Source organism: Amborella trichopoda, chromosome 12 (genome assembly GCF_054954075.1).
Source record: "Amborella trichopoda isolate Santa Cruz 75 chromosome 12, AtrichopodaSantaCruz75HAP2 v2.0, whole genome shotgun sequence".
NCBI classification, from domain to species: Eukaryota; Viridiplantae; Streptophyta; class Magnoliopsida; order Amborellales; family Amborellaceae; genus Amborella; species Amborella trichopoda.
Genome location: NC_142347.1, coordinates 35916620 through 35988708, shown reverse-complemented (window position 1 = coordinate 35988708; position 72089 = coordinate 35916620). Strand labels below are relative to the sequence as shown.

The 72089-nt window shown below is 37.8% G+C and overlaps 2 protein-coding genes across 2 annotated transcripts; one reads left to right on the top strand and one right to left on the bottom strand.

Annotated features, from left to right (window-relative positions):
• The first annotated feature begins 21206 nt into the window (after positions 1 to 21206).
• On the top strand, positions 21207 to 33266 carry CLPR1 (CLP protease proteolytic subunit 1). Its single transcript, XM_006849283.4, has 9 exons — positions 21207 to 21616; positions 26519 to 26634; positions 28233 to 28430; positions 28843 to 28947; positions 29079 to 29141; positions 29645 to 29756; positions 29886 to 29947; positions 30104 to 30286; positions 33016 to 33266. Exons 1-9 carry the CDS (start codon positions 21355 to 21357, stop codon positions 33094 to 33096), a joined length of 1182 nt encoding a protein of 393 aa, XP_006849346.1. The 5' UTR covers positions 21207 to 21354; the 3' UTR covers positions 33097 to 33266.
• LOC18439107 (mitotic checkpoint protein BUB3.1) lies at positions 32963 to 69131 on the bottom strand. The gene is made up of 9 exons (XM_006849282.4): positions 68740 to 69131; positions 68431 to 68561; positions 66749 to 66831; positions 58981 to 59247; positions 42951 to 43026; positions 34087 to 34167; positions 33899 to 33977; positions 33710 to 33810; positions 32963 to 33350 (listed from the first exon to the last, which is right to left on the bottom strand). The coding sequence occupies exons 1-9, from the start codon at positions 68860 to 68862 to the stop codon at positions 33263 to 33265; spliced, it is 1029 nt and encodes a 342-aa protein (XP_006849345.1). The 5' UTR covers positions 68863 to 69131; the 3' UTR covers positions 32963 to 33262.
• Between the last annotated feature and the right edge of the window lie 2958 nt (positions 69132 to 72089).

Genomic DNA, 72089 nt, shown 5'->3' with positions numbered 1-72089 from the left:
GAGCCCGGATGGTTTCCCTATCGTTTTCTTCCAAAGATTTTGGAATCTTACTAAGCAGGACCTTCTCCAGATAGTTAGAGCCTTTACGCTTAGAGGTGAAATTTTTAAAGGAGTTAATGCCAATTATATTGCTCTGATCCCCAAAAAATCTACCATTGAGCAGCTATCTGATATCAAGCCTATAAGTTCTCGGGGTGGTTATTAAACTTGACCTTGAGAAGGCCTACGATCGAGTTGAATAGGGGGTTCTCTTGGAGATCCTTCGAAATATAAGCTTTGGGGGGAATGGAGTTGGATCCTTGGTTGCCTTTCTTCGGCCCATTTCTCGGTTCTAGTTAAAGGTTCTCCAGCTGGATTCTTTAAGGCTACTAGGGGTCTTTGCCAAGGGGATTCCTTGTCCCCTTTCTTATTTTCTATCTATGTTGAATATTTTAGCCTTCTGCTCCAGAATGTGGAGAACTGTGGTAGATTTAAAGGTTTTATAGTAGCTAATTCTGGCCCACTTGTTTCTCATTTACAGTATGCTAATGATACCCTCATTTTTTGTGAGGCTTCGGATGTTCAAGTTTATAATATTGCCTGTTTTTTGGATTGTTGTAAGGTAGCTTTGGGTATTAAGGTCAATTATAGCAAGACTCTTCTTTTTGGAATTAATTGTCACGAACCTTTGTCCCTTGCATTGGCTGCCCGTCTCGACTGTGAAGTTGGTTCTTTTCCTTTCTCTTACTTGGGCTTTCCTCTCTCTCTCTCTCTCTCTCTCTCTCTCTCTCTCTCTCTCTCTAGACACTCGGCTTCAGTTTGGGACAAGGTTATTGAAAAAGTTCAAATCAAACTGGACCTATGGAAGCCCAAGTATCTTTCTTTGGGTGGCAGAGTGACCTAATTGTAATCTTGTTTATCTAACTTGCCGATTTACCTAATGTCACTCCTCCACATGCCATCATCTATTATTAAGAAAATCGAAATAATGATGCGCAATTTTCTGTGGGGCTCCTTTGGTGAGGATCGCAAATTCCATTTGCTTAGATGGGATCAGGTGTGTATCCCCAAGAGAGACGGCGGTTTGGGTACCCACAAATTTAAATACATGAACAAGGCATTGCTCTACAAATGGTGGTGGAGGATCGTTCACTGTCCTAACCAGCTTTCGGTTGAGGTCTTTAGTTCTAAATATGGTAGCGACAGATTTGGTATGTGAATTGAAGGTGGCCTCCTGGTGAAGCCTCGTTTTTGTGGAAGCCCGTATATAGGTGCAGACCAATGATTGCTTCCCAGTTTCTTTGGAATGTGGGGAACGGTATGTTAGCCTCTTTCTGGCACCACAAGTGGTTAGGGGTGTTCCTTTAAAGTTGAGTTTCCCTCTTCTCTTTACTAAGGTGCTCCTTCCGAATGCCTTGGTCGCATAAGTGTTAGATTGTTCAAGCTCTAATGTAAGTTGGAATATTACCTTCCTTACAATCGCATTAGTGGTGAGGCTTATAACCAGTGGCTACAATTGATGAGCCTTCTTGACTAGGTTTACATCTCCCATGATCACTCAGATGTTCTCACCTAGGAACTTGAATGTAATGGCCTTTTCTCAGTTAAGTCTTGTTATAGATTACTCTTTCATAAGAGATGGCGGTAGTCGCTACTTATTGCACCCACGATCTAGAAATGGCCGATCTCTCATAAGGTGCAAGTCTTCATTTGACTTGCCATCCAGAACAAAACTCTGACCGTTGACAATTTGATTCAGAGATGTAAGGTTTTACCTAATATTTGTCTTGTGTGCAAAATGGATGCGGAAACGGATAATCATATTTTTATTCATTGCAATGTCTCCTCTTATATCTGGTATTGGTTTTTTGGTTTAATGGGGATCCAAGCTTCCCTCCCTTTGTCGGTTGTGGATATTGTCTCTCATTTGGACTTTCCTCATTAACCTACTGGTGGCCAAATTGTGTGGCAAGTTGCTAGAGGCCTTTGGGAGAATTGGAAAAAACGAAATAGACGTACTTTTGAAGGGGTGTGTCTTTTTGAAGGGGAGTGTCTTTCTGATGCTCGATGCTTGATTGACAACATTAAGCTCTCTTTATGGCATAGGCTTTCGGTCACCAAGGTAGGGTGGAGTCTTACTCTCCCAGATGTAATTCTAAATCTACCCGACATCTTCCTTTTGGGTAAAGTCAAAATGAGATCCCATAGTTTTTGGTCGCCCAGAGGAGGGGCGTCTAAAATTGAATTTTGATGGCCGCTCGCTAAGTAACCCTGGTTTAGCAGGGATTGGGGGGGTTTTGCGCAATAGCCGGGGAGAGGTCATCTTTTCTTATGCTGGTCCTCTTGGCCATGCTTTGGTGAATCAAGCGGAACTGGCTTCGTTGCTACAAGGTCTGAAACTCTTTATCTCTATAAACCTTGGTCGGTACTGTTTAGTTGAGGGTGACTTCTTAAATGTTTTCGGTTGGTGCAAGAAGGACAAGCGCATCCCATGGAAACTTTACTATATTTGGCTGGAAATTATGGACATCTCAGCCTCCCTCTCGGTTTTCCTTTTCTCATATGTACTGCAAGACGAACTCTCTTGCTGATTCCCTGGCTATTAATACATTATTGTTCACATCAAAATTTTGATCTAAAGTTCAACTTACCATTAACGTTAACAAAATGAACATAACAAAAAACACGCACAAAAATTTCTATAAAACTTTGCTATTGATTTTTTATTGTGTTTTTTATATAACTATATTTTTAGGTTATATATTATTAAATAATTTACTATTTTTGAAATTAAAATTAACTATGTTTCTTTTGTATGATGTGTAGTATTGATCGAAGTGGATTGCGAAGCATGCTAGCTTCATGTTTTCAAATGTCGATATTTTCTCTAATACTTTGCTATTAATTCTTATTATCAATAAATTGATTTTGAATTTTTTATAGACCTTTTAATTAATAATTTTCTTAAAAAGTGTGGCTTTTTTTTTTTTTGGGAATGAAAATTAAATTTGAGAGATTCCATAAAAATGTGACTACTTTTTAAGGTTTTGTAGCTAGAAATCTATAATTTCTAATATTACTTTATCATTTTCCATGTAATATTTTATTTATGCATTAACGACATTTTTTGAGAATTTGAATAATTATATATTTTAATCACAAATTTCAACTTAATGTAAAAATAAATCATAACTAATTTTTTAAGTTCCCCTTTCCGTTGATCTTGCTATTTTTTTTAAATTGTCTTTTGATGATTTATTAAATTATATATTTTAATTACTAACTTTATTCTTTATACTTCATAATATTATTTTATTTTTATTATTTATTCTACTCATTAATAAATTTTTAGTGATATGCATTCTCTATCCATATTAAAAAAGGTGCAGTTTGCATATGGATGCATCCGTAGGTGTAGAGGTAAGAGGCACCTTTAAATAGAGGTAAGGGGCACCTTCAAATTTTATCATGGTATATATTTTTGATGTAAAATGTTCTTAGGATTATCTCAAAATCTATTTTTATATCTAATTATAAAATTTTAAATTTTAAAAATGGTTAAAATCAAGTAGGTCTATAAACATATAAAAATCTTGAAATGGACGGTGTAGATAATATGTTGTAAAGTACACTATTTCTGAGATTTAAAATCTTTTGATTTTTCATGGTCATACATCTAAATTTCGAGATGATCAATCAAAGGGTTTTTCTACATTAAAACTACCTTTTCCGATGGATTTTTGAGGGGCATCCGTAGTTCTACATTTATGGTAGCATCCTTATATATCTCTCTAACTTGTAACCCTAATTTTTTCTTTGCTTGTCTCATCTCTGTAGCTTGTAATCCTCCCTCACGTGAACCCTTCATTAGCGGTATGGGTTGATCTTTGCATATCGTGGTATGGGTTGATCTTTGCCTGTCTTGGTGGAGCAACACTTCCCTGTGTTGTTGGTGGAAGAAAAGAGTGGTCAGAGATTTGGGGCCATGGAAGAAACGTTTGAGCCAATGGTTTAAAAAGCGGATCGGTGACCCGGATCAGGCATCTCAAAAACCGATCTGGATCGGTGAATCAGCAATTCAGATTGGGAATTGCCTGAATCGATTGGATTAAAGCTTCAAAAAAATCCGAAAAAATTATTAAAATTCATTAGAAATATTATTTTTTAGGAATCCAATAAGAAATGAAGGTACTATATTATTAACTTCCATTTTTTTTACCAATTTGTGAATATTGAGATGCTATTTCCCTGTATAAACTTATGTTAACCATTAAATTTGCATTACATAAAAGAAAAATCATAGATAAAATATATAATTATACATAGACTATTATAAAGAGTAGACTAATCAATGAAAGAATGGGCATTAAAATCTCGTTTTGGCAAAAAACCCTAATCAGCTAAAAAAAATCCAAATTATTACAGTCTAACTAACTATAATCCAAAATTATTAAAACTAACTAATTATAATATTATATACTGAAATTATAATTATTTTATTAGACAAATAATAACAAATTAAAAATATTTTATAATATTATCTAATTTAAAATGTATTATTGATAACTGTAAGAAAATAGTACATTACATGATTTATAATGTAAAAATTGATAAATAAAATAAAAGATTTGGTTATCAATGTAAAAATTAATTAAATGCGTACAAATTTTAGAAATAACACTTCAATTTTTCAAAAATTTATTTTTTTAAGTTTCTATAATAAATTTAGTGAAAGAGATTGTTCGTAGAAAGATGGAGATTTCAAATAGAATAAATTTTTTATGTTTTATTTTTTTATGCCTTTCATATTATTTAAAAAAATAATTATATTACTATATACAACAAAAATTAACTGCTATACAAAAAATTAACTTTTTTATTTTTCATTTTTTTATGCTTTTTATATTATTTACAAAAATATTTATACAATATATACAACAAAAACTACACAACACAAAAACATAACGCCCACGGGGGGACTCGACCTTGAAAGGTCACATGAGGAAACAAAGGTCTTAACCATCACGCTACCTTACCATATGTATTTATAACTTGATGATTAATAGAATATATTTAAATTCCCTTTTCATTTAATGATGTTTGAGAATTATCCCACATCTACCTATGTAATATAAATTAAAATGTTTATGTAGAAATATTGGGGTAACCTCCAAGTGCGTGTCACACGCGTGCACGGAAGGAATCGGGCTGAACCGGGTAGAATCGGACAGAACCGGATTGGAACCGACGGTTCTTCTCTAGAATTGGGCAGTTCCCGGTTTTGTATCAGAACCAGCACGGGCTGTGCCGGTTCCCGAGTCGAACCGAGCGAGTCCAATTTGACTCGCCGATTTTTAAAACACTGGTTTGAGCTCTTTCTCTCTCTAAAATCTCTCTAAAAATGGATTTGGGGCCATGGATAAAGGTATGGAAAGAGCATCTTGAGTTTGTTTTTCTAGATTGGCAAAAGGTTTTGGATTGGAAAGAAAAATCTCTCTCTCTCTCACGGTGGCTGTATTTTATCAGCACAACAAGGTCTTTTGATGATGATACAAGGGTTTAGACTAGGGTTTCATGGCTAGAAAAGTCTGGCATAAGGGTGAGGTTGATATTGAGCTATGTGGGGTTTGGAGTGAAAAAACTAGGGTTTAAGTTGGACGTGAAGGGGCATGTTGATTTCATAGGACTCATAATAGCTATGGAGTGCAAGGAGAAGTTGTGATGTTGCTGGAGTAGTGAGAGAAAAGTGGGTTTTTCTTATTTGAGGTGTATTGGCTTTGTAGCGATTTGTAGTTTGGAACATGGGTTTCAGTTAGGGCTAAAGAAGTATGAGAATAGAGTGGTTGTGACGGGTTTTGCCATGACTGAGTAAACTTGGGATGGCTACTACAGTGGGTGTTTTGGAGGCAGACTATGGTAGATCTACTACCTGGGATGGCTACTACAATGGGTGTTTTGGGGAAAGACTATGGTAAGTCTACTTTCCCTACGGTGGTGTGAGTTGAGAAATCGGAATGGGACAAGCTTAATATTAAACCCGAGTTCTTTATGTCAGGTTCATTTTCTCCTCTTATTTTTTTTCGGTCTCTCTGACTGGGCTCAGAAGGGATTGAATCTTTCTTTTCATCGCGATGTTAAGGTTATTGGAGAGAATAAAATTGTTTTTAAAGTTTGTTTCAAGGATGAGGTTAGTAAAGCTCTCCAAAATCGTTTTTGTAGAATCCATGGTAGTCTTCCTTTTGTTGGATTTATGGAAGCCAGCCGGTTCCTTTATTCAGAAAGAGATTGTTTGCATTCGTATTAATGGTATTCCTCTGTATACTTGGAACTTGGCCATCATTAAGAGGATTGTGGGAACCTTGGATTCCTATTTGGACATGGATTGGGATTCGTTTTTTAATCTTGTTTGTAATCATTTGCCAGAGTTTATTTACCTCACCATTGGAGATGATTTCTTCAATATTCAAGCTTTTTGTGAATCTAGGTCAAAGGAGATGGAGAGTCCTAGTAGGGCTTCTGGTGGTCATCCCTGAAACGTCAGGAAGTTGCCAGAAAAAGTTAAGATGCCGGCCATTTTTTCGATGATATTTCATTCGAAGTGTCATTTCCGCCGGTATTTTAGGAAATTCGAAATTCAAAATTATGTAACTCCCAAAATTTCAAAAAGGTGGATTCCTGTGGGCAGTTTTCCAAATTTCACAGCAGGTTTTTCTAATTCAATTAGTAACTCCTAGAATTTTATCAAAGGAGGGAATAACGGCATGAAGATATATATATAAGCAGAAAGTTCGAATGCAGTTACAAAAGTCCCGAAGGATTGGATTTTGGATGATCATTCACGGGAATATTTTAGTGGGACCAAGACTATGGTAGCTAGTGATCGTGCAGGTCCACCTCATATCAATTTTGCGTCGATAAAAAAGTGATGTCTTGGCGGCGGACTTTGGTCTCGAGATTTCCTCGCATAGGAAAAAGATTACCTGTCAGCAATCGATCTTTCGGAATGATTTCCCCGTACAGGTAGTAGCTCTCTCCTTTGTTGCGAAGGAGCTTTTTGAGGAGAAGTTTGAGCGCTGCTGTTTGGCTTTTTCCTCATCGGTCACTTTATTGGTGTGTCTTCTTGTTCATCGGAAAAAAGTGGGACATGCCTGGTGTTTGCTGCTTGTGATAGTCTTCTTCAATTTGAAGATGCATTATCTGCTTTTCTGGTTGGCTACTGCAAAGAGACATATGAAAAGTCGTTCACGGTTTACCTTTGGCCATAGTGGTAGTAGATCCTGAGGAGCCACAATTACTTTTGGAGGGTGAAGCTGTTGTTATCTAGGAGGAGGAGATGGCTCCTGAACCTTTGGAGATGCCCCTGATGGTGCCCCCTTTGGCGCTACCTTTGGATGTCAATCTCCCGATTGCAGATGAGTCACAAGAGGAAGAGGTGGTTCCTGATCTTTTGGAGTTGCCTTTAGTGGTGTCCCCTGCGGCACTACCTTTGGATGTTAATCCCCCGACTACACACTTCTTTCCTCTACCCATTCAGGCACATGCTGATGACTCTTCGTTAGTGAAAAAATATTAGCTGACATGGGCATGGAGGATGTTCCTCTTGCTGTGGTGATGAAGGAGATAAGAAAATGTCGAAAGGCTAAGTGTGTGGTGGTTGATAAGGTGGAGCAGAATGTGATTGTGAGTCTCTGAGCGAATGATGTGGTCAGCACCACGGCAGGTAAAGCACTAGCAATGGAGAAAAAGAAGAAGGTCTTTAAGCATGGTGTGCGGTCGTCGACGAGATTGGAAGCACGTGGTGTCCCTAAGGGAGGATTTCTGGCTGCTGCGGTGATTGCCTATCATGATCCAAAGATGGTGCGTATTAATTCAGCTTTTCAGTCCTCTGCAAATGAAGATTACGTAGAGTCCATGATGCTGGAAGAAGCCTACTTTGGGGATGGTCCATCTGCGACAAGTTCTTCTTCCTTTCCTTCCTCTTCTTTTTGATGAATATTATGCCTTGGAATGTAAATGGGTTAGGTGAGCCCAGGAGGAAAAGGAATCTTTTGTTTTTAGTTTCTAAATTTAAACATGTTATTTTGGCTTTACAGGAGATTAAACTCCCCGTTCTACTCTTTCTGGGGCCAAGGAAGTTTGGAGCTTAGGGGCGATTTGTTTTTGTGATATTGATGCTGTTGGAAACTCTGGTGGGATTTGGATCCTTTGGGATCCTTTAGTGGTTTCTAATTTTGAGTCTATAGTTAAAGACAACTTATCGTTTTTAGATTTTATGGGTCCCAATCCGGGTTTTTCTTGGGGCTTTATAAATGTTTATGGGCCTTTTATCTCTTATCTAAAAGTGGGCTTTATTAATGATATGAATGAGGTCATTCGTTCTGTGTCTTACCCGGTTGTAATTGGGGGGGATTTCAATCTTTTTAAGTGGCCTGATGAATGTTCAACAGGACATCCTATTAATTATTCTATGATAAGGTTTAACACGTTCATTGAAGATAATGCCTTCTTAGATCCTCTTATTATTGGTTCTAGGTTCACGCGGTCCAATAATAGTGTAGGTAATCTTGCGGTGTCAAAATTGGATAGGTTCTTGATTGTGGCAGAATGGGTGGATTCTTTTCCTCATGCTTCTGTCAAATCTCTAATATGTTTACCCTCCGATTACTTGCCTATTCTTCTCAATGCAGGAGTCTCAGAGGTGGGTCAAAACCTTTTAGATTTGAATTAAGTAGGCTGGAAGATAAAGAGGTGGTTGATCTTATTAGTAGGACCTAGTTAAATACTGAGGTTGTTGGTTCCATGGATTTCCAACTTTACAAAAAATTGTTGAATGTCAAACATAACTTACTTGCGTGGAAAAAAGAGAATAATGTTTATCTAAAGGCTAAGATTGAGGGGATTCTAGCTGAGATTGAGGTATTGGATCTTAACACTCAAGTGAATAGTGTGCTTACGGAGCAAGCAGTGATTGAGCATAGTGTGAAACTTAAGGAGTTAGAAGAGTGATTGAGCATAGTGTGAAACAGAAAGTATTGTCATGTTATTGCTAGTGCTAAGAGAAGACAAAATGATATTTCGAGTCTGATCATTCCTGGGACTGATTATAATGATAATGTTGCTATAGAGTTGGAAATTATACAGCATTTCAAGAATGCCCTTTCTAAAGAAGTGACACTGACTCTCAATTTCACTAATGTTCATTTTAAGATATTGGATGTGGAGCGTATAAATTTCTTAGAGAAGGATATCACCATTGAGGAAGTAAAAAATGCAGTTTTTGCAATGCCCAATGACAAGGCGCCAGGCTCAAATGGTTTCCCTTTAAGTTTTTTCTATAAATTTTGAAATATTGTTAAGGATGAATTGTTGCTGCTGGTCAAAGAATTCTTCATTAGAGATCATACTTTTAAAAGAATTAACTCAACCTTTCTGTCCTTGATTCCAAAAAAATATGTAATCTCTGAGCTTATAGATATCAAACATATCAGCTTGTTACAGAGTGTTTATAAAATTATTGCTAAAATTCTTGTTGAGTGCCTCAAAGGGGTCCTCTCTTTTCTCAGCTCAACCTCACAATCTGCTTTTATTTAGGACAGTCAAAATTGCTGATAGTGTTCTAGTGGCGTAAGAATGTATCCATTCTCGGGTGCTGAGTAAGAAACCGAGAGTTTTGCTGAAATTGGATATGGAAAAGGCATATGATAGGGTGGCGCGGGCGGTGTTGTTAAAGATTATGAAGCTGATGGGTTTTAGAGTGAGATGGAAGAGTTGGATTTATGGCCGCCTTTCTTCAGCTCATTTCTCTGTTCTCTTTAAAGGGAGTCCCATTCGATTTTTTAATGCCTCTAGAGGTCTTCGCCAAGGTGATCGACTCTCTCTATTCTTATTTACCATTTATGCATAATGTTTTAGTTTAATGTTGACTAGAGTAGAAAAGGTGGGAGCCTTTTCGAGATTCAAGATTGCAAATTCCAATATTACGATCTCCCACTTACAATATGCTGATGATACACTTATTTTTTGTGATGCGAAGGCACTACAGTTGGGTAATATTGCAAGGTTTCTTGAGATTTGCGAAGTGACCATGGGGATCAAAGTAATTTCCATAAGTCATCCCTGGTGGGTATGAATTGTGCAGAATCATTGGTGAATAATCTAGATGTTGTAATAGGGTGCAAAGTGGGTTCTTTCCCAATCACATATTTGGGTTTACCAATTTCAAATTCAAAATTTTCTATTGCGGTTAAGGATAGGATAATTGAGAGGGTGCAAGTCAAACTTGATCTTTGGAAACATGAATATCTATCCTTGGGAGGTAGGGTTACGCTTTTAAGATCATGTTTAGCCAACCTTTCAGTGTACCAAATGGCAATGATCCAAATTCCAATTTCGGTAGGGAAAAGAATTGAAAGGATGATGACAGATTTTTTGTGGGGTTCGTAAGGTGAAAACAGGAAATTCCATTGGTTAAGATGAGATAGAGTTTGTACCCACAACCGTGAAGATGGATTGGATATTTAGAATGTTAGAATGTTTAACCAAGCTCTCTTGTGTAAATGGTGATGGCACAACACACGCTTGAAAGATCATCTTTAGTGCCAAGTTTTGGTTTCTAAATATCGGATGGATTGTTATGATTTATGGCCTGGTGGTGGTAGAGGTAAGGAGACATCTTATATGTGGCGAGCTATTTACAATTGTATGCTCATGATTTCTTGTTACTTTAGGTGCAATGTTGGAAGTGGTTGACAGGTTTTGTTTTGGCATCACAAACGGTTTGAGGATTTTCCTCTTAAATATGTTTTTCCTTATTTGTTTCGTGCGGTTTCTAATCCAAATATTTTGATTTGTGAAGCAATGGAAAAGAGAGGCTAGCGGTATTCATGTAATATATCTCTCAAATATAGGCATTTAAATAATCTACTATTATCCCAATGGTGCTCGCTGATGGAACTCCTAAACAAAGTGTATATTTCACAAGATGCAGATGATATGTTAGTATGGGAGATTGAATGTGATAGTAACTTCTCTGTAAAATCTTGCTATAATTTGTTTTCCATGATCGGTGGAGATGGTCATATTCTAATATTGCTCAGATATGAAAATGGCCAATACCCCATAAGGTTCAAGTACTTGTTTGGTTGGTTGTGCAGGACAAAATCTTGACTATTGATAATCTTCAAAAAAGGGGTAAGATTATGCCAAATATTTGTTTACTTTTGTAAAGAAGATGGGGAATCAGTAGCTCATCTTTTGATCCACTGCTCCTTTACTTCAAGAATTTGGCATTGGTTGATGGACTTGGTAGAAGTTTCCCTAGTGTTGCCTCTTAGTATGCTTGATTTTGTAACTCAATTCACGCTCCCCTTTTTGTCTAAAGTTGGTCGCAATAGGGGTGATCCTGTGGGAAGTTTGGAAGGAGATAAATATGAGAACTTTTGAGGGATCTATTTTGCCATTTGACAAGGTAATCCATTTAATCAAACATTCTATTTGGTCAAGTCTCTCGGTGTCCAAGGAGGGATGGGGGATCTCAAAAGTTGATGTTATGGTAAATCTCTATAATCTGCTTTCTCTTGGTATGAGTAGATGTCGGCCTAAGGAATTGTGGTTTGCTCCGCATATGGGTTTTCTTAAGCTAAATTTTGATGGGATCTCTTTTGGGAACCTGGGCCCTGCTAGTACTGATGGTGTTATTCGTGATTGTTTTGGAAATATTACCATATCCTATGCGGGACCAATTGGTACTGCCACTACTAATTTTGCGGAATGAAGTGCCTTGCTTAGGGGTGTGAATATTTTCATAGAAAGGAGCTTGGGGACCAGCGGTTTAATTGAAGGAGACTCTCTTAATGTTATTAGGTGGTGCAGGAAGGAGCAAAAACTACCGTGGGAACGTCGACCTTTATAGATGCAGGTAATGGATGCTATTGCATCTATATCTGTATCTTTTTCTCATGTTTACCGTGGAACTAATAGTGTTGTTGATACATTAGCAAAAGGCAGCGTTTTTCTTGGTTCTTTTACTATTTCTGACGATATAATTTCATTTTAAATTATCAATAAAATTATTGAATGCTGGTCAAAAAAAAAAAAAAAAAGGTAGCATCCTTATATAAACTTTTTCATATTAGAAATAGTGGTGAAATCGTTCTCTATCCACATTGCATGTTCGTACACTCTCATCCATTTGTAGACTCCTATTTTTGTGCTTTCCAAAACATTCTATGCGCAGCAATCCATTGCGTAAAATATTTGCAAGTTCAATAGTGAGAGAGAAAATCATGAAAATTTAAGCCAAAGTGTGAATTTCCGATCCAAAACTTTTGGAGGTTAAATAATAAGAGAGCGATAATCAAGAAAACTTAACTACCATCAGTTCATCAAAATTCCCCATTTTTCAAGTTCCTCATTTCTCAAAGCGCATTTACAAAATGCCTATAAGTGAAAATGAACAGTGATTTCGATTATCCTCATCACCGTCCAAAGTTCATTGTATAGTCACAATTGTCCAGTAGTGTTTTATTTTTCATTTTTTTTCTACAAATCGGAATGACCTGAAATTTAGAGCATGTGTTTATCAAAAATAGGATTTCGTTAAAATAAATTAACAAAAATATCCTCGAAGTATTGTAAGGGTATTTCTATCAATTTATATTTTCTAAATTATTATTTTTATATTTTTATTAGGTATGCGTTGATGAGAAGAATAAACGTCAAAAATTTTACATGATTTGAATTTGTAGAAAATAAAAATAAAATTCAAATATGAAAAAAAGTCATGTTTGTTAGATCGGCCCAGATACTTGGCATATATGTGGATGTAGGTTAGTAGGCTCATGTGAGCATTTTCCATATATATATATATATATATATATATATATATATATATATATATATATATATATATATATATATATATAAAGTTTGTCTAGAGTTAACAACCCCTCAAAATACAAAAGTTCAAGTTATAAGGGATTGTGATGGTTGTATTTATAAAAACAATCGTTACTTTTTATTAAAAAATATTTAAATAGGTAACTTTACCATTAAGCAATAACAACTTTGAAATTTTTACAAAAATACGCATTTTGGAAGTTATTATCCTAGAACTTTATAACTTTATTTGTAGAGTGCCCTTGTCTTTTAGTTAAATTTTCGATTTTATCTCTTATAGCGATGACCAAAGTATCATTTGTCTTGTGGTAATATTTACAAAATTGCCCCACAAAAGTAACTTTTTTAAAAAAATAGACTACAAAATTAATAAATCCATCATTCACGACTCTCTCTTGAACCTTTGTAATTTGAAGGGTTGTGATGTTTAGAATATCATATATATATATATATATATATATATATATATATATATATATATATATATATATATATATATATATATATATATATATATATATATATATATATATATATATAATATAAAAGGGTTATGATTGGTGTATTTTTATCAAAAAGATCATTATATTTTATTTAAAAAATTATTTTAATAAGTAGCTTAACCATTAAACAATGGTAAATTTAAAATTTTATAAAAGTATAATGGCATTTTGGAAGTTAGCGTTCTGAAATTTTATTTGTAAAGTGTCATTGTCTTTTAGTAAAAATTTTAACTTTGTGCTTTATGGAGTTGACAAAAATATATTTTGTCTTGTAGTAATATTTATAAAATTGCCCTTACTTAATGATGAAGTTTTCACGAAAAGTAATTTTTAAAAAAATTTAGATTACAAAATTAGTAAAACTACCCTTCACAACTCTCTCTATCTTTAACTTTTGTAATTCGAAAGATTGTGAAACTTAGATTATCCCATATATATATATATATATATATATATATATATATATATATATATATATATATATATATATATATATATATATATATGGGTGTGGTTCTATAAGGTTGCAACCTTAAACAATCCAATTAAGGAGCACCTCCAAATTTTATCATAACATGTAATTTTGTTTCACAAAAATTTTTAGGATTATCTCAAAATCTATTTTCATATCTAATTAGAAAATTTTAAACTCCAAAAATAATTAAAACCAAGGAGATCTATAAACATATGACAATCTTGAAAATTGAAGGCCTAGATAATGTGTTGCAAGATGCACTATTTCTAAGACTCAAAAACTTTTTTTTATATATTCATACATCTCGATGTCGAGATGATTTCAATATTTGAACAACCTTTCCGATAGAGTTTTTAGGTGCATATATAATTCTACATTTTAAGATTGCAACCTTATATAAATTTCTCTCTCTATCTCTCTCTCTCTCTCTTTCTCTCTCTCTCACACACACACTCTCTCTCTCTATATATATATATATATATATATATATATATATATATAATTTGGGATTAGCCCACTAGTACATATAAACATACGAGCCCAACGGTCTAGATTAAATCTGGGCCGATCTGACGGTCCGGACCTCATTTCATGTTTGAATTTTAATTTATTTATTTTTTTACAAATCCAAATCACTTGAAATTTTAAGCATGTGTTCTTCTCATCAAGACGCACCTAATAAAAATATAAAAAAAATGTATTTTCTAAAACAATGACAAAATCCACCCCCCCCCCCTCGAAACTTTTCAAGGGTATATATATATATATATATATATATATATATATATATAAAAATTATATAAGGTTGCAACCTAAAAAAGTACTATTATAGATGCACCTCAAAAATCTATCGAAAATGTTGTTTTAATGTTGGCAAACCCTCTAATTGATCACCTCGACATAGAGATGTATGACTATAAAAAAAGAAGCAAATTTTAGTGCCAGAAATAGTGCATCTTGCAACACATTATCTAGACCGTCCATTTTCAAGATTTTCATATATTTATAGATCTACTTGATTTTAACCACTTTTGGAGTTTAAAATTTTCTAATTAGATATGAAAATAGATTTTAAAATAATTGTAAGATTTTTTTACAACAAAATTACATGTTATGATAAAATTTGGACGTGCGCCTTAATTAGATTATTTAATGTTGCAACCTTATAGAAATCATACCCTACGTATATATACCCATAATTTAATGGGTGCAGTTGGCATACAGATGCATCCGTAGCTGTAGAGGTAAGGCGCACATTCAAATTTTATCATGGCATATAATTTTGATGTAAAATGGTTTTAGGATTATCTCTATTTTTATATCTATTTATAAAATTTTAAATTTAAAAAATGGTTAAAATCAAGTAGATCTATAAAAATATGAAAATTTTGAAAATGGACGATGTAGATAATATGTTGTAAAATGCACTATTTTTTAGACTTAAAATCTTTTTATTTTTCATTGTCATACATCTCGATGTCGAGATGATCAATCAAAGGGTTTTTCAACATTAAAACTACCTTTTTCGATGGATTTTTGATGTGCATCCGTAGTTCTATTATAAGGTTGCATCCTCATATAAACTTTTTCCTAATTTAATAGCACGTATTCAAAAGGGACGGTTCTAAACATTTGGGTCTTTGGGATACCAAGATTGTGAAGATATGGGCATATTAGTCATATAAAAAAATGAATAGGACTTCGAGCTCCACCCAAAATTTGATCCCTTTCGTAAACCCCTTTTATAAACCCCTTAACGCACCTCTCTCGGCACATAATAGAAAAGAGAGAACAATATCGGCCGCTTATATATTAGGGAAAATAACAAAAAAATAACCTCTTAAAATATATTTTTTATGCAACCTACTTTCAATTAATTTTCTCTCTCACTGTTTTAAAAAAAAACAAAGACTTTTTATGCAAATACTTTCCAAAGGAAAAAGTTCTTTTTTTTAGACAAAAATGCCCTTTTCATAGCACATTACTGGAGTGCACTTAAATAGTGACACGGCATGTGAATGCTATACTACCGGAGCACTCTGTTACACTACCGGAACGTACTTACACAGTGTCGGAGCGCACTTACGCAGTGTCAGAGCCCACTTACACAGTGTCGGAGGGCTATGTTACACTGTCGGAGCGCACTTACGAAGTGGCGGAGCGTTCTGCCCTTCATGTAGCACATTGCCGAAGCATACTTAAATAGTGCTGGAGCCCTTTGACTCATAATGATCTACTGCCGGAGCACACTTACACAGTACCGGAGAGAGGCGCGGGTAATAGGTAAAGTAAGGGTAGTTTTGCCTTTTTTTAATTTTTGTGATGGTTGGGGAGTATTTCCATAAAAAGTTTATTTTGTAGAAAAACGAGAGAGAATAAGTTAGCTGGGTAAGTTGCATAAAAAGTATATTTTAAAAAATATTTTTGTAATTTTTCCTAGATATTAGTTATTGAGAGGGATTAAAGAGACCGAGGGGTGCCAATTTTTGTGATTTCATAATCATCCTCGAGAGAGAGGGTAGAAAGAGAGGGAGAAACCATGGTATTAACACGGCCGTCACAGATTCAGGCCAGTTCCTTCATTGGACATTTGCTTAGAGATATTTCCGCACATCTCACTTTCTTTCTCTAAAATTACTCACTTTCTCTCTCTAAAATCTTAATGGCGATTGATCTAAGGCTCAAGATGCTTGAGAATTCGATCCCAAAAGAAGACGCTTATCAGATTATAAACACTGAGTTAATGCTTGATGGAAATTCGAAGCTCAATTAGTTACGGCGTGGATGGAACCATAGTGCGATAAACTCCATAAGAATTATGTGAATCCACAACCAAACCATGAATTCTCTTGAAAAGCGATTTCCTTTTCATTCGTACGATTTTACGTGAATCCACGGCCTCATTGGTCTCGATTTAAAATTCTAAGAAGTTTATTTTGTATTTTTATGTATTCATGAGGAACTTCACAAAATAGAAGTATAAAACAACATAAAGCGGGAAATGGACAAAGGCGTACATTTTCAAATTGTGTCATGTAGTAAGAGTCAAATTCTAGGATTGATACGGTAGATATTGAAACTTTACCAAAAAAAAAACAAACTGAGGATTCCGAAGGGCCAAAAAAACCACAATTTGCAAAAAAAAACCACAATTTGCATTTTCACCATTTCTTTTATAGAAATTTGTCTGGTCCTATTGCAGCCTTAAGAGTATCGAAACAGTTCTATCCCATTTTCAAGACATTTTGGCATCACCTCATGGAAATTTTTGGTAAGCTCTGAAAGAATGACCAAAGTAATCTTGCCGGGGTATGTATATTTTTATTTTTTTTATTTTTCACCTCTTTTATTTTGGCAAAGATCACTTGCAAGTAGTCTTATTACAATAACTCATGCTTTAAAGAAAATAAAACCAAGATTTTAAAACCTTGATGCCACTAAACCAATTTTTTTTAAACAAAAAAAACAACCACTACTTCATGTGCTTGGGAATATAAAAACAGTATAATTAAATATACAATAAACAAAAGATATGCCGGAGAATACCTCAATCGGACTTATTACACCCCACGCCAAGTCACCACCATCCCTTGGCGCGGGATCAATGATCAGTATTCAATGTCAAATATGCAAAAAACAAAAGATATGTTGGAGATTACCTCTCTTTTTTAACGGCATAAACGCCGGAGATTACCTCAACCGGGTTTATTACACCCCACGCTGAGTCACCACCATCCGATGGCCCGGGATCAATGATTAACATTCAATCTCAATTATACAATAAATAAAAGATATGCTGGATATTACCACGTTTTTTGAATGGTATATATGTCGAAGATTACATCAACTGGGCATATTACACCCCATGCCAAGTCACCATCATCCGATGGCACGTGATCAATGATCAACCTTCAATCTCAAATATGCAAGAAACAAAAGATGTGCTTGAGATTATCTCAACCGGGCTTATTACACCCCACACCAAGTCACCACCATATGATAGCGCGGAACCTTCAATATCAACCGAGAAAGTAAGTTTAGGTCAAGCCCTCCAATGGAACTATGAACTCCTCTTTGATTACAAGACTTTAGACTTAGCTTCAAACCCTCAAAGCCTAATCTAAGATATCATCTTCTTAAGAGAGCCCAAGAGGTGGGGCGTGCCCCTCACAAAAACTAGAGAGAGAGAGAGAGAAAGCCCTAGGGTTGGAACTAAAGAGAGAGAGAGAGAGAAGATAAATTTTTTGTGTAGAGATTTCATAGGTAGATGTCTTCTATTTATACAGTAAGAATATGATTAGGGTTTTTTTGGAGTTTTTCATGGCTTGTCTCTTTTTTGTAAGATTGAACATGAACCATTGAACTTGGGTGACTTGTGGAGTGAGAGATTTGAGCCATCAATTCCATAACTGGGCCATCAACATTATGAAAGGTACTGAAACCCTTATCCTCATTTCCGAAACAATGCCTTCTCATGTTTTCCAAATAAACCATTTAAAGCTTCCGCAAGCTTATTTCTTTTCAAAACATATAGCAACTAGCTTTCCATGTCAAAAGTTGTTTTATCTCAAGATAATGGAAATAGTAAACTTTCAAAAAAGGTGGGGTGTGCCACCCATGAGGGGATCTCTTGGGCCCCACTAACTAAACCATGATGGGCCCATATACACAATGAGCCTCCATATAATTTTAAATTTCAATAAAATCATTTTTATAATTTATTTGAATATTTAAATGATTGTAAAATCAATATCTCTATTTTTATAAATCCAAATTTTATATATAAAATATCCAAAGATTTATAAAAAAAGTTAAATAATAAATCTAAAATAATATATGCCATAAAACAATCAAAATTAAATTTATTAGATGAGAAAATGATCTATATGGTATAAGAATTAAATCAATAAACATTGGGGCACTCCACCTTTAACTGAGGATTACAGACCACACTTGCTTTATCAAACCGACCCAGTATTTTTCATGACCCACAATCTATACAGGGACTCATTAGTGGGTCACGGAAGTTTGATCATTGAGCCAATGGGTTGCAATTTCAAGTCTGTGGACTTCAGGTTCTCCTCTAAAGACCTGCTAAGGTCACCCACACCTGATGCTACCACAACTCCTATAGCGCACTAAGGTATCTCTAGCACATTTTGAAAGGTGGTTCGCTTTCTCAAAACGATTTATCATTATTGCCTTGCGACGGTACATGGATGAGGCTTGGCTCCTATCTTTGAAGGTCACTATCACACACAAAGGTCACACAGTCTATCCGCTTACTCATCCGGGCATACTCCGACATCATCAAGGGATGACCCATTAAAACCCTTATCGATTAATTTTTTATGCCCAGGTAACATAGATTTTTCCCAACCTATTAGCCTAAATCGGTATCAGCAAACATCATTTGCTTGGTATAGTCCATGAGAGACTACACTCCCATTGAGTTCATATTCCACTATATCATTTCATTTTACAAACACTCATAAGGATTTTAATAGCCACATTCACCCAACATATAGGTGGGCATAAAGACGGGCTAATAATGGCTATCATAAGGACGGGCTAATAATGGCTATCACGACCCATGAGCCTACTGTGCCAATATTTTGGGCCGACTAGAGCCCGAAATTAGTGAAGAAGCTGATGTGACGTTTACAAGCTGATGTGGCGTTTTCGAGCACACGCTAAACGCTTTCTTTCTAAAATATGGTCGCCTACGACAGTTTTTGCTATTCTCTCTCTAACATATAAGGTTATCCCCGTAAAGGACTATGCATCTCTATGTAAACCCAGCAAAGGAATTTGTAGAGAGAAGAAAATATGAATCTGGTTTAGGCTTGTAAGGCATCTTGAATTAGAGACATAGAGAGGAGCCATTGATATCCGCAGTTGAGATTGGTGGGAGTTGTAAACATGAGGGTTGAGATCTCAAGGGCCTTTTTTGCGCTTAAATCCATGCCAGAGACGTACAGTACGAGTTATAGAGATAAAGTGTGTTTCAGAATAGAGAGAGACTGTATTTCGAAGAGCGATAGAGGGCATCAAGCATCGGTGTTTTCGGGAGGGAGTCCATAATTATCATCTACAAAAAGGATAGAGATATGGAGTTCATTTTAAAAGGATAGGGATATGGAGTGCTTAACATTTAGATCTTGTCCCTAAAACCATCCCATACGGGTTATTATTTTGGATGAGTTTTCTGTAAGGCCTAAGCTTTATAGAAACATAACAAAACTTCATATCAAATTCTTTTTCGAAATGCACTTTCGACAATTTAAATCTTCATGATGGTTTTAAAATCAATTTTTAATATTAATAATGAAATTTAAAATTAGTAAAAAATCACGGGCTAACCAGCCACACTAGTATGCAACCTCTTAAACATTAAACCCAAAAGGAAATTATCTAGAATGCCCTTGCCCAAATTGATATCGAAAACCACATGATAGGATAGCATAAAAACCACGCTAAATAGATCCAATTAGAGCACTAGATAGTTGGAACTCCAACTTCTCAATTATAATAAGAAATTTATACAATAAAATCATTTATTTTTCATATAAAGAAGTCATAATCGATATCAATCATTAAATGTGAATTATATGATGCCTTTTAAACCATAGCTAAAGATGATTATGACCTATCTAAGCATTGGCCTCTTAATAAATAATCCGTTGTGCAAAATGGCAATTCGTATTTACATGAATCTAACAGGCAAAATAGTATACTTATTGTGGCTATTTCAAATTTTTAATAGGGTGGTTTGTATAAGGTTGAGGCCCTAAACAATCAAAGTAAGGTATGCCTTCAAATAGTTTCAAAACATTGTTTTCAGCATAAAAAATATTTGTAATGGCCTAAAAACTTATTTTAATCTCTATTTACAAAACTAAAAGATTCAAAAATAATGTAGATCGACCAAATCTATGAAAACTTGAAAATCTTAAAAATTGATAGCCTAAATTAATACATTACAAGCTGTTCCATTTTTAAGACTTTGAAATCTATTTTTCTTTCTCACGCCCCTACGTTTTCATGTTAAAATAATTGAATTGAGGGTTTTTGAATATTAAAACAAGACCCTCTAGTGAATTTTTAAAGTGTGCCTTAATTTGATTGTGTGTTATATAATTTTTTTTTTTCAAGAAAGATTTTGCCAAAAGATTCTTTACTCACTCTCGCGGGTATACTACCCATTTACTTCCTTTAAGTAAAATACATTCTAGGGATACTATTTAGATCTCAAAATTTGGGGATATGATTTCTACCACCCCTAAAATAATGTCAAAAAAAAATCTCAAATAAACTCTAGACAAAAACTAATGCCTCAAGAAATGGAAGGCGTGGACGCACAATGGCGCTCTAGGGGAGGCACAAGATACGCGCTCAAGGATCTTTTCAGATTAAATTGCAAATATCTTCCTCCTTACCTCTTCTTGTATTCGCCTAAACTTTCTCTGTACTCTCTCTCTCTATACCACAACGGTTGCGATGGCTTCGGCCTCTGTAATTTATTCTACGACTGTTGCTTCTCTCTCTGCGTCTTCAGAGGAAAACCCATATTCTCAGAAACCTATTTTGGTTAGTGGGTTTATTAAGAAGGGGCCATCTTTCCGTACCTTTTTGGGTTCTCAACCTAGCTCCATTAATGGCTATCAATCTTACAGAAAGGCTCTCAGAAGGTCTTTTTCTCCAATTGCTAGCTACGACCACTTACCCAAACGGTTCAGAGAAGAGAATATTAAGGATGGGTGTAAGTTTTCTTTTAACCGACTTCTTGGATTGCTAGTTTGTATCTTATTTTATTGGAATTCATAGAATTGATTTTGTTCAAATTCATAGTATTCATCATTATCTCAATCGTATGATGATTTTGGTAGATGGGGTTTTCTTATCATTTGTTTATTTTGCTCCATATCATGGACAGTGTTTAGAGGGTTTCCAGAGTTTACACCAGTGTGATATTGGAATCAACAAAACTGTGAAAACCGGCAATAGGAAACCTCCTTTTCATTTTTGGTTGCCTCACACTTTGTAGTTGTAATGTTTTAAATGAATTTCTTCATATGTTTCTTTAATGGGCCCTAGAATTCGATTATTTGCTAAATAAATTTGAATTAAGAGTTTGCACAATTTTGCAGAAGTTTATTTTTTAAGAACGGTATTGTTCCTTTCGCATGATTTGGATGGTTTAAGGTTTAAACAATCCAAAGAAAGGAAGGGGTGCTGCAATTCGTATTTGGATGGTGCCAGACCCTTTTCCTTGGCTTCAATCTTCACGAGTGCAGGCGAAATGGGATGCGTGGTTCCCATTAGTAATGGAACGAATCACAAGGCACCTGCCAGTCCTGAGTAGACTTGTGCTACTTTTGTTGAGTTAGCGCTCTTTCCAAATGAGCCAGTTGTTTAAACTGACATACTTATACGAGGGAGGTGAAGCCCCTTCAGTCTTGACTGAGTGGGAGGCAAGGCTAGTGCAGTATTGGCCCACGGCCTATCCAAATGTGGGCTAGCGGCAAAAGGCGCTTGGTGCAAGACCTTGGGCAAGGTCGTGTAGACGAGAATGATTAAGGACAACTCAGTAGAGGCTTGGTTTGTTGGACAGTGGGCAGCTGGACTGGGCCATGTAATGTACAAGGGGCAAGTTGACCATGCACCTGGCTTGGCAGGTGTGTTGACCTTTATGGTCAAGTTTGAGCCTTTGATTCTGATTTTAGTGGATTCACCCCCGAGCATTGTCTTGTGTAAGGGCCATAGGTCATGTGAGAGTGGGGGTGTGTATTGGATTGATTGTGTAATAAGCTGTTGTAAATGGACCATATAGGTTTGCATTGGTATATGTAGGTAATTAAGACACTTGGGGTGGGGACGAGGACTTGTATGCCGTCTTAAATGAGCCATTTGGGCATGCATTAAATATATACGTAGTGGGCTAGTGTAACTACCACACCGGGATGGGTGGTACAAAATATGGTGCAAGCCTTGATGACCTTTGTAACTGTGGGTAAGTGCTTGGGGTTATACAATCCTCTTGCGCATACCCTGGAGATAGAGGGAGAGATCTATGGCTTTATACCCGTGCTGGTATATAGTGAATAAAGGTGGGCTATGACCCTTTGTCCATTTCTTGTGCTTCGGTAACCCTTATGCATCTGACTTTGCCCTTTCCTCTTGTGTGGCTTGTGGAAGGATGACTTGATTTTATTCAGGGTGGGACTTCCGCTTTGCGTGGCCTAGGTCAGCTAAGTGAGAGATTTCGCCCCATGACAGATTTGCTATGGGGTATGATTTTATTTTGTTTTATTTGCCTATCCTGGCAGCTTATTCTTCAAGTTGGTGTAAATTTACCAATGTCAATCGTGAGGTGATGTCTTTTGAGATATGTCATATTTGCATGCTTATATATTCCTTGTGGAACAACTAAACTAAGAATTTCATGTTAGAAGAAGTGCATTATATTAAAACTATGCTTCTGGTATCTATAAAAAAAAAGGAAAACTATATTTATTTTGGGATTTGTGGTGGGTAGGAAATCTATTCCCTCTTTTTCATATTTATCAAGTAATTAATTTTCGAGCCTTATTTTTCCTGTTTTAAGGGGCTTTGATTTTACTAGTAGTGTTACTTAATTGAAATCAGAAGTTTGGTGAGTACCAACTCCCTTATTGTATTTGCTCTTGTGGATCTTATTACACCTATTGGCGAGAGACTGTAATTTATAGCAGAAATAGCACAGTATGAGTTATTATTAGCTGTAGTCCTTGTTGTTTGTAAATGATAATTATTCCCAAGAATAATTTTTCTCTTTGTGAATGATAACTTTTCATTGCTTTCAAGCATACGGAATGGAGTGGGACTTATTCATATCATTCTGCCTATAAAAAATGTATGTATGTGCCAAATGCTCTTGTGAGGGGTAGGAACGGCATGTATATGTGTAGTGTGTATATGTTCCTTCAGCACTTTGCCTATATTTAGGGGTAGGAAGGGCATGTATATGTGTAGTGTGTATCTGTTCCTTCAGCACTTTGCCTATATTTGGGGCAATCCAATAATTTCTTCCTGATGTTGTTGTACGTGAGGTATGGGGCTTCATTATTTTGCTGATGCATTCTATTACGCAAGGAGTCTTGGTCGTCTATTTGACCAACCTAAAGTGCTTTCAGAACTCTAGGTTCTTCCCACCTCCTCTTTCTCTGCCATTAAAAGCTACTGTCCCAACATGTTTGTAAGCCCGTTTGTCCAGAGTCTTCAGATACCTTACTAGCTTCATTAAAGTTAAAAAAATGTGAGTGTAGTATTGTGGACATTCCTTTATCCTTTAATTTTTCTAGGATTTTTTTATCTTCTTATTGTAATGAGCAATCAGAATGGTAGGTTGAAAATTGTGAAGAAATATAGTACTCCAGCAGGGCTTTTTAAAACAATTATAACCTAGATTCAAGACCTTGCCTACTGTAAATTGTCATCATTTGGAAATTCTTAGGCATAGTAGCTAAAGAACTCCTAGCTACAAGAACTGGCAAAATACACTTTTCTCAAGTGCTGAAATCCAAAACTTTTAATTAACACTTCCCTCAAAAAAAACAAGGAATCCAAAGCTTTTTACTATCTATTTATCTATTTGTCTATATATATATATATATATATATATATATATCTATGTGGTTATGTTAGGGTGCTCACGCTATGGAGTAATTTATCATTGTACTCAACAAATTTTGACACTTATATACCCTTGTTTTGTAGATAGAACTTTTTTTTAGTAAAGGTATTTTTGGTCATTAGAAGGCATGTGACGTCATCCACCTGAGGTGTGACATCACCCATATGGAATATTAAATTCCACTAGTGTACTCCATGTGGGTAATGTCACACCCCATGTGGATGATGTCACACCCTCCTAATGACCAAAAATACCCTTGTTAAAAAAATGCTTCATGTACAAAGCAAGGGTATAGAAGTGTTCAAAATTTGTTGAGTACAATGATAAATTACTCCATAGTGTGAGCACCCTAACATAACCCATATATATATATTTATATATATATATATATATATGGGTGTGCTTTGTATAGAACCAGGGCTCTAAACAATCAAAATAAAGCATGCCTTCAAATAGTGTCAAAAAATATTTCAATACTGGAAATCTTTGCGATAGCCTTAAAATATATTTTCATCATGAATTAAAAAATTTAAAGCTTCAAAAATAGTGTAAATCGAACAGATCTATAATAACTTGAAAATCTTAAAAATTGACGGTCCAAAAATACGTTACAAGATGCACTATTTCCAAAACTTGAAATCCATTTTTTTCTCATGTCCATGCATCTTGATGTCGAGATGATCAATTTGAGGATATTTGGGCATCAAAGCAACCTCTTCTAGTGAAATATTTGAAGTGGGCTCTAATTTCATTGTTTAGAGCCTCGGCTCTATATAAACGTTTCTCTCTCTCTCTCTCTCGCTCTCGCTCTATATATATATATATATAGAGAGAGAGAGAGAGAGAGAGAGAGAGAGAGAGAGAGAGGTACTTAGATGATGACTTTCAAAGATTGAGAATGGCAAACAAGCATACTAAGCGAAGTACCGGACTTTAATACTGACAAATTCACTAGAAGGCATCAAGGTCAAGGCGACTTAATTATCTTCCTTGTCTTCTTGTGATGCTGGAGTGTTCTTCCTGCATCTTATACTTTTGGACTTCAATGTAGCTCATAGAGCTGGGGGACTTAGCTTTCATTGGAAGTGATTTCTTAGCATGAAAAAAATTGGTATGCGTCGACTGTTATAAGTTAATATGCTGACACTGGGCCCAGACTTCAGTTTATCGTGCTATAAGCAGACACCTCTCCATAAAAACATGAATCTCAAACTTATCAATCCTATGCGTCTTACTTATACCTTGGTTTCTCTGACTGTTATCAACTATATTTAACATGTATTCTTGATACTCCATAGAATTTTTTCATCTATTTGAGGTTCTCTTGATCTCAGGTATTACTTCTACTAGTTCATATGGGGTTTGTCAGATTTTGTATTGGGTTTATCAGATTTGATGTACTGGACCATCACAGTTTCCTTTTGCTTGTAAATATCCTTCCTTAAGCATGCTTGCTCTGTTTCTGGAATTTACACCCTTAATGTTCCAGCATCCTATCTTTGTAGCCAAGCCACCTTTCATCCGTAAAAATGTTGATACATAGCTGAATCCAAACATTCCTTCCCCGGATTTTGAAGTCCTTAGTTCTAAAGGGAATCTTCCATGTCAATAATGATTCTCATTTTTCTGAGTTCCTGTTTATTTTTTTTATCCCAAGCTACTGCCCTTTTATCGAACAATTTATTGATGGTCTTAATTTGTACCTGTAGAGGTCTTAGAAATAGAAACTAGATTTGATGCAAAATTTTACATCCAATAGCTTTGTGTGATCCCCATGCCTTAGTGAATATGTTTTTTAGTATATCAGCATATATCCATCTCGTATTATTTTTTCATTAGAAGGAATGTCAATTTAAGGTGCTTTTGAAAATGTTTCGTTATTTAATATTTCCCAAATCTCTTCTCTTTTGTTGTAATCACAATACCAAATGCCATATTAGCACAATTTTACTTGAGAATTTCTCATAACTTTTCTCTTTATCTTTGCAGTGATGGATAATTATAAGAATGTTCCTCAATACCTCTATGGCTTAACTCCCTCTCAGATGGACATGTTCATGACAGAAGATAGCCCCATCAATCGACAATCTGGAAAGGTCACTGAGGTGAAGTGATTCATGTGCCAAGTTACATTTTAGCTGCACTGTTTACGATCTATAGTGAATTATGCATTAGAGAATTACTTGTTATCTGTATATATTGGGTGTTTAGTATTTTACTATATGAAGAGAATTAGTTCTGGATGTTATTTCCCACTGTAAATAGATTTTGGGAAACTACACTATAATCCTGTGGACTCGGGATACTGATGGCATTGCAGTCATGACCATCTACCAAAATCATGATAGTATCATGGGGAGAGAGTGAGACAAATGCTTGGATTCATGTCCATTACGGTGGGTAGGTTCTTACTTTCTCTTCATCAATGCTTGTCATAAATTGTCATAAATGATATGGTCATGACCCCAATGACAGATGTTATCGGGGTATGATTTTATTTTGTTTTATTTGCTTATCAGGCAGCTTATTCATTGTGTTGGTGTAAATTTATTAATGTCAGTCATGAGGTGATGTCTTTTGAGATGTGTCATATTTGCCTACTTATATTTTCCTTTTGGAACAACTAAACTAATAATTTCAGGTTAGAAAAAGTGTATTATATTAAAACTATGCTTCTTATATCTATAAAAAGAAAGGAAAAAATATTTATTTTGGGATTTGTGGTGGGTAGGAAATCTATTCCCTCTTTTTCGTCTTTATCAAGTAGTTAATTTTCGAGCCTTATTTTTCCTGTTTTGAAGGGCTTTGATTAGTCTTACTTAATTGATGTCAGAAGTTTGGTGAGTACCAACTCCCTTCTTGTATTTTCTCTTGTAGATCTTGTTACACCTATTTGCGAGAGACTATAATTTATAGCAGAAATAGCATGGTATGAGATATTATTAGCTGAAATCCTTGTTGTTTGTAAATGATAATTATTCTCAAGAATATTTTTTCTCTTTGTGAATGATAACTTTTCATTGCTTTCAAGCATACTGAATGGAGTGGGAGTTGTTCATGTCATTCTGCCTATAAAAAATGTATGTATGTGCCATATGCTGTGAGGGGTAGGAAAGGTATGTATATGTGTAGTATGTATCTGTTCCCTCAGCACTTTGCCTGTATTTAAGGCAATCCAATAGTTTCTTCCTGATGTTGTTATATGTGAGGTGTGGGGCTTCATTATTTTGATGATACATTCTATTACGCAAGGAGCCTTGGTCGTCTATTTGACCAACCTAAAGTGCTTCTAGAACTCTAGGTTCCTAGAATTGTCTGAAATCACCTCAGCTGTGGCGGTATTGACATCTGACGGCTGCGTGATGTCATATAACAGTAGAAATCTTCAGTCAACCATTGTATACAAATCCTTTTTCTTATTGGCCTCATATTATGATCCATATGTTCATTATAACTTCATGACCATGAGGTCATCACCATCCAATGAATGGGTTGGAGAGTGATGGAGGGAGTGGGTCCCACCAAAAATTTCATTAATTTATCTGCAGATTCCACCAACCAATTTGATTTGTTGATTATAACCTCATGAAGTTGTTATGACCATACCTATATTTTTCATTTTATTTACGTTGAACATAGTATACTGTCCCATGAATTCATCTAACAGTTGAGATCCTCATTTTGGTTTGAAATATTGGTTCAGGAGAGTATTTCTTCAGCAAGAAACTACATGGATAATGGAGGCATGTACAGTTTGTCGGGAATGAAGGATAGCCCTTCACGTTATAGCATGAGTGTGAGTATGTACAGAGGTGGGAGGGGTTATGGGAGGCCTAGGGCAGCACCACCAGATCTGCCTTCTCTGCTCTTGGATGCTCGAATTGTCTACTTGGGAATGCCTGTAAGATCATTTACTTTGTGTTCCTTACAATTTTTTTTTTTTTGCAAGTTAAAGTTCATCTTTGGTTGGACCTACCCATAATTTGGTAGACAATGAAATAGATCTTGTTATTAAACTTATGGTGTAGTATGGTGCAATTTTTTATTCATAATTGAAATAGGATCTCTCTCCCTTCCTCGCTCCCTCATTCAATATTTTCCAGAAATTCTGGGTATAGAGGCTGACGCTTATATGTTGTTGCCAAGCTCATTTTAGTTTGACTATGAGGATGCTGAAGCGCTGTCAAAATTGACCAAAAATTCAAACAACAAACTTCTCTAACATTCTGCCAAAAATTATGCTTCAGCTCTACGTTCTCTCTCCTTTTCACAATTTCGTATGACTTTCTTGCAAATTGTCTTCCTCTATGCAGATTGTTCCAGCGGTGACAGAGCTTCTTGTTGCACAGTTCATGTGGCTGGATTATGATAATGCCTCCAAGCCAATATATCTCTACATAAATTCACCCGGAACACAGGTTAGCACGTACTTCTTCTCTGTCATATATTGATTTGAGCACTTTTTCCTCTTGCTGTTTAATTGGAAGCACTGTTCTTCACTGAAACAGTTCTGGAAACCATATCAATAATTGGTCTATTTGATTACCAGAATGAGAAGATGGAGAATGTGGGTTCTGAAACTGAGGCATATGCCATTGCAGATTCCATAGCGGTAAGCTTAATATTTTGCTAAACCTCAATTGATTTGAAACTCGTAACAGTTATGTGGTTTCTTTTGCCTAAACGCGATCCTGAATATGTTTGGTTTTTGAGCTCTTATACAGTCACCCTTTTCTCATGTTTGAACCCTAAACTGCTGATTGCTTCTTTTAACTTGGTGAATTATGGAATTTATTAGTTGAAATTCATAGTTTTGGCTTTTGTTCAAGTAATTCTCGGCAGTTTTTATAAAAATAAAATTGTAAAATAGAAAAATCTAAAAAAGTATTAGATATTTAAAAAAGAAAAACTATTTTATTTTGTTTATTTTTCTAAATTATAATCTTCAACATGCTTAGTGTGTTCTGAAATTTGGAGCAATTGACAAAGAATAAGAGCAAAAACCTCAACAATATCATCGATTATGTCTTATTTTTCGGATTCCTGTGATAATTCGGTGCAGTTACAAGAAAAATACTGGATTTGTGACTTAAGTTTATACCTTGTTGGACACAGTATGTCAAGTCCAAAGTTTACACAGTGAATGTAGGTATGGCCTATGGCCAGGCAGCCATGCTCCTTGCACTTGGTGCAAAGGGTTTCCGAGGATTACAGCCAAATGCTTCCAGTAAGTTCACTTTCTTTAGACTCAAAGATAGTATTTTTCTTGATTTATCCATGATCTCCTATTCCCGTTTTTCTTTTTGTTACAATTTTAGCCATAACTTTTCTTATCTTTGAACTTTTATCTCTCCAGCAAAATTATATCTGCCAAAAGTCAACAGATCAAGCGGAGCTGTTATTGATATGTGGATCAAGGTACTGCAAATTCTAAATTCTCTCTTCGTTTGCAAATTATGAATCCCAACACAAATACTATTTTTGACACTTCCGTAGAGCATCTTTGTGCATTTCCCCATTGCAAATTCTGTGACTTCCACTCATTTCCTTTCTGATTCTACATTCTGTCTATAGGCAAAGGAGCTGGATGCAAATACGGAGTATTACCTAGAGTTGTTGGCGAAAGGGATAGGGAAGCCCAAAGAAGAGATTGCAAAAGATATCCAGCGTCCCAAGTATTTCTTGCCAAAGGAGGCCATTGAGTATGGAGTTGCAGATAAGATAATCGAGCAACAGGATGTTACATATGAGAAACGGGTAACTTTTCTTCCTCTTGATATGTGCTTCTTTGTTGTTCCTCAGAGGATGTTCAATTCTTACCTTTGGTTTGCTAAACATAAAAAGAAAATAAGAAAAATAAAATTTGAAAGAAAGAACTGCATTGTTTATGCCAATCGAGAAAAAAACGAATTGCATCGTTTATGAAAGCTTAAGAAAAGAATGGAAAAAAGGGTTGTTTTTCTTTGATGTTTTTTATTTGACAAATTCTCCAATTTTTTAAAAAATTGTGTATCAAGAATTTCAAAAATATATTTTCATACTTTTGCAAGGAAAGTCCCATTTTATTGATTTTATTCCTTGTATTGTTTTGGGAAAATATCAATTTAAATCCTCAAACTACCTTACGAAATCAATAAGATGGGGAAATGATCCCATTTACCACTATAATACTTATTTTAAGTTTCATTTCACTTAGGTGCCTTTAAAAATATTTTCAAATTCCAAATTACCCTTCTTTGGGAACCCTAACAACTAGGGACATTTTAGTAATTTGGTCACATTTAAGCAGTCAAGCCAAATTATAATAATACCCCAAATATTGTCGAGGGTTGGGAAATTGGATGAAGAGCTTACAATTAAAAAGGGTGAGTTCCGTGTTGCAATCCCTGAATAGCCAGGGGGATTATCATTATTTGACAATTTTGTGTTATTTACCTTGAACAATCAAGGGTATTATTGTCATTTGACTTGAGCAATTTAAGTTGGGTCAACCAAAATGCCCATGGCTGTTCGTGTTCCCAACCTTGAATAGGGGTAATTTGAGAATTGTTGTAGATCTTTTGTAAAGAAAGCACCAGAGTACAGAGAAACAAAAAGTAAACTAAAAGAAATAAGTTTACTAAAAAAAAAAAAGGATAAAAATTATGCAAGAAATTTGATCAGGTAGATATGAGACCTACTTCCCAGCCTGACACCATCCAATGGATTGGCAGACGGTTTTTTAGAGCGGATAGGACCTAACCACTTGGGCCGCTTGTTATGTTCTGATGGGTCCCATAGCGGACAGCTTTTTAGAGCGGATAGGACCTAACCACTTGGGCCACATGTCCTGTTCTGATGGGTCCCATTTTTTCTCCAGCACTGTCCGTCAATGCTACCAAATTCACTGCAAAGGGTTCTTTGGCCCGTCAAACGGAAGCGCTTTGTTCTTCTGTAGATTGGGGTGAAGTCTTTCGGTGTATTTTAAAAAATAAAAATAAAAAAGCTAAGAAATTTATTAAAAAATATCTAGGCACTTCTTAAAGTTGAATATTATTGAGCACTTTTCTGAAATTATTTTATATTTAAGGTGTACTTTTACTTGTTTCTATAAGTGGGAATCTATTCTATGAGACCATCAATTTTTGTGGCACAAGAAGGTGACGATCATCTCTAGCCATTAGATTTGAGATTAGGAGGATAAGAACAATGCACAAAGTTTGAGAAAAATTTTATTGAGCATTGTGCATAATCAATCATAGACCCTTAGCCTTTTAATTTCACATTTGATGGCTAGAAATAAGTATGACTTCCTTGTGTCAAAAGTAAGTAGTCTCATCTTATACTTTATCTTTAAAATTTTACGAGCATGTTCAATTTAGTGGGTAGGTGATTTGCTTGTCTTTGGTTTAGGCCGAAGACTTCAGCAATTTTGGCCAAAGCAAGCAAATCGAATATGATAATGTTACTTTTCATCCATCCACTGCACTGTTTTAGGCTGGGAAATACACCTGATCACTCATCATGCACTGTAGATGAAAGATTTAATTGGTGAGAACAAAAAGATAGAATAAGAATAAGAATAATGAAGAAAATTCTCAATCTGCACTCTGAAGTCTCCTAGTCTCGTGTATTGATTTAACATCATTAATTATGAACAATGGGCAAATTGGGTAGGCCCCTTAAAAATTTGTGACTCAGTTGGGGAATGACATCTTAGCTGTCCACTGTTTCATCATATGGCTGGGCTGATGTGATGCACTGCATAAAACCTCAAATCCTGCATCGTATACAAAACCATATGGGAAAATGAGCGTTACTGTTGAGCATCTTGTAAGGTACTCATGCTGCTCATAAGCTGTCCATTCTTAATAATGGATGGTTGAGATGTGCATTGTATACAAACCCATGACAATAGGAGGGACAATATGACAGCCCTATTATCTTTAAGGCGTTCATACTGCCTACTGAGAAGCAGCTTATCTGCCAAATTGTCCATTGGTAAGTGTGAACAATCAAAGACTGATCTGAGTAACTTACACTATGCACAGTCTGAATATGCTAAATCCCTGTTAAGAATGTGCTTTTCCGCATTCTAACTTTCCTGATTTTTTTTTGAAATTTCTTCCATTGTTTGCCTCGGAATTGCAGGCTAACACTAAACAGTAAAAAAGTCTTTGATAATCAATTTGCTAGCAGATCCCAAGAACATTCTTTTCTCCTTTTTTCCTTATATAGATTCCCAAGAACTAGTTTCCTTGCCATGGGTTGCAAGATTTTTTTTTCTTTTTTCTTGTGTAGATTCCCAAGAACTAGTTTCCTTGCTACAGTTTCCTATTAAAAGAAAGCAGGCGTAACAGCTAGAGTTGCAGGGTTGTGATATTGCAGGGTTGTACCTTGGGGCTATTAATTTATTTTCTTTTTCCAGGAAATTATGCAATTTATACAATTGTAGACTCTAAATACATTGAACCATTGATCAAGTTTTTGTGTTCTAATTTTGCCAGAATTATGATGAGATGCTCGCTCAATCAAAAGCCATGCGACGAGGAGGCGGCCCACAGGCAGCTCCTGCCGGATTCAGATAGATACAGTCAATAGTGTTGTCAAAAAATTAGTGTGACAAACATCATGTATGAAACTTAAACAATATAAGAATGCTTGTCCATTGCTTCTTGATAAACGCACTTCTATTAAGGTGGTGGTGTGGGCAGCACTTTGGGCTTCTTCTTCAATTTCATTTACGCACTTCTATTAAGGTGGTGGTGTGGGCAGCACTTTGGGCTTCTGCTTCACTTCAATTTCATTTACACTTCGCACAAAGATTGCATCTGGCTCATGCCTGCAAACATAACCATTGAGAGAGAGATCATATTCTACATATACACGAGAGCAGATCAAATTGAGAAACAAAACCACATGGCATATATGGGCTTTGAGAAACTTTTGTACTTGGTTTCAGAGAGAGAGAGAGCAACACTTGATCATATGGACTTTGATAAAATTATCGGAGAGCGAGCAACTCTTGGCATGGTTTATTTTTTTGAATTCGAACTAGTACTTGCAAGTCGGAGAAGAGAGTGCATTTAGATAGTTAAATTGGCATTGGGGGAGAGAGGTGAATCTGTTATAAGGGAGGGGAATCTGCAGTTTGGGAGGTGAAGTTGCATGGAGTTAGCTAAATGAGTACAGATGACTTACGGTATTTCTCCTTCCTCAAAAGTATAGCTAGATGCCACAGCCAGCAAACGGCCATCTCTGCTGAATGAGAGTGCTGAAATACTTGTTCGGTATCTTGAATACTGAAACATAACGAAACAATGGATAAATTTCTGTGGTTGTACTGTGCCATGAAGTTAGGGGGAGGTGTTCATGAAAGTGATGATTTACCTGATACAATCTTTTCTTATTATTGCCATCCCAAACGTTTACATAGCCATCACAGCCTCCTGTGGCAAAGGTACCATAGCTGCAAGAAATAATAATTCAGTAAATTTATGGAGAGATCGAGCTTTGTCTTGCATAGTGGATCATAGAGAGATAGAGAGAGAGAGAGAGAGAGAGAGAGAGAGACTTACATTGGATGGAAGGCAATAGCATTTACAGGATAAACAGTATCTCTTCCAGCTTCTGATTTTCGATGACACTTGAAAGCGTATCTGCAACAAAAGACCCAACGGACTAATCAATAAAAGCCTCTTGAAAATGCATGACATTTATTGGCATCCTAATAATATTTTATTGGTATCCTAATATACTAAAAGGCCCTTGTGATGTGGTGGAGGAAGAATAGGAGCGGGCTCTTTAATATCACTGTGAGAACCTTAGTGCACCATCCCCTGAGAGTACAGGTCACAATGCCACAATGAAATCAAGTACAAATGTGGTATTACAGGTAGGGAAATCGTTTATAGAGATACAAATCCTTTTCACCATTACAGAGATGGAAGTTGTTCTTGCAAGAATTATTGGTAAAATAAAATTTAACTAAAGATGCATAGATATCCTCGTGTTCAGCAACATCCATGAGAATCAATAGGGGATTCAATTTTTATCGATATTGATTCTAAAGAAACTTTTCGAGTTCTATAGCAATGGAGTTTGAAATATGGTGGTTGGGCTCCCCCTCTTTGGGGATTTTTTCTTGTATTCTCTTATTTTTGCCACATCATTGTAGTATCAAAGCCAAAATTCTGAACAAACCCTTACTCTATTAGGGAATTCGAACCCAATTCAAAGAGGTTAAACTCTCAGCAGGCTTGGTTGCACTGGGGGGAGAATACCCACCAGAGTACGAGTAATTTGCGACCTGGTAGGGACTTTTTGCCAAGAGACTCTGGATCTCTTAGGGTTGGAGATTTTGGCTTCCAGAGTTTGGAGAGCTTCCTTGCTGATGATCCGCAAAAAGCCACCGAGCAAGGCTGTTTTGTTCCATTTGAGTCCAAATTAGAGGCCTCTCAAACTATGGAATGAGGATGTTGGAGGATAGGGGGTTATTTGTCTTGTTGAACAGGAATCCTAGGAGGTGTCAAACATTTAAACCCTGATAAAAGATATGGTTTAGGACCATAGGGTTCCCGTGCATGTACGGACCATAGATGTGGGGAGCTTGGTTGGGAAATGGCGATAACCCCTTGGAATCTCACCCTGCGATCCCATAGCTTGAGTCATGATGGAGCTCACTCACCTCATCAAGGGATATCAAACCTTGACTAATAAGGATCTCAATCCCGAAATTCCAGTAGCAGAATCTCCCAGGGAATGTCAGACTTATCAGACTCCCTTTTCGGGAATGATCTCATCGACATTCGACACCAAGGGGCCAGTTTCACATGGTCCAACCACGCCTCCTCCCCCTCACTCTCCAAACTTTATAGATTCCTTACCAGCCCTGGTTGGAGCATTGATTTCCCTAGAACACACGCTCTAGCCCTTCCCAAAACCACCTCTAACTACAAGCCTATCCTTCTCGACACCTAGTACGTTACCAGAGGACCCACTCCTTTTTCGTTTTGAACTAGCCTGGCTCGAAGAGCCTAACTTTAGCTCTTTGATCACGACCTTATGGAACTTTTTCTCCCTCTCTACCCAAGGATGGGCCAGCTTCCACCTCCAGCACAAGCTGCAGTTCCTCAAGGTTTCCCTAAAAAGTTGGCGTCACCAACTCTTTGGCAACTTTCAATCCCAAAAGGCAGAGCTGCTCCTCTCAATTCAAAACTGGGACCACGTTCAAGACAGTAGAGCACTAACTACAAAAGAAAAACTTCTCAGAATAAATCTAAGATCGACTAGCAAACTCTTCCCCAAAAGAAGGAAATCTTCCGGTCTAAACGTTCGAGAGTCAAGTGGCTCAAATGTAGTGATCAAAACACCGCTTTCATCCACAAGATTGCTAACTGCCAATGGCGAGAGAATACTATGTCCCAGGTCAAAGTTGGGGATCACATAGTCCTCCCCTAATAGAAAACGCTATCATAGAGTCCTTCACAAGGTCGCTCTCCACCCCCTCTGCGCCAAGGCTGCAGATGGCCAACTTGTCTTTCCGATCAATCCCCTCAGATTTAGCGACTTGGCTTGAATGTCCTTTCTTGGAGGACAAAATTCTCAAGGCCATAAAAGAACTAGGTCAAAACCGAGCCTTTGTCGTATACCTATTTGGCGTAAGAAGGGTGGTGTTTCCCTTAGTTGAGGCCCTACTGTTGTAATGGCATGGTTCCCTTATGCCTGAGAAGGAATTGCTACTGTGGAAGACTAACTCCATTGATTGTCCTTTGACTTGGTTAGAGAGGAACAATAGTTGCTTTAAGAACAAAATAAATTGTTGAATAAAATGTCTATGCCACAGTGGCCTCATTGGCTATTTTTAGCAAAGAGTTTTGTTACAGATTTTGAAACATAGGAGCACAAGACTGCGGGCAGCTTTGATGTACCCAAATCTGCCAGTTTTTTTAATGATAATCTCCGAATAAAATTCTCTCATGGGTTTGGAGGCATTTTGGATATCGTTAGGCTTTCTGATACAAATCAAAGAACTTTCCATTTCATGCCACAATGGCATTCAAAAAAAATTCTTCCAACTTGAATTTTTTTATTATGCCTATCAGGCCTCTCTCTCAAACCCACCCACCCTTTCTCAAAGCCCCATCCATCCCATCCCCCACACAATCACATCTCTCTCTCTCTCTCTCTCTCTCTCATCAAAGCCAAACCCCAATTTTTCCATCATTGACCTTCATTCCTCGCAAAAATCCCACCCCATCTCCCTCTTATTTTTATCACATGCTCTCGATCTCAAAACCACCAAGCTGGTTTATACTGAAGTATCCAAATGGGAGACATTCTTACATAGTTACATACATATTATTTTTGTTTATATAAGGATGAGGCCGTAAACAATCAAATTAAGGTGTACTTCAAAAAATCAGTAGAAGAAGTTGTTTTGATACTAAAAAACCCTCAAATTCCGATCATCTTGACCTTGCGATACATGAACGTAAAAAAAAAAAATAGACTTCAAGTCTTGAAAATAGTGCATCTTGTAATGCATTATCTAAACCGTCAATTTTCAATATTTTCAAGTTTTCATAGTTCTGCTTGATATACACTATTATTTAAGCTATGGATTTCATAATTAGATATGAAAATAAATTTTCAATCCATCATAAAGATTTTTTGTGCTGAAATGACGTTTTCGATAATGTTTCAAGATGCGGCTTACTTTGATTGTTTAGGGCCTCAGCCTTATACAAACTGCATCCTTGTTTTTATGTGTTTTAAATCTTGGGTTTCTCAATAAATGGAGAGTGGGGTTTTGAGAGTTAAGGGCTTGTGGCCATTCATTTTTTTATGCAAGGTGGTCACAAACTCACCTTTATTCTTGCACATTGAAATTGCGTCACAACCAGCGTTCACAAAATCGGCAGAATACTTTCTACTTAGTCGAGTTATTCGGGCTCGGGTCCTTGCCGAGCTCGATTTGTGCTCCAATTGAGTATTCAACTAGGGGATATTAAAAGGAATTTAAAAAGGAAAAAAGTTTATATAAGGTTGCATCCTTAAAATGTAGAATTACAGATGCACTTCAAAAATCTATAAGAAACAGTTGTTTTAATGTTGAAAAAACCTCTAATTGGTCATCTCAACATCGCGATGTATGAATATAGAAAAAAAAAAAGATTTTGAGTCTCAAAAATTGTGCAGCTTGCAATATATTATCTAAACCGTCCATTTTCAAGATTTTTATATTTTTATAGATCTACTTGGGTTTAAGCATTTTTGGAGTTTTAAATTTTATAATTAGATATAAAAATATATTTTGAGATAATCCGAATAATATTTTTCACCAAAATTACATGTTATGATACAATTTGGAGGTGCACCTTAATTGGATTGTTTAAGGTTGCAACCTTATAGAAACCACACCCTTTAAAAAATAATAAAAATTCTAACAAAAATAAATTTATTTGGAATATTTTTTTTTATACGTTTTCTAGAAAGTGTTTTGGCCATAAATACTTATTTTTACATTTGGAAAAAGTTTATATAGGGCCTAAGCTCTAAACAATCAAATTAGAGCCCACCTCAAAACTTTCCCTAGAAGAAGTTGTTTTGATGCCCAAGTATCCTGAAATTGATCATCTTGACATCAAGATGCATGAACACGATAAAAAAATGAATTTTAAGTTTTGGAAATAGCGCATCTTGTAACGCATTTTTGGACCGTCAATTTTCTATTTTTGAAGCTTTATATTTTATAATTAAAGGTGAAATGTATTTTAAGGCTATCACAAAGATTTCAAGCATTGAAATCACATTTTTCAATATTATTTTAAATGCGCTTTACTTTGATTGTTTAGAGCCTCGGCTCTATACAAACCCCACCCTTTACATATTCCCATCTGTTTTGAATTATTTTGAAAATCTAAATTTTTACTACTTTTTTTTACATCATTTTTTTAAAATATTTTCATAGTTATATACTTTTGGGTATGAGAATCAAAATTTATGAGGTTTTATTTTTTAAAACTCTTATAGTTTTATCTGAATTGGATAGGACTTGGGTCGGGTCAACCCAACCCACCTTGGATTCTCGGGATGGATATGAGACGGTCCGTGTCTTGCACTCCCTATCGGGTTTGGTTCTAGGACGATTTGTCTTGGACTTGGGTAGGTTTGGGTCTGGCTCAAGGTCCAAGTACACCCACACCCAGACCTGACCCAACCCGACTGTTTCCCAATCTCTCTCTCTCTCTCTCTCTCTCTCTCTCTCTCTCTCTCTCTCATCAAAGCCAAACCCCAATTTTTTCATCATTGACCTTCATTCCTCGCAAAAATCCCACCCCATCTCCCTCTTATTTTTATCACATGCTCTCGATCTCAAAACCACCAAGCTGGTTTATACTGAAGTATCCACTGGTGAAGCAAAGGTTTTTAGGCGTTTTGCTTCCCCCTCAACAAAACCAGAAATTAGTGGCATTTTGTTTTGCCTCAAATCAAAACCAGAAATTAGGGGGGGGGGGAGGGGGTTCTCTGAGTTAAGCGAGCAGGTCTAAGTGTTGTTTATAAATGTTTAATGCTCTTTTTCTTTCTAGAGAAAGAAGCTTTGAGGTTCCTCTTTTTTTGAGATAATTAGCGGCAAGAGTGTTGGGGGAAAAAAAGAAAAAGAAGCAGCTTAGAGGTTCCTTTCTTCGAGTTTAACAGCAGACTTGCGGTTATCTATTCCCAGCCAGACCAGAAAACTAGGATTTTTTAATTCTTGCTTTTCTCATTTTCCTCAATAGGTGGGAAGAGGTTTGATTATGCCCCCCTTGTTCCCAGCTGAAGGTCTCTATTGCATTGCCAGAAGGCAAGATTAACACTGGGCTGAAGGTCTCTATTGCATTGCCTGAAGGCAAGATTGACATTGGCAGACCACTCTACCTTATTTTATCTTCAGAGAGAGAGGAGAGAGCTTGACTCTTGATTTTAGAGAGAGAAGGGGGAGAGCTGGCCCCTAGTTTTAGAGAGAGAAAGATAGAGATAAACTTCTTTTTCTCTCTTTCTACACAACCAAACAGTATGTAGACAGTAAAATAAAATAGCAAGATTTTAAAATTCAACATGAACGAGATTGTAAAGGTTTTTTTTTTTTATGAGAATTTTTAAATCATGCATCTGAACTGGCCCTAAACCATGTGGAGCCACCTAAACCCCCCTCAAAAAAAAAAAACCATCCCAACCAAAACCACCTCCAGCATGGTCAATTTAAACTTTGGCAGAAATGTGTGAGGGACCATAAGGGGAAGATTCTGTTGTCCCATGTAAGGGCCCCTCCAAAGCTGTGGTTCCAATGCAGCAGAAGCTAAGTCTTTGCTTTTTGGCTGAGATGCATGGACAAAAGGTTGAATAAGGTAGTTATTGAGGGAGACTAAAGGAACTTATTGTTTGGGCCAGAAGCAACGAGGAATGCCTGTGGCAGCCACATAACACATTTGAAGAAATCTGGGACCTTCTGCGAACTTTAGGTGATTTTTAGCCATGTTTGAAGAGTATCTAATGAGGAAGCTGATAGTTTAGCAAGAGGAGAATCCGATATGGTGGTAACTTTGTTCTGAAGTAGTTTTGGTAGAATCTGTTGTATATAGCTCATCTTTGCACATGGAGTGTATACGAACTTGAGTGAAGGGAAGTGACTCAGAGAGAATACACATACTTGTACATGAACTTTGTTTAACTAAATTTGTTAAGAAAACAGATCCTAGTTATAGAAAGAACTAAGAAAGGCCTAGCTTGCTGGAAGATAACTGTAAGTTTTGCGATACTATACATAAATCAGCAACCTACAGACAAGAAGAGGAACATTTAGCAGGTCTAGAACATGTATGCAATTTCCCCACTGACTTACCCCTTTTACTTACCCAAAAAAAAAAGTTTTTAACATAGGATTTGTCGAATCAATATCAAGGCGTATCAAGGAGTATGAGACTAGTATAAAAAATGTGGGCAAATGCTGCTGTGCTGGTTTTTGTTAAAGATGTGGTCCTTTGCTATGTGTAGAGCACAGACTGAAGAGTTTGCTCAGTTCTAGGGGTAGCTTTCTTCCCAGTAGTCTTTTAGAGTAAATGTCATTGTTTTTGCACATGTTGGATTTTTACGACGTATGGCCAAGATTGTATTGTCCAAATTTGAATCTATTAGAAGACAAGTGATAAAGTTCAAAACCATGGATCCTAAAGAAATGTAGCAAGACTATGAAATACAAAGAAACAAGGCCATAAAAGAGTGAAGAAACTGAACTATTCTTCTAGATATTCGCTAACATAAAAAATGCTCCTGATTCAAATTTCCAATGTCAAAAAGATTGGAGACAAAGCTAGTAATAAGGATTGAAAAGTTGGTGGTTGTCTTGTAGAGAGAGGCATGGGATTGAAATGGATGCCTTGATTGTTGTAGACTTAGCTTATGGATAAAGAAGCCGGACAAGATCCTTAATGTGCATCCCTCTCTGCAACATCAAGCTGATCACAGTTACCCTAAAACCATTAAATCATCACAACCACTAGTTGAGGAGGGATAGAAGTAGCGTCTCCCACACAACCACATATTCGGGCAATTATGTTCTTATACAACCTAGGTTTTAGTCAAACATTTACCATGTGCAATTTGTTTTTATGGTATGGACATGGCCATGTATCACCCTCTTTGGAATTATGTCAAACCCCTAATAAACTTTTTAGATACAAGTTGTAGTTCATATGATTACACTACGAAGCTCAGGGAGAGAGTGATTGAGCAATGACGAAGGTATGAAACGAGTGTATCAGAAAACCAATTTGGTTTTATGCTACGGTGGTCAACAACCGAAGCTATTTTTCTACTTAGGTAACTAATTGATAAGTTTAGGGCAAAGGGAAAAGACCTCTATTTAGTCTTTATTGACCTATAGAAAATCGATAATAGAGTATCTTGAGATTTGATTTGGAGTGCTAACTAGTATAGGAACAACTAATGGAGAGACGAGTAAGTTTTTAATGACAATTGGTCTACATTAGGGGCCCATATGTTTTTGTCTTAGTCATGGACGACTTAATTAGGCACTTACAAGGTGAAGTACCATGGTGCATGTTGTTTGCAGATGACGTAATTTTGATCGATGAGACCCAAAATAGCGTCAACACAAAGTTAGAACTTTCGAGGGATGCTCTATAATCTAAAGGTTTTAAAATTAGCGGGACTAAGAAGAGTATATGGAATGCAAGTTTTGTAATAATAGGAGTAGAGATGAAGAAGTAGTTAAGATTGACATCCAAGAAATACCAAAACAAACGTACTTTCGATATCTTGGGTCGATAATCCAAGAAAATGGAGAGATTGGGGAAGATATCACACATAGAACTAGAGTTAGGTGGGCGAAGTGGAGATGTGCAACCAGAATTTTATGTGATCGCCGCATACCAATAAAGCTAAAGGCAAGTTCTATAAGACAAATATGAGACCAGCTGTACTCTATGGGCCAGAATGTTGGGTGGTCAAAAAACAATATACCCATAGAATGAGTGTAGCGGAGATGAGGATGTTGAGATGGATGAGTGGCAAGACAAGAAGGGATAGAATTCAAAATGTGAATACATTTAGAAAAATTTAGGCGTGGCACTAATAGGTGATAATATGAGAGAGAGTAGACTTAGGTGGGCTGGCCATGCATGGCACAAACCCAGTATAGCACTTGTTAGGAGGTGCGAGTTAGTTCAAGTGGAAGGCTCAAAAATGGCAAGGATAGGCCCAAAATGACATGGTTGGAAGTAGTAAAAAAAGATATGGGGATTTATGGCCTCACTAAGGGTATGGCCCTTAATAGAACAGAATGGCAGACTAGGATTCGTGTAGCCGATCTCAATTAATTGAAAAAAAGCTTTGACGATGATGTTGTAGTTCACATGATTACAATCATGTTCCAAAACCCCATCTCAGAGACAGATTGACCACCCAAAACTCTGCAAATCCATCCACTTGATCTCCAAAATCATTGATCTAGAAAATAAATGGATTTGGAGCCACATCAAAGTCTCCACCTTGTCCACTCTCCCAAATATCACTCATGGACCATCTAAATTTCAATATCTTGATTGGATCACCCATTTCAACATCCAATGGTTTATAAGTCCAAGAATGTAGTAGCTAGACCACGAAATCAGTTTCATAGAAACCGGATCCTGTAATTTTATCAACAGAACATTTGCATAATGAAAAGAACACGATCTAATAGCAATGCACATTCTAGCATGTTATTTGATCCAACAACTTTTGTGGAAAATTAACCATGCACATGTTGTTCACTTGCTTTGGATTAAATAGCCATGATTTAGTATTGTGAGAAATAACTATGAATGCATAAATACCTTTCTAGGTCTTTCACAAAAATAATGTAATTCTTGTTTAGCATTAATGAAGTAAAAGAACTCACTTCTTTGCTTGACCAGCATCAGATAAATCAAAGAACTCCATAGCCACACGACCTTCAACCGAACTAAGCGCAAAACCTATAATTGGTATAATAATTAGAATATGTCTCACAAAACTATTACACATAAAATGATCGAAATGGCAAGAGACAAGAAACAAGCATGGCCATTACTTCAAACACATGAGCTCATAAATATGAAATGTTAACCTATTGACACTAAGCTCCCAAACCTCTAAAAAGACAAAATGCTACAACAGACACAAAGAAGAAGTATTGCTCCAGCAATTGATATTATTTTACAAATTGCTAAGCAAATGAAAATGAATGCAAATCCCCAGCAATTGATATTATTTTACAAATCTCTAAACAAAGGAAAATGAACACAAATCCATATGGATCTTCTAGACTTTCACAATCCTCCGCTCCCCATCCCAAACCAGCTCTAGATCCTGCTCCCAATTCAAAAACTATGGGCATGTATGATAGAATCACCATTGGGATTGGTTTAGTAAATGAGTTGAGAGTGTGAAGCTAAGTTTTTACAATTTTCTTGCAAAGTTGATGCCAAATTATAATTTTTTCCCAATATCCATGCTACCTTGGTTTTACTAAATTCTCCAAAACCCATGCTACTTTGGTTTTACTGAATATATTTCTAGTTCAATAATTACTCATATAAACTCCAAGCCAATACCACATATAGTAGACTAGTTAACTCCACAAAGTTACATTTCAACTAAAAATAGTGAAGTCACAATTTGAGTCAGCAGCTCGATAACAGAAACTAAGTCAGAACTAAGCAAAAAATGTGTATCACCAAATTACTTTCCCAAATAAAATTTCCTTACCACCTTCAAACATTGGAAAATATCACATGAACCGCAGCCAGTAATAACATGTTGCTATTTACATGCCAAAGCAATCAAATGACAAGGAAATCTATGGTTCATGATAATTGCTAAATCCATATCCATGTCTCTTTGTTCAAAAACATAAACTTTTAGGCCCATTATCAAGAAATTCAAACATGGAGTGAAAATCCATATGTACATGTGAAATTTTATGCCAGTGGCATGAGGCAATGCCACATACTCGGATCAAATTTCACAAATAATAAGATGTCATAAGTGATACAAAACCTAGTAGTGTCTGGGTTATGGTGTAGCGACTATGTTATATGCCACATAACCTCTTATGCTAGGTGCATGTAAAAAATCCATGGAGACTGTATATATGTGCCACATAACCTCTTATGTTGTGTGCATGTAAAAACACATAGAGACAATGTATATGCCACACAACCTCTTATGATGTGTGCATGTAAAAGTTACATAGAGACTGTGTTGGGTTATGTTATATTAGAAGCACACACCAACACAGTCTCTATGTATTTTTATATATTGTTTCAACAAAGTAAAGGAATCCCTAAGATGAGATCTTTTTTTCTTTGATAATGTTAACATTAAATTGATAGAGAGGAAAGAAGAGTACAAGAGACCTTGGCAATCCACAGAAAAGGATGCTCAAGGGAAAACAAAATAAAAGGCAGGATTGAGTCCTTTTTAGGAGGTTACAACTGGGTAGCAACCTAATAAAATAGGTCAATCCGAGGATCAAAAAATAAAACAATAAAAAAAAGTTGCAAACCCAAAAAATGTCAGTTGTCCGCCATTGTTGCTGTTTCTTTGGCATGCGCATCAACTTCCTAGTTTCCTTCTCTCCATGTATGCATCTACACAACAAACATATTCCTGCAAAGGTGATGAATCTCGTCAAACACTTGCGCTAGGAACCAAGAGGGGGTGAGCAAGAAAGTCTCTGAGCCCAAGAAATGGTATTCTTGGAGTCAACTTCCACCACTAAAGAGTGTAGGTGGAAAGGTTGTATGAGTTTTAAGCCTTCCAAAACTGCAAGGGCTTCGGCTTCCATAGAGTTGGTATGGCCAATATGTTTGGAAACTGTAGCCATTGTAGAGCCGAGGTGGTCTCTAAGCATGGCTCCCACACCTGATGGACCCAGGTTCCCGATAGAGCAACTATCGAAATTCAGTTTGAGCTCTCCTATAATAGGGGGCTTCCACCTAGTGGTCCTGGTCAGACGCACTCTATGGACTTGGAGGACATCGCTCCAATCATGGCTGAAAGCCGATGCTGGAATTCCTTTGAAATAACGATGGTTGGTTGCTCAGAAGGTAATTGTGGACTTGAGCTTGTCAAAAACTTTGTTCCAAGAACGTTTTGTTGTTGCGCTCGATCCATAGGGCCTATAGAGTAGCTGCCACCAAGGAGTTCCAAAGCAGTATCCCTGCCTTAGGCCAAGGATAGGGCTTGATGGGCGAACGAATGGATGTTACCTCTGCCGGTAGCACCCACTGAACATTGAATAGCTTGAGGATTGCCCCCCAAAGATTGAAGGCAAAGGGACAGTGCAACAGTAGATGATTGTTTGTTTCCTCAACTGCTTGGCACATAACGCATCGATTGGGTATCGGAATATCGCTTCTTTGCAGTTGATCTACTGTGAGGACTCTCTGAGAGAGAGCTAGCCACATGAATATCTGGATTTTGGTTGGTGGCTGGGGGGGGGGGGGGGGGCCAGGCGAAGGTGTCCCAGGCTTGAGCAGCAATGGCCACAGGTGCCAAAGGAAAAGTGGGGGGTAGAGAAAGGCTTCGATAGAAAGAGGAGACAGTGAAGAGGCCAGAGGGTGCAGGTGCCCAAATCATACAATCAGGACATGCGGGTAAAAGGAAGCAGGCATGTAGTTCTACCGCTAAGTTTGTGAAGCTCACAATCTCTGGGTCGTTAAGTGCTCTCCTGAATACTGGGTTCCACGAGCGAGAGGACCCTGCCGATAGCATTTCATCCGCTATGGTAGCTCCAAATGCCTGAAGATCTTTGGTTGGTCCTACAGTTTGGTAGCCACGGTGTATTGGGAAGGTATTTGTGCTTGACTATATCTATCCACAGTTGATTCCTCATGTTCGTCATGAGCCAACACCACTTACCAAGGAGGACCAAATTCTGAGTTCTAAGGTTTTTGATCCCTAGTCCTCCCCTTTGCCTAGATTGGCAAAGCTTGTCCCAAGCAAGTAAGTGAAATTTGTTGTTGGCTCTGTCACCATACCAGAAAAACCTTCTCATTAATTGTTCAATCATGGAGCTTACTGCCACAGGCATCCGGAATAAGGACATATGGTAACCGGGATGTCAGCTAGAGTGGCTTTGATCAGAGTTAACCTTCCTCTCAAAGAAAGGAAGCGACCCTTCCATCCTACAAGTCTACGGTCCACTTTGTCTATGATATGAGACCACAATCTCAATTTTGGTTTGCCTAAGCAGAGTGGCAGTCCTAGGTATTTGGATGGCAAAGCTTTGGCCTTGCAACCCCATCTTTCGGAAAAGGTGGATAGGGTTGTTGGGTCAACATTTACCCCCATCATCTTGGTTTTGTCGAAGTTGACTTTAAAGCCGGTTGCATATTCAAAGCACCGGAGAAACAGGAAAAGATGGTGTATCTCTTATGTTGTAGCATTGCAAAATACCACCAATGTATCATCTGCATACTTAAGGCGAGATACGGTGGGGGCCCAATTTCCCACCAAGAAGCCATGCAAGCATCCGACCACAAACATTCTGGATATTGACTTGCTGAAGACCTCAGCTGCAATGGCAAATAGAAAGGGGGAAAGGCGATCCCTCTGTCTGAGGCCTCTAGTAGAAGAGAAGTATCCTTTGGGAGTACCATTAATGAGGATGGATAAATAAGGATGTGAGTAACACACTCTCATCCATCCCCTCCATTTGGAACCGAATCCCATCCTGGACTGAGATTCTTCAAGGACATCCCAGTCTACATGGTCCTAAGCCTTCTCCCAATCCAACTTAACTACAATTCCAGGGGCTTTGGCCAGATGTTTTGAATGAATACATTCACGAGCCACTAGGGCCCCATCTAGGATTTGTTGATCCTTGATGAAAGCACTTTGGGAAGTCGAAATGACTAAAGGCAGAATCTTTAAGGCGAGAGGTGAGAACTTTGGCTAGGATTTTGTAGGTGGAGTTCACCAAGCTTATGAGACGGAAATCTTTCAGTTGGGTTGGCCCTTCAACTTTGGGAATGAGTGTGATGAAAGTGGCATGCAAGGCCCTATTGATGATACCCCTTGAGTAGAACTCCTCAAACAGTTTGAGGAAGTCCTCTCTAAAAGATACCCAAAAGAGTTTGAACGGTGCAAGAGGGTAGCCATCAGGTCCAGGGGCCCTGTCAGAGCCTAAGTCAGAAATGGCAGCTAAGATTTCAGGTTATGAGAAAGGTCTCTCTAACCAGATTGCTTTATCTGGAGGTAGAACAAGGAAGTCGACGTCCGCCATGGAAGGGCGAGAGACAGGGGGGCAGAGAAGAGATTTTGGAAATGGCCCAAGGATGGCTTGCTCAATATCGGGAGGTTGGTCTAGAAGGTTTTTAGCTACCGGAAGGTATGTGATTGTATTGTCTCTGCACCTGCATTTGGCAGTCTTATGGAAGAATTCAGTGTTGAGGCCCCCGGCCTTACGCCACTTAATCCCGGATCTCTGATACGAGAAGATTTCCTCTTTCTTTAAGATGGCTTGGCATTGAAGCTTCAGTTCATCTCTAAGTATGATTCCGGGACCGAGAGGAGTCTGGATTCTTCTAGCGAGTCTAGAGTTTGTATGGCTTTTAGAGAAGCTGATTTCTGTGGTCCTAAAAACCCTGATAGACCCCTAGTCCAGGATTTATGGTGAGGCTTCAATAATTGCAACTTGCATTCAAGTTTGAAGCCAGCCCCGCCATCAACCATTTTCGAGAGAGAGGTCCACCATTCTGGAAATAGGTTAAGGAGTGACAGTTCTTCTAACCAAGCCAATTCGAACTTGAAGGGTTTAGGTCAAGACTCTGCCGGTTTGGAGTCCAAAAGTAAGGGACAGTGGTCGGAGGTGGCTTTAGGGAGAGCCAAAGAGTGGGTCTCAGGAAAAGTAGAATCCCAATCTATAGAAATTAGGAATCGGTCAAGCTTTGAGAGGGTGGGATTGGATGAATGACTGGACCAGGTAAAGTGGCTCCTTGACATGGAAGGTCAAGTAGGTTGTTAAAGGCGATGAAATCGAAGAAGGCTGACATTGTCGGGGTGATTCTAGTTGAGGTGTTCCTCGCATGCGACCATCTCGTAATGTTTAAATCCCCACCTATACACCAGATGGGATTGGGCAGAGTGGCAACCTGGTTGAGTTCTTCCCTCAGGAGTAGTTGGTTGATGTCCGAATTGGGTCCGTAGGCAGCAGAAAATTTCCAGGACAGGCCATCACGGATCCTAGAGAGAAGGATGGTAACAGAGAATTTGGAAGCTAGGTGGGACAATAGGGAGTGTGCAGTGGGGTCCCAAATGAACCATATTCCTCCCGATGCCCCTTCAACTCGGAATGCAACGCATTGACAAGGTCTACGCCCCCAAACTTGTCGCACCTAGATCAAAGTAGGTTCAGGGAGTTTCGTCCCTGTAAGAGCCAAAATGGTGGGTTTTAACCTAAAGCAATGGTCCCTGACTGCCTGCTTTTTCTGTGGCACTCCAAGCCCTCTGATATTCCATGAGAGTATCAGCATTGCGGTGAGAAGGTAAGAGGAGAGTTCCTAAGGGGCCTCTAGTTCAAGTCCACCGAGGGGGGGAGAGAGCATCCCCCATGGTGTCCACTGATAGGGACAATCCTATTGAGTCCAAGGTGGATGGAACAAGGGAAGGTAAGGCTGGTAACACTAGAAACTGGAGTCCGTCTACTTCGGTGGGTCTAAAAATGCCTGTCGAGAGACCAAAAATGTCCCCTATTGAGGTAGAAACAAATTCAACCAGAGAAAGGGGTGGGGATGAACAAGTGGCCATAATTGAGGGGGGTGATGCAATAGAGGAGGCGGGGAGTCTTCTAGAATTGGGGGTGAAACGAGATGAGTGTGAGGGCGAAGACACCGAAGATGGGTCAAGCCCAAGGTTGGTAATGGGGGAGTGAGTGGTGGGTTGAGAGGCGATTTGAAGGTCGTAAGAAACATGGGTAGAAGAAATGGCGTGTTGAGGAGGGTGGAGGAAGTGCGTGGGTGGGTCAGGGGGAGGCCTAGGTTGGTAAGAGAAAAAAGGGGTTGAGAAATTGGGTGGAAGTAGGGCAGCAAAAGGGTCTATGAAGGTTGGGGGAACAGGTAGTGGGGATGGAGGATTGAAGTTTGAGATAAGCACGGGGATGGGAGAAGGATGAACAATCAGGACAAATATGATGATGGGGTCTCCACTTAGAGGGTTAGTAGGGAGACCCACTAGGACAGGTGGGAGCAAAGTGCAAGGCAAGAGGTTGGGATCCATAGGTTCTGTAGTTATCTCCGCTCAAACAGAGTCCTGAACAACCGAGAGAGTGAGGTCGTGCTGCTGCGATTCGACTGCTCGAACAAGTCCAGAACTGCCAAGGGAAAGTGGTCGTTTTGTTGTGGTTCGTCTTCCCTATCTGAATCTAAATCAATTAGAAGGGGAGAAAGAGGAGGTGAATGGGTGATAGAAAGGGGGCCACTGGTTTGGCCAGATAGGGCAGGGAGCGGTCCCTCGTAGCGGCCTCGGGATATTGCAATGGCAATGATGGCGGAGCCACTGTGGGGTGGTGGTGTACATGAGGTGACGTCGAGATGGGAGGCTTAAGAGATGGTGAGGGCCGGTAGGGAAAGGGTAGGTGGAGCGGCTCTGGCAGGGAGCCGAAGAGGATCTGCTTCCGATGGACCGATGGGAAGGTGGTGGGAGGTTTGGGTGAGGGTGGCCACAGGATGAGGGGCAAGAAGGTTGAAGGAGCTAGGAAAGGGGAGCAGCGACTTACAGTTGTCATGTGAGGACATCAACAAGGGGGGAAACGAGGGAGCATGCGAACGTACATCCGAAGCTACCTGAAAAGTCATTCGTGCCAATGTGTCATCAATGGTGGGGGGCGTCGTCAGGGCACTGTTGGCACGAAGTGGATGGCATGAGCGAGCTGGGTTGGCTACGGCCCGACCCAAAATCTCTGGGGACTGCCGAGTGGTGTGGCAACAGTCATGGTCAACACTGAGATTGCGAGAGGCGGTTGGAGGGGAGAGGGCCAGGGGCGAAGGGGGTGGAGGTGCTGTTTGGTGTAGAAAACCCTAAAAGCAATCCACGAAAACAAGAAAGAAGAAACAAACACAAAAGAAAAAGACAACCAACCACAACGTAAAGAGATACGTGGTTCGGCAACGTGCCTACGTCCAAAGGAGATGAGAGCTTCTTTACTGGCAATGGAGAATAAGATTCTAATAGCTCTCTCCCTCACTCCTCTCAATTCTTTCTAATTACAAAGAAATCTGCGTTTTTTCCTTAACCTTAAAAAGAACCCCCATCGCTACAATATATAGAGTCCCAGGTAGATGGTACAAATTACTGAAATACCCTCCAGAGTCGCCTCTTTGACTCCACCTTTGGTAGATATATTTCTTCAGAATACAAGACATCAATCCTCAATAATCTCCACCTTGGCTTGAATTCTATCAAGCCACCCTGAAGATGTCTTCATCTCCGTACCTCCATAAAGGTACATGACTGCACCCCCACCTACCATGGGGTGCTTCCCACACTCTCAATAATGAGTGATATTAAGCAAGTCCAAGCAAAGCTTGAACTTCTCCATAGTGACCGACTTTGTAAGTATATCTGTAGGGTTGTCATTCGTATGAATTTTCTTCAAGTGAATGATTCCTTCTGACACAAGCTCCCTGATCTTCTGATATCTCATATCATGTGTTTAGTCCTTGCATGAAACACTTGATTCTTTGCAAGATTTATGGCACTCTGACTATCACAATGCAACACAGTACCTTCTTGCTCCACCCCCAACTCACGAGCCAAACCAGTCAACCAGATCGCCTCCTTTGCTGCCTCAACTGCTGCCATGTACTCTACCTTTGTCGTAGACAAGGCAATCGTGGGTTGAAGCATTACCTTCCATGAAATAGGTTCACCTGCTAGTGTAAAAACATACCCTGTAGTAGACTTTCGGTTGTCTAAATCACCAGCATAGTCGGAATTGATATATTCCACCAGTTCTGTAGAGCTTCTCTTCTTGCTGAACATAATTTCGAGATCTGACGTCCCGCTCAGATATCTTAAAATCTACTTAATAGCATTCCAGGATTACTCATGTATCGACTAACAACACTGACAACATGAGATAAATCCGGCCTGCTACAAACCATAGCATACATGAGGCTTCCGACTGCGCTAACATAAGGCACCATAGACATCTGCTCTATCTCCTCATCTGTAGTGGGACACTGTCGTTCAGATAACATGAAATGACTCGCCAATGGAGTGTTAACTGACTTGACATTTTCTATGTTGAAACGCTCCAGCACCTTTTCAACATACCTTTTTTGAGTTACCCAGAGTTTACCTGCACTTCTATCTCTATGAATCTCCCTACCAAGGATCCTATTAGCAGCCCCTAGATCTTTCATATCAAACTCAGAACTTAACATAGACTTAAGAGAGGTTATGTCATATGCATTCTTGACAGCGATGAGCATGTCATCAACATAAAGCATCAAGAGAATGAGGGAATTATCATCAAGAACTTTAAAATAAACACAACAATCATATTCACTTCTTGAATAGCCAATCCATACCATGAGAAAGTCGAAGCGCTTGTACCACTGCCTGGGAGATTGCTTAAAACCATAAAACGATCTCTTGAGCAAGCAAACTTGATCTTCCTTTCCATGCACCTTGAAGCCTTCAGATTGCTCCATAAAGATTTGTTCCTCCAGATCACCATGAAGAAACGTCGTCCTCACATCAAGCTGTTTTAGCTCCAAATCAAACATGGCTACTAAAGCAAGTAATAGCTTTATTAAAGTGTGCTTGACAACGGGAGAGAATATTTCATTGTAGTCCACTCCCTCATTTTGAGCGTAGCCCTTAGCTACGAGCCTAGCCTTGAATCTCTCACATTCCTTTTCTGTTGCTACCTCTTTCTTCTGAAAGATCCACTTGCACCCAATTACTTTCCTTCCCTTGGGCCTCTTGACAAGCTCCCAAGTCTTGTTCTTTTTCAGAGACTTCATCTCCTCCATCATGGCTGTCATCCATTTACCATTCTATGCATCACTCAGAGCATCTTCAAAAGAGTCGATTTCCGTCAGTACCAACTGTTAGACCAAAGCTACCATGTCCTCAAAGCCATATCTCACAGGGGATTTTTGTAAACACGCTTTTTTCTGTCCTTTGCCAAATTGTAGGCTTACCATGTGGTTGTTATTGTTCTGGTATGCTGCTAGATGATTCTTACTTTTCTGGTATTTCAGACTCTTCTAGCTCCACCTGGACTATCGATCTTTCTCCATCACTTTCATTTACTTGCACTATGTCATCTTGCAAGTTGATTGACTTCACCATGTGAGATTCATCAAACACAACATCCTTGTTAAGCACAACCTTATGTGAAGTAGGATCTCAAAGCTTGAATCTCTTCACTCCCTTCTCATAACCGAGAAAAATGCACTGCTAAGACTTAGACTTTAATTTGGAACGTTGCCCACTCTGCACATGGACATAGGCTGGACATCCGAAAATCCTCAGCATAGAATAATCTACCAGCTTTCCTGTCCACACCTCCTCTGGAATATTTCAATCAATCATTGTAGATGGTGACATGTTAACGATGAAACAGGCCATGTTAACTGCTTCTGCTCAGAAACTTTTCTTCAAATCTGCATTCAATCTCATACTGCGAGCTCTTTCCAGAAGAGTCATGTTCATCCTCTCAACTATACCATTTTGTTGAGGAGTTTCTGGTATGGTCAAGTGACGTACAATCCCCTCTTCTTTACAAAATTCTTGAAATGCTCTAGACTTGTACTCCCCTCCATTATCTGATCTCAAGCATTTCAGCTTTTTTCTTGTCTTCCTTTCTACCTTTACTTTCCATTGTTTAAACTTCGTGAATGCTTCACTTTTGTGTTTCATGAAGTAGACCCAGACCTTTCTTGAGTAATCGTCAATGAAGGTAATGAAGTATTCTGCCCCACCCTTGGATTTGATTGATGAAGGCCCCCATACATCAGTGTGTACAGAGTCCAAAATATCCTTGCTCGTATGATTTGCAGTTCTGAATCTAATCTTGCACTGTTACTAAAAACAAAGTACTTACAGAAATCCAGTTTACAAGCTCTGACACCCTTCAGCAATTTCTTCTTATGAAGTTCCATCATACCTCATTCACTCATATGCCCTAAACACATATGCCACAATTTTGTGTCATCTGTACTGGACTCTACATCTATGGTTACAAAAGCTCCACCTGTAACTGTATTCCCTATCAACCTGTATAGGTTCCCAGTTATCTGACCTTTTATGACAACCATAGATCCCTTACTAACTTTGAGGACTCCACCTGTTGCTGTATACTTGCAACCATTCGAATCAAGGGCCCGCAAGGATATTAATTTTTTCTTTAATTGTGGGACATGGCTCAAATCTAATAAGATTCATACTATCCCATCAAATATCTTGATTTTGATAGTTTTTATTCCAATGGTCTTGCATACCGCATCATTCCCCATTAGAACAAAGTCACCAGTATATGATTTGTAGGTTTCGAATCAGTTTCTATTTGGACTAACATCCAGAATCTAAAATCCAAGAATCAATAAATTGATTCTTACCTGAAGATATAGAGAGAAGATCCCCATCATCTCTGTCAGAGCTATCAGCCACACTAGCTTCATCAAATGTTTTTCTTGTTTTTATCCTATTTATATCCTCCTTCCTTTTCGTGCAGTCTCTCTTCATATGACCTTCCTTTTTGCAGTAATAGCAAATAAACTTGCCCTTCCCCTTCGATTTTGACCGACTTCTGCTTCCAGATCTCTTTTGATTTGATCAGCCCCCTTTCATGACTCTCTTTGTGTTTTCCAAAAAAACCTTCTCCTTGAGATTTAATACTGTTAGTCTTCTTCCTTGTCTCGTTTGACAAAAGAGTAGCAGTGACTTCGTCCGTCTCAAGAGTCTCCTTCCCATACAGTAAAGTCGTAACCAAGTGATCGTATGATCTTGGAAGCGAAGCCAACAGAAGTAGGGCCTTGTCTTCATCCTCGATTTCGACCTCAAGGCTTGCTAACTGGCTTATGATCTAGCTGAACTCGCTGAGATGTTCAAGGAGATCCGTACCTTCTTCTATCTGAAGAGAATACAACTACTTCTTCAAGAACTTGTTCGTCAGAGATTTCATCATGTAAATACTCTCGAGTTTTATCCAAACCTCCACAACAGTTTTGAGATCCACCAAATAACGCAAGGCGCCATCTGAGAATTCAGACAACTCGCACTTACCGCTTTTTCCTCGATCTCTTGCCACTCTTCATCGTCTATCTTTGCTCGTTTCTTCAATTTCCCTAGCAAAGCCTTAGCCAGACCTTGTTGTATCAGAAGATCCTTCAATCTTCGTCGCCAAAGGGTGAAGTTACTCTTTCCATTGAACTTCTCTGTGTCATACTTGACGCTTGAGCCCTTTCCTATCATCGTGGTAGCAAACCCCAGAAAGCGGAATAACCTGTTAGGCTCTGACACCAATTTGTAGAAAACCCTAAAGTAATCCACGAAAACAAGAAAGAAGAAACAAACACAAAAGAAAGAGAACCAACCACAACACAAAGATATACGTGGTTCAGCAACATGCCTACATCCACGGGAGATGAGAGCTTCTTTACTAGTAATGGAGAATAGGGTTCCAATAGCTCTCTCCCTCACGCCTCTCTGTTCTCTCTGATTACAAAGAAATCTGTGTTTTTTCCTTAACCCTAAAAAAAATCCCCATCGCTATAAAATATAGAGTCCCAAGTAGATGGTACAAATTATCGAAGCCCTTCAGGCTTTTAACGGCCCTCCGGAATCATCTCTTTGACTCCACCTTTGGCAGATATATATCCTCATAATACAAGACATCAATCCTCAACAGTTGGGGTGGAAGTGGAGGAGGTGGTGGTAGTGACAGAGGTGGGCTTAAAGGTGGGGGAGGAGGCGTAGGCGGGGGTAGGGAGGGTCGCTGAGGAGCCTATGGAGGTAAGATAGGTTGAGATAGTGTTGAGAGGTGAGCTTTCCATGAGCATCTAAAGGGCTGAGGTCTGTAGTTTTTTTCTTTTTTTTTGATAAAGTTAACTGTATTGCTATAAATATTTTACATGGAGTGTTTGAACCGAGAGTCCTTCCATGGAAGGACTCTCCGTAAAAAATGGGGTCGGTACAAAATGATCATATCAATCTATCCAAAGTTATACAAAATATAAAATGAGATTACAAAAACTGGGCTTATAGTATGCCCCTTTACATCGATGGTCTATGATCTTAAGCAAGCAAAAAAACTAGCCACGCAGTTACACAATGGTCCCTCTGTGGTCCAGATCGAAGGTAGAGTCTTCAACCGAAGCCTTGGCCCCGTCCTTTGCCAGGAGATCGGCTAGCTTGTTTGACGTCCTCAAAGTATGCGTCCATGAGACATTTATATCCCTGCAAATATCAACGATCTCGTCAAAGATGAAAGCAAGATACCATGGAGGAGAGGAAGTTCCTCTAGCCCATGATATTATATTTCTAGTGTCTCCCTCCACTATTAGGTTTTGCCCCCAAGATCGGTTGAAGCTCTTGATGTCCAATAGAACGGCCATAGCTTCGCCGTGCTGAGAATCTTGAACGCCAAGGTATTTAGAGTAGGAGAACAAAATTGTGCGGTTTTGATCTCTGAAACTCCTCCTGCTACGGAATGACTGGGGTTTCTCATGGAACAGCCATCAAAATTAAGTTTGACGGCTCCTTGTGGGGGAGGTTGCCAGTTGTGGGATCTGTTCCTGTTGTGAGGACTATGGTGCATGGTGTTTCTCCAATGACTTAAAAAAGTGTTAGCGGTGATCCTTGAGAAAATTCGACGGTTGGTTGCCCAAAAAATTATTGAGGAAGTAATTTTGTGGAGTAAGGTTGGGCCTTTGATAACGTTTCCTTGGAATATCCTGGAGTTTCTCTCTTTCCAGATGTTTCAAATTGTAGCTGCCACCACGGCCTTCCAAAGTGTTCGTCCTGCCTTAAGCCAGTGTGTGCAGGGTAAAAGGATAGGAGTTCCTTGACTGTCGCTGGCATTACCCATTGAGCTCCACAAAGCTGAAGGGATGAGGTTTGTGGTTGCTGCTAGTTTTATGTCTTCTGAAGACGAGGGTCCAATGGTCCGAAGTCTCGAGTGGATGCACGAAAGACTCTCCGTGAGAAAAGGCACTTTGTGAGAGCCCCATCGGAGAGATGACGCGAGACGAGGCTGGAGATGCCGTTGACCAGGAAATGAAAATCCGGAAGAAGTTTCTAACCACTTCTAGCAAAAGGAAAGGTGGGATGTACTGGGGATCGAGAACGTCAACAATGAGTAGAAGGGGCCCAAGCGGAAGGTTCTTCATCGACTTCCAATGAACAGCTACGAAGGAACCGCAGTCATTGCCAATGGCTTTGAAGGTATCCTGGCACCAGGAATGTAGGGGAATACCAGAAGTTGTAATCCAAGTTTTTTGCCTGCGGAAGGCTCTCAAATCTTCAGTCCATTTGGAGAGGTGGAGGGAAGCTCCCTTGAAGGAGCCCAGGGATGGACGTTGAAGGATGGACACAGATGCTGCGACGGAGAGAAATCAAAACAGGTAAGACCCATCGGAAAGAGGCCTACACTTGAGTTGTGGTTCCTTCCAGCTATCCTTGGGCCATCTTTCTACGCCTTTGTGGTCATTACGATGGGGGTGGAAGACACCAAGGGAGGATTTGTATAGGTTAGTGAGGTTAGAACCAGATGAGGCGGGGAGGGATATGAGGGGAGGAGAGACGCTACTGCTAGCCATCTATGAGGTACATCAATTATTGTCTTAATAGTGTTGTTTAGAAGGATTAGGGTAGGAATCCGCTTAGGACTGAGTCTGAGCAAAAGCAGGATCATAAGATGATGAGATCTTATTATAATGTTATTTGGGTTATTATAATCTTATTAGAGGCCTAACAATAATCAGCTCTTAATAGAAGTTTAAGGACAGGATGTCGGCTTGTTAATACACCATACCCACCTTTTAAGGCGTTAAGCATTTCAAAAGGTAACAGTTACCCCTGTGGATCCTAGCTCCTACAAACCATTGTCGAGGAGCTCAAGTACATTATATTGTCCACAGATACCACAACCCACTTCAATTTTATGGTTCTTGTGCCTATTGATAACCATAAAGTCTCTGAGTTTTTTTATCCACAAACTCTAGGCTTCCAAGGGCCAGTCCAAGGCTTGGCCTGGCGGGGCCAGAAAAGATTCATTAAGTAGTGCCTCAAGTTCGATAAGTCATGCTTAAAGCCCAACCCGAATTGATTCCATAAAGAACAAACTCAGCTTGAGATTTTTAGTCAGGTCCTGGAACAGGCATCCAATTCTCCGTACTAACTGCTAAAACACCAATTTCTAGATATCAATTCACCATCTACTTTGCTAAAAACCCCAGAACCAAAATCCAATTCACCGTTCCCACTGCTAAAAATCATAGAACCAAAGTCAACTCACAATCTCTAAAACTATCTCCATCACTAGAAACCCCAGAAAAAGAACCCCAAGCATCATTGGCTAGGTAATTTATCCATTAGAAGAATTGGTTCATCCAGTCGAACTAGATGGTCCAATCTAGTTTTTGGAATATTGGCTAGGTAACAACTTAATACATCATAGCCACCTTTTAGGGAGCTAGGCGTTTGAAAAGGAAGCATTACAACATTTACCAACTTGTTGCAACAACCATCAGGCACATCCAATGCTAAGTAAGTCCATTCTATTCAATTTATCAACCACTACAATTTGTTTTCCCAAAGAAAACTCTAATCTTAATCTTACATCTATAGATTAGAGATTTTTTAAAAAATATGTTAACTTAGATAAGATTAGAGATTTAAGACTTTTTTGTCACCAAATCTACCATTTGCTTTGCCAACTATTTTTTTTACCAAAAATATTTAGAACATAACCACAAATTTTGAGAAAACATACAAATGAATTGATTTGAATACAGAATGCTTGTACATGTTTTCCTCAATTTGAAAAATTTTTCATAAATTTTCTGCAATTTTTTATCTTTCATTTTTAATATTTTTTCATGGGTCCACAAAAAAGCTGAGCAGAACCTGCTCGGTTTCGGGCTTTAAAGCAACATGTAAAATCATTAAAAGACAAAAAACAAATGATGCAATTGATACTACCTTGAACTTGGAGGCCAAAGCTCGTAGCCAAAACCATGACAACTTGCCCAATTTTTTCCATTTGGGGAAGTTTGTTTTTCTTGCCAACCACAAAAAGACTACCACAAAAGCCCAATATGTATTAGCACTACTCAAACATCACAGCCAAAAATAAAACTTGTGGACTCCACGAGTCGAGTTGACTCAAATGAGTCACCAAAACTCTAGTCGACTCAAATGAGTCACCAAAACTCAAAACAACTTTTTTAACACTGATTTATTCAAATGATATATTAACCATACGAAGCATCAACACAAACACATATTTGCACAAAAATAAAATCAAATCAACAAACAGTGATGTTGTGGTCGGCCTCTCAAAAAGGAATTTTCAGCCTCCCCTCAATTCAAATGCGGTATTATTAAAATTTACCAACACAAACAATCTGCTGTTCTTAGAAAACATGCCTAACTACAGATCCCTACAAAGTGTCCAGGAAAAGGATTAAACAGGAAGGCTTTAGCAGCAACTCTTTTGAATGTAAATGACGGTTTCTAACTTTGAATTATAGCATGAAATCCTGGAAGTTCTATGAAGAAGTGATTGTAATTTGCTCTCTTTTCTTTTGATGGATAAGTGATTGTAAAAGAAAAGATCTTCTCCAAACAAAACGACTTCCTAAAGTACCCAAATCCAACGAATACACAAATTCTTCATCATTATAGTTCATAGAACAAGTTTGAATCCATACCTGTTCCATTTGGATAACAGCGCACGCATCTCGTTTGATATTTCAAAGAAGATTCCCTTCGTTGCTCTGGTTGAGACATGTTGCGCACATCATAAACATTCACATGCCTTCCTGCTGTTGCAACCACCAAACGGTTGCCAACTATAGACATGGAATATACACGCTCTGGCTGTGGATATGTCCCAACAAGAGTGCGATCTTGCCCACTAGCACCTCTAGGATCCCAACACTTAATTGTCTTGTCCCAACTACCAGTAATAACTTGTCCTGAAATATGAGGTGTCAGATTGGCAGCACACAACCATGAAATTGCAAATAATAGATGAAACATGAGACCAACCAAACAATATTAGCACCACCAATTCAATCATGAGCACATTAAGAGAAGAACATCAAAATACTGTGCAGTAAACAGCACGCATGGCAACAAAATATCCTACATATAAAAAGAAGAATAAATTGTTAAAGAGATTTAGGCACCCGTTGGTGTAAGCAGGATTTCCTTCCTCTTGGAGAAAAATGCAACCTTGAAGTATATCAGATTGCCAGTATCTGTGTAAATCACTTAATTCCCATGTCGATACAAGGATAAATCATAGTTACAAGGATCTCCCAGCTTAGGTGGGGATCTTACTATGGGATCTCGATCCGAGCTCCAGGAAAGGGATCTTCAAGGAATCCCAATTTTTAAATTTTTGGATCTTGATTAGGAACCTCAATACCCACCTTAAAAACTAAGATAACAAACTGAGGATTTTGTTAATTAGCAATGCAATTATACTTTTAATATAATTGCATTGCTTGATGGCTATAAATGAAGAGATCCCCATTTTAAAAAGTATATATTATCCTGAACTATTGGAGGGAAAAATTATACTTATTTTTAATTTTTATTCAATTTTAAAGGATGTATATTTTCATTTTAGTTTTAGGGTTTAGTTCTAGGGTTTTTTAGTTTCTAAGAATTCTAGGAACTTTTTAGATATTTTAATTAAAGTTGCAAAGTTTAATTTCATGTTATACTTAAGTTAGGACCTTTGGGTCAAAAGTTAATTATATAGATAAATATTGTCCAAAATAATAATTTTTCAATATAAATAAGGGCATGGATGGGCTGGAGAGTCCTTCATGTATTCCTCTTTAAGAAAAGAAAGACTCTGCCTTGTAAAAGAAGCCTAAAGCTTAAGTCCTAGGTGGGAGAAAACCCTAGGGTTTCTCCAAAATTGTGTGCTTCTTGCTAATTTTTATTGGTTTCTTCAAATTCTCCTACACCAAGTGGTATCAGAGCCCGCGATTTACACGGAAGTTAGTGTAGCAAGTACTGAAGTTATTGTAGTATGTACGGAGTTACTGAAGCACCACTTTTTTTGGTGCCCTAAGTCAACAACAAAGAGAAAAAATTATAGTGGGGTCTAGGGTTTGTTGATGTTGGCCAAAGTTTGTCAAAACAATCTAGATCTTGCTAATTTCAACAATTTTTAATGATTATTTGCCTAGGTTTCATGATTTCGGCGAACCCATGACGGCGAGAAGGGACCATAAAAGGGGGATTTTCATAAATCTACTTCGTGATCCTATAGATGACATAATTGAGGAACTTGAAAGGCAAGTACAGCAGCTGGCGCAGTAGTTCGCGAGCCTCAATAATGGGCAAGACGGTAATCTTTCAGCCCAAGAAGATCTCGAGTGCAAGCCTTTTCACTTTCGCGCTCCGCGTGTGGAGTCGGGTGATGAGGATAGTGATAAAAGACCTAGATGTGAGGAACATCACTCTAGGGTTTTCAATTTAAATGATGAATTTTTTATTTTGACATAGATTGCATGGAAAGTCAAATTGTAAATTGGGATTCACCACCAATCTTCGATATATACTCAGATGAACAACAAGATTTTTTAGGAGATCCAATCTATGATAAGGACCAAGATGATAGCGAATATATTTTGGAAGAGGGTGAAGAATATGGGGAGAAGACAACAGGAGGACTGATCCAAATCATGACCTTTGAAGATGTCATTAATATTGATGAGATAGAGCATTCCAGAAATTCAGGGGATTGGAATCACAGTAGCGCAGTGGAAGCACGGCGATTCAGAAGTTGCAAATTGTGACCCTACTTCAATATACATATCAGGATCCGTTTCTTAAGGAATTTTTTTTACCAAGAAAAATCTTTGAACCAACAAAGAATAAGAAAGTTGAAGAAGGTGGTTTTGACGCTAATTTCATCTTAGCACACTTCAAAACTTTTCTCCATCAAAGGGAAAATGATGGAGGAAAAAATTATGCTTATTTTTAATTTTTATTCAATTTTAAAAGATGTATATTTTCATTTTAGTTTTAGGATTTTTTAGTTTCTAAGAATTCTAAGGACTTTTTAGATATTTTAATTAAAGTTAGGGAGTTTAGTTTCAAGTTATACTTATGTTAGGACCTTTTGGTCAAAAGTTAATTGTATAGACAAATATTGACCAAACTAATAATTTTTTAATATAAATAAGGGCAAGGATGGGCTAGAGAGTCATTCATGTATTCCTCTTTAAGAAAAGAAAGACTTTGTCTTGTAAAAGAAGCCTAACGCTTGAGTCTTAGGTGGGAGAAAACCTTAGGGTTTCTCCAAAATTGCTTGTGTTTAGCCTGTGTCTTGTTAATTTTATTATTCCCTCAAGTTCTCCTACATCAACTATACACTCCTTTAAGGTTGGGATTGAGATCCTGAAAAGGTTCAAATCAAGATCGTTTTTTTTTTATGAAGTTAAGGTTGGGAGTGGTTCAAATCAAGATCTTTAACATTTGAGGATCTCAATCCCTAATATCCATTGTACGGAGCTCCTAACCATAGGGATCTTCTTGCCTTTCATGATTCGGTTGTTGATCCCAACAACTACGGAATGAATTTTTCACATGTTTGAACAATAAGAAGTGAGCAAGCTAGTGATGAAAACCCCAAAATGTGAAAAAATAAGCCTAATAAGCATTTCATAGGCTGCATCTCTCACAAACAACATTGTCCTTCACATGGAATATTTTGCAAGGTTATTCAACTGTGTGAATATCAATCTGGAAATTATCATATTCTGCATAGTAATATATTGCGCAAGGAGAAGCACCCATGATTTGCATGATGCAGTGAAAATAAATTATTTAATAATATGATACTATGATTTTTCCATAATTTCATTAATACGATAATATCTATTATTTTTCTGTTAACTTTGCATTCTGAATGTGTCTCAGAATTCCAACCTCAACAACCATGTCCACCTCTGAACTTCAGGTCGGTCGACACAGAACTAAACCTACATTTTGAAAATCAAATCTCCATTTGAGAAGGATCCTCAAGGGGGAATCCCAAGCTGACTCAAATACAAAGACTCCTCCCTCCTTGTGGTTGGAGGATTTAATTCATTAATCCCTCACTTCAACTACAACCTCTTTCCACCTTCTCTAGGTGTTTCATTTCCCCTAGGTTACACTACCTCTATTAACCACTACATGCATCTTTTCTCTCCCTCCCACTGCGATCCCAACTTAACATCCAGATGCACCCAACCTTTCGAATTCCTTTATCTCTATATAAACTTCAAAGATCTTATCTGGATTCCAACCACAAAAATAGAAATAGTGGCTCCTCAAGTTGTTTTCTCCTCCTAGATTTTCATGACGACCTCTAAAGATGATTATGGGCGTCTTCTCTTCACCCTCCACTTCAATCTGATCAACTTCCAGACTGGGTCACTATCCCATGAGCTCCCCAGTCTTGCAACTATAGAGAAGATCCTCACCTAGAAACTCACTTGGGTGGTCACAAACTAAGATTCTCACAGGCTCACCCAAAATTCACTTGGGTGGTCACAAAGTAAGATTCTCACAGGCTAACCCCATTTGTTCTTCCTTTTGAAATACCAGAATCCTTCAATACAAACTTTGCCAGTTTATTCATATGTATTTAAATATCATACCTCAAAGGCAATGATAACCCAAAACTAGATAATGTTCTAGCAATCCCAACTCTCTCATGAATTTGATTGACCAGCAAGACAATATGAACTAGAGATCCCCCTTTTCACTCAACAATCCAAACAAGATATGCACATAGATAAAATCAACAGCTAAACGAAAAAGAATGCTCAAGTAGTGTGTTGGGCAGTGTGCATGCTTATTGTTCATTAAGATGAGGGTTCAAATCCCTCCATATAACCCTTTTGTCTAGGCTTTCATTCTCACCTAACGCATTTAAAAACCACTAACGATTTCAAAAAATGGGTAGGGGGCTCATCATCCCCACTAAACTAACCAAAAAAAAAAAAACGGCTAAACGAAAAACTTTTGACATATACATACAAGGTGTACAGTAAAATCATAATCAAATGCACAAAATAGGCCATAATCAAACACACAAAGTAGATACAAGACTTTTATAAGGTTCTCCTAATAATTGTGGCATTGATGAATGTTTTGTTTATTTGATCCACACCAACGCTAAAACTGTCTTTTAATACTCTACCTTGTGTTTTTGGTCCTAGTGACCTAGGAGGATGCATGCATCATTTTGTTAAAAAATTTTTAATTTTCTCTCTCGCCACAATTTTTTTCAGGCCCCATTTTCTTAGGTTACGTAGTTTTTCCACATGCCAATTGGACATAGCCTCTTTCTATTTCCAACCCATAAAACCTCCAAAGAAAGCTTATCCCCATCTAAGGTTCAAGGGTGTCTCTAGCCAATTTCAATCTCATTAAGACTACACTATTATTGTTCATCTTTATCACTTCTTCACCTTTCACCCTCTCTCTTCGTACAAACTTTCATTCTCTAAAGTTAACCATCCCAAATTTCTCCCTTAGCCATGGCACTAGCTAAGCCTTTCTTCCTACCATCCCAAAATCAAAATCCACTCAATCATATGACAAATGCCATCCCAGTCTAATCCAAATCTCTAATCATAATCATTCTTCCCTTCTCATTACAAAAGGGATTAGCGGTAATTTTAGTAAGGGAGGGTAGGGGAGGATCAACAAGCCCAAAGAGAGAACCCCTTCTTTAGGTAGGCCTATCATAGGAGATTAACTATGAAATATACCCAAAGAGGTCCACTTCCATTCTCTATCACTTCTTCCATTTTTGTCTTCATCTATCGCTTTTCTTCATCTTGGTCTCTTCTCTTTATGTTTTCTTCCTCTCTTCTTGGCTTGTTCTCACTGATTTTCCATTTGCTCTTCTACTTTTGTCTTATTCTCCATAGTTTTTGCCCACTTTTCTTTACAACCTGTTCTTCTGTCTTCCTCTCCATCTTTGCTCTTCTTCTTCCACCTTTTTCTTATTTTCTTCCTCTTATGTCCCTTTAACTTGCACATCTTCTCTCTTTTCTTTTCTTCTTGTTCGCTCATGTCTGTGTTGTTTCTCTATTTCTCTCTCCCACATGTTTGTTGTATTCTCTTTTTCTTTTCTTCTTAACATTAATTTACGGGTGAGAATGTAACTCTACACATCACATTGTAGCAACTTTTGGGTTATATTGTCTCTCTCTAAAGCACATTTAGGTGCTCTCTCCGGTGAGAATGGAACTCTACACATCACATTGTAGCAACTTTTGGCTGTATTGCCTCTCTCTAAAGTACATTTAGGTGCTCTCTCTCTCTCTCTCTCTCTCTCTCTCTCTCTCTCTCACACACACACACACACACATATCTTAAGCAAACCAGTAAAACCCCAAGACTGACTCTTTTAGCAAGATGACCCGAAGATGCATCTTCCATGTTCTTTCTATTCATCATATAATCCTTGAGTTCTCTTTTTGTGGAGGTGCAGGTCCAATCCCTCTTTCTTTGAATAGGCAATTGTAGTCCCTGCCTTATACTCCATAAAACCATCTTCTCTCACTACTTTCAATATCCGAACCCTGTCTGTTATCACTGTAAGAGCATCCTAAAACCCATAGATCATGTGTCAAGATATCATCCCGTTAATTCTCTGGTCGTCAACCATTGAACCCCTATTTTCTGTCTCTAATTCTCAGCCCATAATCTACCATTTCACTCGCCCATATCCAATAGCACATTATTTCTTTCTCTAATTCTCAGCCCATAACCTATTGTTTTTAGTCTCTAGAGCTCTCCCCATTACTCATTGTCTTTCTCTTTAATCAGCCATTTACCCATTGTTTTCTCTCTAGTTCTCAGCCCATAACCCATTGTCTCTGCTCTAGTTCTCAACTATTTAACTAGGATTTCTCTCAATAGTTTTCAGCTGATAACACATTGCCTCTCTCAAGTTCTCAGCCTATAACCCACTATGCTCACTCTCTAGTTCTCAGCCTAAAACCCACTATTTCTAGCTCCAGTTCTCAGCCAACAACCATTGTTTGTCTCTCATGTCCTAGCCCACACAACTTCTATCCTAGAACCACAGAAGTGGAGACTTCTAGTGCACATGCAAGTCCTGTTTCTATATACAAGACTTTGAGGTGTGTCTTTGGAGGCTTACAAAGGGGATTGATGAACCCATTGACATGTTTAGAGTCTTCAGGGTACCCTCAAGGCTTGCTCCATTATACCCAAGACTCCCTCACATAAGGTACCTAAGTTTTATTTTCACTATTTTGAAAAATAAGATGGATAAATTTAAAAGAAGAAGGTTTTAAATAAAGATAAATTGCTAGGCAGTGGCCCAGGTGCTAAGCTCTCAACTCTCCTTAAAGCATATAGAAGGCATGGTATTGACTGAACGCATCCATTTCCCTAGGATGGCAATTGCAAATGCATCATTTGCTTTTATTGGATTCAATCCAACCCATGGGTGAGAAGATCCGCAGATTCATGTGCCTCCAGGAAGTGATATCCAGACATACATTTGCAAAACATTAGCTTTCCAAAATTTACTTAATAGAAAGTAATTGGAATGAAACTACTTCAAATCCCACACAAAATACAGCATGTCCAAATGTCATTCTATATCTGAAATGAGCAATACACTTCTGGATTTAGATTCTATGCACTCATTTATGTATTTTTTCAGTATATGTAGAAACTGAGACATAAGCTCAACATATACTGAGACAATAACTCGAGCATATACCATGTGCAAAAGTGCAGGCATAGCTAGGCTGGCAAGGGGCGAGGCCAGCCCTATAGGGACAGGGCCTAATGCACCCAAAGCGAAAAAAGAGAAGGGAAAAAAAAAAAAAAAAGGAAACAAGGGGCCGGACAATGCCGGGCTGGCCCTTTCATAGCCCCCACCAAGACAAGGCCCAGCCCTCAGGCCACATTTGTGGCCCAAGCCTAATCTACAGGGGCAGGCCAACCAGGCCGCCCGACCCATTGCCAGCCCCAGGCAAAGCCTCCTATCCTTTTATTTGCAAGTGTAATGAGATAGATAACCTGCATCAATTATAGATCTATTGTAAAATAGTTAGCACGATATCTTGCATTCATCCTCACACTCAAAGATATCCAAACCTTTTAGGAGTTATTTCCACAAGCAGAATTTTAACTATCATTCATTATCAGAAAACAGAATGTTAAACGTCACCATTTTAATCATGACTAAAATCAGATACAGAGGAATCTAAAAGATAAGAAGCAAAAGAAAAAGAAAAGGTCTAAAGAACAATGACATCCTAGCCACTCTGAAATAAGGGTATTGCCAAAAAGGGATAGTTATTAATCATAAAGCCACTACATATTAATAAAAAGAAGTCAAAAGAGAGAAAGAGAAAGTAGGGCATGTTCTTCAATTATGTGCATATCCTTCAACTATAACAACCAAAATACCTGCACCATAGGAGTATTCAACGCAGCGAACAGGAGCATCGTGCCTGCCCAAAATGTCCTCCTTACCGGAACCAAACACGAATCTGAAATTACAATGCATGAATAGGAGAGGAAAATTCAACAACATCAGCTCGAGATAAATAATTCTCAACAACTACAACCAATAATTAAAAAATAAAAAATAAAAATAAAAAAACAACTTGATGTTACTAAAATGCGACAGCATGAAAATCGCAAGCATTTCAAAAATGCATTTAGCAAAGGTTAGACAGAGAACTCTTGACAAAATGATCCAAAAATTTTTATAGATGAGAAAGTTATTAGGATTTGGAAAACCATTTATTATGGCAAATCATTGGCAAGCAACTTGAAGGACATCAATACACCATATAAGTAAAGATGAAGCATCAATCAGAGATTTCCACAAGACAAACCATGGAAATCCATTAGCATGTTAGAACAAGGTGAAACCTTGCCTCTTCATGTATTATGTTGATTATAATCATTAGACTGTTGAAAGGACAAATCTTTGGACCACTGACACGTTGTTGGAGGACACAAATTTATTTCCTGACAAATGAATGCAGTTATTGGTTAAAACTATATCACTGGATGTATAGGTTGGAAGAATAGGAATTCCATTTAAAATAATAGGGTAGAACAGCACTGCTATGTATGAGTGCAATTGGCAAGTGCAGGTTGTGAGCCCCACACACCATTTTGTTAACTGCTACAAATGTACTTGCATAAATGCGCATGAATGCATATCCATATATCTGTTCATGAAATACTAAAACACTGCCATGAAGATGATGCATTCTATCCATGAAGATACTAAAATACCCCATGAAGATAAGTTCAGCAGATTCCAGTTAAAACATGGGGTACTCTAGGTTCCACACTTCGTTGTTTTGGGAACTTGTAACTAGATTAGGCAATAATATGTATCAAATCACCCAGCTCAAGCCAGTCAGAAGGCATTACGGGAACCAACTAAGGCTAAAAATTTAGCATCTGATCACATTGCTAATCAGTAATCACCAATCATGCATGCATAAACATGATATACCTATATATTTTAATTGGAGTTCAACCAGAAACCAAATCAACAAACTTCAAATAACAAGAGCATCAGAAGTTAGATCTCATATTAGATGGCCAAGTTACAGAATTGAGAATGTCAGGTTAATGGATGATGATATTTGAAACGAGCATTGTTAGAAAAGCAGATTAGATGCAAATTTAGCCAAATTTTCAGATTCCGATGCAGCCATTTAAAAAAATTCACCAACCAAATGCATAAGAAATTGAAGGCATCAAAGTAAAGGGCACGTTTCCAATTACTAAGTTGTGAAAATGGATCTATGAGTGTTTATTATGGTCCGTGTACAATAGAGAAATTCCAAGCGTATTTTATGTTAATCTTAGGGCTTAAAATGGAATGGATGGTACATGAAAAAAATATAACTGGCACGAAAATATAAACCTAAGCAGCCTCATCCAGCCAGAAGCATAACAAACTACAAATATGCGATACTACTTTCTCTCTCTAATCATTACAGATAATCAAGCACCCAAAAAAAAAAAAAAGCACAAAAACCTTCAAGGAACTATCCAAAAGCCCATACATTTACAATGACCATGATAATTACGGCAATGGTGATGGCGAAGAACTAACAGACCTCCTTACTGTATGATCAGCGCTAGCACTAAACCCAGATGAATCATCGTGAAAGCAGCAATCTAAGACAGCACCGCCATGCATAAACTCCCCTCTCAATGTATTTGCACTTGCATCGTACAGTCGAACAGTCTGATTAAATCCATGAAAAATGACGAATTAATCATAAAAATATATTTGAAAAAATAAATATTCGCTGGCATCCACAGTCAGGCACTCCGACCAAATCACTGGAAAATCATAAATTAGTAGCATTTAATAACTTTAAAAAAAAAAAAAAGGCAAAAATATACTATAAAGGCAAAAACACCTTATCCCAAGCAGAGACGAGGAGATGGTCACTGTGATTTGAGAATCTGAGGTTTGTGATGCCATCAGAAGGGGGGTTTGAGAGCTCTCTGCCAGTGACTGGAGGTGGTAACACCGCGCTCATGGTTTTTTTATGCGAAAACTTGGAGCTTCAAATATCACTGTAACGAGAAGCAAGAAAAAGGGGAGAAATAATGGGCGATGAAATAACTTTTCTCAGAAAGAAATAATGGGAGATGAAACAGCATTGGAGAGAGCCAGAGATAAGAGTGAGAAATGGGTAGATGGAATTTCTTAGAGAGAGAGGAGACCAACGAGGGGGCTGGAACAGTTCAAATGGGTGATCGATTTCTCCTGGGATTTGGGGAATATATATTTTTTTGTAAAAGCTCCGAGGGAGATGGAGATTTAAGGGCGCCTTCTCGATTTGAAAATACTCTCTCCCTCTCTCTCTCTCTCTCTCACTCCCTCTATTTGGTCATTCAAGGTCTCCTTAACTTGGAGAAAGATCCTCCGGGTCTCCATTTAGACCCGGACGAAAGTCGGGCGTAAGTTATTCGGATTCAGTTCCCGATTTAAAATTTTAAAAATTAAAATGAAAATACACTTGTTGTATATTTTATACTAGGCCGTACAGACCGTGACCCAGACCCCAATCTGATAAGGGCCGAAGTTGCCCAAATTTGGGCCAGGTCCAAGTAATTTGAACCAGCAACCCAACGTGCCAAGTTTAACCTGGACCCATTTCGAGCCTACTTATCTTGTTGATGGGTCCACCCGACCCAAGTGCCACCCCTATTCTTCGAGTCTCTCTCTCTGTAAATTTGGAAAACCATACATTCAGAGTTTTGCCTAATCGTGTCTCTCACTCCGTACAGAAGAAGTCCTTGGGTTTTTCCCCTCACAGGAAACCTTCAAGGCGTGTTTATTTTGGTGGAACTTTTAAGTAGGCGTGTGTGTTTATTTTGGTGGAAGTTTTAAGTACTGGGAGACCCAAATACAACCAATCGGACATTGGAAGCTACAACACAATATCTAAAGATACAAAATCATCTTTCGACATTGTTTTATGGAAGCCGGACCCTTCTATGTTAAAGCATGGAAGGGGCAACCCCCTCTTCTACAAACAAATGTGCCCATGATCTTGTGATATGGGTGGGCAATAGAGATAGCTTTAGTCATAAGATCACAAGTTTGTCTTCATCGTCTAATTTTGATTGCCCAGAGTATTTTATTTTATATTTTATTTTGATATTAAAATTTGGAATGCATATGTATCACATTGATGTATCTAATAAAAATACGAATAACTATTTTTTGATAAATAAATTGACCAAAATGCAGATTTGGTTATTATATTTTATCATATATATAAGTTCGAGAAAGACAATGAGGTTTAGCACTCAAAATAGAAAAAGAAAAAAATAAAAATAAACAATGAGGTAAAGGTAAATAGTTCAAAATAAGCCAACCGTCTAGATTGCTTAATGCGGTTGACAGGGCCTGGTTTTATCTATGAATAAGCCCCATGTTGCTTTCAAAGGGACCTTTTGGCACACTTTGGAGTAAGAGTGGTTTTTAAATGATCAATTCTAAGATGCTAGCTACCCAGTATAAACCCAAACACCTCCAAGCCACTTGGTCCAGGAATTCATCTAAGACTAATAAAATGTAAAATGTATAATGTTATACGGAAAAATGTATATTGCATATAATAATATAAAAAATTGCATACTACACCATCATTATATTACCGTTATATACATAATGAAAGAACCGCCATAAGTAATTGTGAAGGGCACAATTATTTCTCAGAGAGTTCATCTCTCTCTCTCAAATTTCTTCATGATATCATAGCAAAGTTTGGGGTTGTTCGGTATTAGAGTAAAGGTTTCGAATGCAAGGTTCGAAGTGGAGAAATTTGATGACAAACATTATTTTTTAGCAAAAATGATGAATGAATTTATTTGGCAAAAGATGAATTTATAAAGCTATCCAATGGTTGTTAGCATGGCGAGTAGGTGATTTGATATCAAGGTAGAGATTATTGGATTTGATGCTATCCAAAATCACCCACATAAGGAAATATCATATTATATGGGATTGAGATTGATATTGATAAGTTTTCTAAAAGAAATAGAAATCCAAAAAGATTAAGACTCTTGGATGGATATATCTCTTGGTTTTTGAGATATATGTAACATCCATCGGAAATTTTTTATTTAGTGTGGATTCCTAATCTTATATATATGAGATGAAACTACAGAGAATTTGTGTGCCCTAGTTAGGCTATCATATGGTAAAAATGGCTTCCTCTAGAAATAGAAGATGGTAGGACCTCATGTGTATAAGATGCAAGGTTTCCCTGTTAAAGATAAGAGAGCTTCCTATAGAGAGAAATATTGTGATGGTGCTTTTGAAAATTATTGAAAGTTGAGAAACTTGAATAGAGCTTCCTATGAAGAGAAACATTGTAATGATGCCTTTGAAGATTACTGAAGGTTGAGAAGTTTGTTTCTTGTAAAGAAACTTATGCATAAATGCAAGGTTTCCTCTTAAATATAAGAGGGCTTCCTATGGAGAGAAACATTGCGATGTGTCTCTGAAAATTGTTGAACGTTGATAAGTATGTTTCTTGTAGAGAAGTGGCTCTCATAAAAATTTTGGGTGATTCACCTTTTAGCTAGAGAGAAAGTCAGTTTCTCGTTGATCTCGCGTCTCTATCTGGTGTTATCAGTAATTATTCTTATAAATAAAGAGAATGAAGGGAGAGTGGTTTAAAAGGGTTTGCTTGACTGAGTTTTTTTATATATTAGATAGATAACTCTACGTTTCAAAATCTTTGGTGTATCATTGGTATAATAACAGTTTGCTATGCCCATAGATGTAGCCACATATATGATGAATTACATAAATTTTTGTGCTTTTTTTATGTTATGTATTTTCTACTTTATTTACTTGCTTGTTGTTTATTTTTTGTTGATTTTTTTTTCTCATACTTTATTTACGAAAAATCAACCCATCAGGTTTTAGAGCTTCCGCGCACAACAAGTGATATTAGAGCCTGAAGGATGGATAGGTCACGCTTTCACGGTTCATATTCGTACTATAAATCATAATCAAAAGGATCGATAGGCTACGCTTTCACAGTTTGTATTCGTATTGGAAATCAAAATCAAAGGGATTGATTATATTGCATGTAACAAGATAAGAAAGTGCATACATAGAAAAGTGCATACCAGACCATTGTATTACCATTATATACAATAAACAATACTTTCTCACTTCATATACAATGCCTAATCTCAAATCAAAAAAATTTACATATGTATAGGAAATCCCATCATCTAA

Excerpts from the sequence above, each read along its gene's own strand:
- CLPR1 (XM_006849283.4), top strand. The coding sequence starts at position 21,355 with ATGGCTTCGGCCTCTGTAATTTATTCTACGACTGTTGCTTCTCTCTCT. Across the intron at positions 21,617-26,518 it reads AGAGAATATTAAGGATGGGT|TGATGGATAATTATAAGAAT; the intron begins GTAAGTTTTCTT and ends TTATCTTTGCAG. Across the intron at positions 29,948-30,103 it reads TTATTGATATGTGGATCAAG|GCAAAGGAGCTGGATGCAAA; the intron begins GTACTGCAAATT and ends TTCTGTCTATAG.
- LOC18439107 (XM_006849282.4), bottom strand. The coding sequence starts at position 68,862 with ATGAGCGCGGTGTTACCACCTCCAGTCACTGGCAGAGAGCTCTCAAAC. Across the intron at positions 43,027-58,980 it reads CTGTTATCCAAATGGAACAG|GTTTTGCGCTTAGTTCGGTT; the intron begins GTATGGATTCAA and ends TACCAATTATAG. Across the intron at positions 34,168-42,950 it reads GATGCTGGTCAAGCAAAGAA|ATACGCTTTCAAGTGTCATC; the intron begins GTGAGTTCTTTT and ends CTTTTGTTGCAG.